Raw genomic sequence first — 72,089 nt, 5'->3', positions numbered from 1 at the left:
GACCTAGTGCATATTCGGAATCCATAGTGACCATTCCAAGTTAGGACAGGTTGCTTACCCGATCTTAGGTTGTTTGAAACCGCTGCGTGCATAGTGAAACCCTAGCTCCTTACAAAATAGGACAGGGAAACCCTACCCCAATATAGGGGTGTTTTGGCTCTCTTTACTTGCTGTGTGCTTTTTAGAGTATGGTTCTACAGGAACGCGCATGTCAGGTTTGCAGGACTGAGTAGTAGGCCTGAGGATATCAGTATCAGTTTATGAATCAGTTATCTGCGGGTATCAGGTTCAGTTTTGGGAACAGAGATTTTGGGGAACAGTGATCAGTATCAAGGAACAGTGTGTTCGGCTTACCGACTATGTATTTTGAATGTCCAACTGTGTATTATATGTTTATTTTATGCCGTTGTGCTGTCCGGTTATTGGTTTATTTATTGCTTTATTTATCTTTTTGCTAGGTAGTTTAGCATCATTGCTTCCAACCCGGTAGACATTCCCCAAGAACTCTGGATCAGAGGTCGTCGGCTCCATCGATCTGAGGATCTGATAGAAGGACAACCAGTGTACCGTTCTCTACCCCCGGTTACTAAACGGAAGGCAACTAGACAGAGGGCATCGGTTCAACAGTCAGTGCAGAGGGCTTCGTCTACCCCACCTGTGTACAGTAGGGATCAGGATCCCGTTTCACCCACAGAGAGGGAACGCATACCAGTAATCCAACCAGAGCAGAACAGTATGGCTAGCTTAGAGGAGATGGTGCGCCAACTTCAGGAAAGCATGAAAATGATGCAGCAGGATGCTGTCCGACAGGCAGAATTCGCCAGGCAACAAGCCACAGTTATGAGTGAGCAAGCGGAGTTAATTGGGAGGTTGCAACAGCAAACTGGGGCGTCAGCTTCACAGCAAGTCCCTCCCCCACTAAGGGTTCCGATACCCGAAGAGACGCCAAATGTCCGGAATGTCCAAGAAGATACGAACATCCCAACGGGGCCAGCTCCACCCCCGATTCCGCCTCAACAATCCAAGGCGCCTACTCCTGTCAATCTATCGGATTCCCCCTTCGAGTCCGAGGTGGACCCCGTGACATTGAAAATGCACAAGCTTGAAAAGTTGTTCAAGAAATCTCAAGATGCGAAGTCCATTCCGGACATTGGAGACGGATACATCGACACAGCCGTGACGCTGCCAGATCGGTTTAAGATGCCATAAATTGATCGTTTTGACGGATCTGAGGATCCCATGGTACACCTGCGACTATTTTCAGACGTCCTAAGGCCAATGGGCCTCACCAGATTACAGAAGCTGTCTTTGTTTGGCCGGACCCTGTCGGGTGTAGCGACCGCATGGTATGCCATGTTAGAGGACGACGTCAAGAGAAGTTGGGACGAGATGGCTGAGGCCTTCATCCTGCAGTACTCATACAATACGCAAATCGAGATCACGACCTGGGATCTCGAGACAACGAGGCAAGAACCCAAGGAAAGCTTCTCAGAATTTGTAACTAGATGGCGGGCTAAGGCTTCAATGATGACCTTGAGACCCACAGACAAAGACCAGATTCGGATGATTGTGCGCAATCTTCAGCCGAAGCTAATGCAAAAGATGATTGTAGTCCCCTTTCCCACCTTTGCTTATCTGCATGAAATGGGGGTGCAGATCGAGGACGCCTTGAGACAAGGATGGATTGATAATGACCGGGAGCAACCCCGCAGAAATTTCAATCGTAATACTAATACAGGCCCGAGCGGCGCTACAACTACCAGGACTTCTGAAGTGAGTATGGTCACCACCAACCCTTCCCCAAGAACTACAGCAGCCACACCATTCTCCGGTGCGTCTGGAAGCAACCCTCAAACCGCCAAATACCCTCCCAGAAATACTAGAACCTTCGCTCCACTTTATATGCCCCTATCCAAAGCTTTGGGGGTTTTGATCAGAAAAGGGCATCTGAAGCCCCTAGAGCCGCGGCCTTTACCTGAAAGACTACCCGCCACCCACAATCCAGCCAAGTATTGTGCGTTCCACCAGTAGCACGGTCACGACACCGACCTGTGCTTTCGATTGCGTCATGAGATTCAAGATCTCATTGATAGTGGGGTGATCCTACCCCCTGAGAAACCCAATGTTACTACGAATCCTCTCCCCACACATAACCAAGTTCCACCACCCAAAAGAATCAATTTCATCCACACTGGGGTCGCATCCTACGATCCTAGTATCTATATCACACCCTCCTACTTGCCTAAGCCGAAAGTTTTCCTCCCTGATTACACCGATTTGTGCATGATGGACGTCTCTATAACCCAACCTAAGCCAGTGGTGGTGACCATCAAGAACAGGAAAGAGGTTGTCAAACCAGAGTCTGCAGAATCCGAGAGTGATGTTGGGAACACTTACAGTCCGAGTGACTACATTTCAACAGTGGGCCAGAATAGACCAAATGTCGAATTTCCAGTCGGGGGAGAGCTGTGTGTAATCCGAGGGAACAGTCCAAGACAGGAAACGGATGATTTGGCAGCCGTGGAAGAGGATCTTGCCAAGTTCCAATTTTGCGATAACCAAGATCTAGAATATTCAGCCATCAACTGGTACGATAATGAAGAATCAGCGGAGGCCACGGGATGGTTAGACGATCAACCAGATGTAATAGGGGAGTTCCAGTCAGAACAAGGCCCAGCAGGGGCGGGAATGTCCACAATGGCCGGGAGTGTCGAAGAACAGAATACATCGCCGGAGAGCGCCGGTGTCGAGAGTTTCGCTCGGGAATGAAGCATTTTGAGTACAGGGATCAGTGAGCAATCTACTGCATTGACACAGTCAGAACGAGAGAGATTCGAAGATTCTGAGAGGATCAGGAAAGCAAAAGGCCACATGGGGGTCGAAACCGCCACAAGTACGGAAATGGAGAATGCTGCGAGCATAGGGATAAAAGGTACTGCAAGTATCAGGACAGTTATGGCAGAGCCAGACAGATGCCTGTCAGCTGCGGATGGTATGTGGTGGGAAGACGACGACCTATGTCTTGCCCACACGGACGAGGATTGGGAAGGTAACCAACCAGATGATACCTAGTATATCGGCGAAGTCGATCACATGACTAGGAGTGGACGGTATTTCAAGCCTCCACACCTAGATCAACCAGAGGCGTCTGGGAAAGATAATGAAGCAGAGAAACAGAAGGAGAAGCAACTCGAAGACGAGGCCGTGTTGAGACAATTAAAAAATATACAAGCAGACATCTCCATCTGGGGACTGCTTATGGCTTCTCGAGTACATAGGTAGGCTGTCCTTTCAGCCATGGACAAAGCCAAGCTTTCCATAGACACCACGCCCGAGCAACTGGTGGGCTTAGTCTTTTCGGGAGGAAGTTCCCCGGCATTGAGTTTTTCTGACAAAGAACTGCCACCTGAGGGTGCGAACCATAATAAGCCACTCTACATCTCTGTGGAGTGCAGAGATAAATAGATACCCGTGGTGCTTGTTGACACGGGGTCCGCCATCAACGTTTGTCCGGCAAGAACAGCCTACGCGATCGGTTTGAAAGTCGCGGATTTTGCGCCAACGGCCCAGGTGATTCGGGCGTATGACAACACAAGCCGGGAAGTAATGGGGACAGTTAAGATTCAAACAAAGGTTGGGCCGGAACAGCACGAGATAGATTTCCACGTCTTGGAGGTTCCTGCAACGTTCAACCTACTTTTGGGGCGGCCGTGGCTGCATCAGGTAAAGGCGGTCTCCTCTACCCTACATCAAGTGGTGAAATACCCCTATGGGAAGGGAGTAGCCATTGTTTTTGGAAACTCGTCAATTCATCCGCCACCGGAAGTGTCTACGCCTGTTCTAGAAATCGAACACGGTGTGGAGGATGTGTTCATATCGGGTTTTACCTTAGCCGAGGCTCAGGTCGTACAAAACATCATGGCAGCTAATGAAGGGGTATATGTCAGTGCCCAAGCAGTCTATCTCATGAACAAACTCCATCACATCCCCGGGATGGGATTAGGCAAGAGCGGCAGGAAAGGCGCCGCAACATCGGCCGAAGTGCCACATAACCCCCATACCTTTGGTTTGGGCTACCTACCCACCAAAGAGGATTGGATAAGGAAAGGAAAGGAAATGGCCGGAAGGACCAGGGCGAAACAGATAGGGAAGCCCTTTGACTTAATGCACCAACCCATTCGGGGGACCCTAAACGGACGCTTCGTCCGGGAGGGGGAGGACTTTCCGTTCTATGGCTTCCCAGAGCCGTGGCTCAACGTGGAAAAGAAGCGCGTGCCGGGGTTCGAGATCTTCTTTGATTTACAGTTACCTGAGGATGACATCGCCGAAGGGCAGACAGATCTATCGGCTGAGGCTGAGCAAAGTAAGGAAGTGCAGTCTGAGGACGCTGAAAATGAAATAGGGGCAGCACTGGCGTGTCTGCTTTCAGATCCTCCGATCGAACAGAAGTGCTTGGGGGATAGTTCCTCGGTATGTGTGATTGGGAATGAAGCGGCTACGGGCCTACCATCAGCTATTTTGGATGCGTCCATCGCACCTTCTCTTATCTGGCAATATGAAGAAGGCTTTTTATCTAGCAGCACCGGGTCAGGTAGTGAGCCGGAATCTGATTCCGCCGATTCTTGCGCGTCAGAATCAGATTCCAGCTCGACTGAGTCTGAGTCCGGTATTCCCGGGGGTGATAACCCGGATGCCACAGTCCTGTCTAGGTCGTCTTTTTCATTTTCTTTTGAGTCTGTTGTAACAGAGGAATCCGACGGCTCGGAAGTATTTAATGAGAACGACGTGGATGTGGTTTCGGAGTATTTTTCTGTGCCTTTGATTTATTGCTTAAATCAGGATTTTCAAAATTTTGATGAAAACGACGAGGAAGAAATTCCTCCGGTTTTGCAACGGTTAATTGATCAAGAGCAGGAAAGATTTGTTAAACCTTTAATGGATGAAATCACTACTGTGAATGTTGGTACTGAGAAGGACCCGCGGTTGGTCCAGATCGGGTCCACGTTGTCTTCTGAGGAACGCGAGCGCTTAGTCGCTTTGTTAAAAGATTTCAAAGATGTTTTCGCGTGGTCCTACGAAGACATGCCTGGAATCGATCCTGAGATTGTACAGCACCGGATCCCTCTTGATCCCGAGGCCCGACCTGTCAAACAGAAGCTCAGAAGGATCCGCCCTGATTGGGCCCTTAAGATCAAGGAAGAGGTCACCAAGCAAATTGATGCAGGCTTCCTGCTGGTGTCCGAGTACCCGACTTGGTTGGCCAACATTGTTCCGGTGCCGAAGAAGGACGGCAGAATTCGGGTCTGTGTAGACTTCAGAGATTTGAACAGGGCCAGTCCGAAGGACGACTTTCCCTTGCCGCACATTGATGAATTGGTAGATTTCACGGCAGGACACACCTTGCTTTCGTTTATGGATGGCTTCTCAGGCTATAATCAGATAGTAATGGCACCCGAAGACCGGGAGAAGACTGCATTCACTACCCCGTGGGGTACATATTGTTATAGAGTGATGCCATTTGGGCTGAAAAACGTTGGAGCTACCTATCAACGGGCAGCAACTACAATATTGCATGATATGATCCATAAAGAGGTCGAGGTGTATGTGGACGACATGATTGTCAAGTCCAAAGAAAGAGAAGGCCACTACACCGCCTTACAAAAATTCTTCCAAAGGATCAGAGAGTTTCGGCTGCGGTTGAATCCCCAGAAGTGTACTTTTGGTGTTATAGCAGGGAAGATGCTAGGGTTTCTGATTACACAAAGGGGCATCGAGGTCGACCCTTCCAAAATCAAGGCCATCTTAGAAATGCCACCACCGAGGACTGAAAAGGAGGTGCGAGGCTCTCTGGGTAAAGTGCAATTCATAAGACGGTTTATCTCCAAATTAACCTTGACTTGTAACCACTTTTTGGTCTCCTGAAGAAAGGAAAGAAATTCCAATGGGACGGCCAATGTCAAGCAGCTTTTGAACAGATCAAAGAGTATCTACAGAACCCGCCCATGTTGTCACCGCCAGAACCGGGGAGACCGTTGATATTGTATCTTTCGGTAACTGAGACCACCATGGGCTGCATGCTCGCGCAAGAGTCAGAGGACAGAGTGGAAAGGGCCATCTACTATCTGAGCAAGAAGATGCTGGATTACGAGACCCGCTATACACCACTGGAGAAGGCTTGTTTGGCCTTGGTATGGGCTACCAGGAAGCTGCGGCACTACCTGTTAGCTCACTCTGTAATGTTGGTTTCACGTTTGGATCCCATCAAATATCTCTTCGAGAAACCAGCACTTACGGGTAGGCTAGCTCGTTGGCTGCTATTGCTTTCTGAATTTGACTTGAAGTATGCAACACGCAAGTCAGTGAAGGGAAGAGCAGCAGCAGAGTTCCTTGCCGACCACCCGGTTGAGGGGGATGAAGCGGTTGAGTACCTATTCCCAGATGAAGCCATTCTGCACATCGAAGATGAAACTTGGACGATGTACTTTGACGGAGCGTCAAACCAGTATGGGTATGGGATAGGGGTGTTGCTGATAGCGCCTGATGATTCCCGTATCCCTTTAGCATTCAAGCTCTAGTTCAAGGTCTCGAACAACGAAGCAGAGTATGAGGCATGTATTGCTGGTCTGGAAGCAGCCCTAGAACTAGGGGCAAGACGGTTGGACGTCATTGGGGACTCGAACCTTGTTGTGTCTCAAGCAAAAGGAGACTGGAAAGTCAAGGAGGAAAGGATGATAATCTACCACCAAACCTTGGATTTGTTCATTCCTCGGTTTGAGAAGCTAAATTTCACCCACCTCGTAAGAGAGAACAACAGGTTCGCAGATTCACTAGCAACTCTATCTTCCATGATAGACATCCCGTCCGGAGTCCGGATGCGTCCAGTCATCATTGATCAGAAGTTTGCACCGGCATACGAGTCGATTTTCGCCATAGATAAGGCTCAAGACGACAACCCCTGGTATTACGATATTTGGAACTTCTTAGAAAAGGAGACGTATCCACCAGGGGCAAGCGCCAAGGATAAAAGGGCCATTAGAAGAATGGCTATTCAGTTCATCATCTGCGGGGGTAAGCTGTACAAAAGGGGTCATCTGGGAATGCATAAGCTCTGTGTAGAAGCTGAAGAGTCGAAGCGCCTAATGGAGGCCATCCATGGAGAGGAGTGCGGTGCACACATGAATGGAGTAATGCTGGCCAGAAAGATCCTCAGACAGGGCTACTACTGGTCAACCATGGAGGAGGATTGTATCGGCTTTGTTCGGCGATGCCACAAATGCCAGATCCATGCAAACCGTATGAACATCCCACCATCCAAGTTGTACAACATGACTTCCCCGTGGCCATTTTCCGTGTGAGGGATTGATGTGATCGGAGCTGTTACCCCGAAGGGGTCGAACGGACATGAGTATATCCTCGTAGCGATAGATTATTTCACAAAGTGGGTCGAGGCCCAATCATACGCGGTGTTGAAGGCGTCGCACGTCGCCAAGTTCATCAGAAACAACATCATTTGTCGCTACGGGGTGCCAAATGAGATCATCTCGGATAATGGATCCCACTTTAAGAAAGAAGTGGCCGACTTGTTGGAAAAGTATAACGTGGCTTTTCATAAGTCATCTACGTACCGGCCGCAAACCAACGGAGCAGTTGAGGCCGCCAACAAGAACATCAAGCATATACTGCGGAAAATGGTGGAGACCTACCGAGATTGGCCAGATAAGTTGCCGTTTGCTCTGTGGGGCTACAGGACTTCAATTAGAACTTCCACCGGAGCAACTCCGTATTCGTTAGTTTATGGAATGGAGGCTGTTCTACCAATTGAAATTGAAGTTCCGTCTTTACGGGTATTGGCTGAGTGTCAGATAGCTGAGGCAGATTGGCAGCAGAGCAGGTTCGAGGAACTTATGCTCTTTGACGAAAGAAGGCTGAAAGCACTGTACCACGTTCAAAGTTATCAATGCAGAATTGCGCTGGCTTTTAACAAGAAGGTTGAGTCCAGAAATCTAAAGGAAGGGGATTTGGTGCTCAAGGATAACCGAGCTCCCATCCACGACCCAAGGGGCAAGTTCAGACCCAATTGGACTGGTCCCTACATCATCAAAGCTATTTGGTCAGGCGGAGCTGTGGTTTTGATGGACTTAGATGGCTTAGAATTCTCTCAATCGATCAACATGGACAAGTTGAAGAAATACTACCCTTGAGAGGCTCGCTAGGCCGAAAACCCGAAAGGGCGACCTAGGCAAAAGTCAGAGCACAAAAAATTAGAAAATATAAAGACTGAGCTCGCAAGGCTGAAAACTCGCAAAGGGCGGCCTTGGCAAAAGTTAGAGCGCAAAAGGAGAGTGAAAATACTCGAGTGAACCTGAGCCGGAACTACGTAAGGCTTGATTCCCATCCTTGGGATACGTAGGCAGCTTCATCCCGAAGTTCAGCCGTAACATTTCCCCGATCAACTTTGTCCATTTGATCATCTCAGTCATCTTTGTCTATCAGCATTCGTTGGAATCCCCAGTACAGTGCTCTTCAGACTAGGGGCAACTTTCTGTTGCTGTGCAGTGCTGCGGCGCTCTTCAGACTAGGGGCAACTTTCCAGTTGCAGGAATCTGGGGTTGTGCATCTCAGTGACAGATCCCAGGCGTGTCCAGTTCTGATCCACATCAAAAATGTCTTTGAGGAGTTTTAATAAAAGCTGACTTTGTTCAAATAATCTTTTTACAACTTTGACCATTTTTGGACCGAGGTGGAAAATTTTCAGTGCCACAACTTTCAATTTCTTTGATTTCAAAACAGAGTTCTCCTGCTCTTACATACAATTGAAATTACTTTTTATTACATTCATAAGAGAAAACTTGAAAGTACTAATAAAGCAATAAATCTAGGGCATAGTCAAGTCAGGTGCTCCTGCGCCCCCTCCCAGAGCTAGTCGAAGCCTCTGATGCCAAGCTGGGCCCAATCTGTGCTTCTTCATTGAGCCAATCCATGCACTCATCAGACAAAGTGCAACTGAAAGTAGGAGCGGGGGCCAAGAGTTCTCTCATCCTCCAGGCGGTGGCCTGCCAAGCAAGCTGTGCGCCTTGGGCTGGGAATGCAGCAGGATACTCTACCCCCTCTGGCGGGCAGGTCTGATCATGGCCAAATTGGCGTCGAATCCGAAATGGGAAATAGAATACACAGTGAGTGAGACCAACCAGTTGAATCCCAGTCTGCCGAGGCATGTTATAACTCATCGCTGGAAGGTTCAGCCAAGGGCACCGCCAAGCAATGCGGTCTGCGGACAAGTGGCACATCCAAGCGAACTACCATTCCTCATCCAAGGCATTGACTAGACGATGCCGGAAGAAGTAGCCGCGAGCTGAATGTGCTGGGCAGGAGTCCACAACTTGTAGCTTATCCATCAGCCATACCTGGGGAGGGATTGAAAAATGAGAGAGTAAAGAATAGAGAGATGTACGATGAGAGAAAAGTAAGGATGGGGTTTTTGTGAAAAAAGACCGAGCTTGAGGGCCTAGTGATGTGAGCAATACATGAATGCGAGATTGGGTGGGAAACATTACCTGTAGTAGTAGTGGACTTCCTGCTAATCTGGTCGTCTCATGGCGATAAAAGGCGTCTAAGCCCATTAGCGTCTCGGCCAGAGTCATGACAATATAGCTCTTACCCTCCCTCAAGCCTTGGGCAACCTCAATCAACCGGAAGCTAGCCCCTCCGGAGCTTGAGACGAATAGAAAATGGGACAGCATGCACAAGCAGAAGGCATGTCGCCGGAAGCCTTGCCAGTGATGGTTGTTGCGATCACCAGCATCAGAAAATCGATTGGCCAAACTCGGAATGTCCAACATCCCGTTACAAATCAGAGACCGAGCATCGCGCATGCTGAGTCCACACATGCGCCCTAAGGATTGTGCATGACCAAAATTAAGTTGGGGTAGAAGCTCCTCGTCACGCTCGGACTCCATTAAAGCTCGAAAGTCTTCAAAGGTAGGACATATCTCTTGCCCGGCGAAGCTAAAGACATGTGTCACCGGATTCCAGAACCTTGCCGCGGCATGAAGAAATGGGAGGTGCAATGAGGTGCGACCCAGAGTGAATAGTGCATTTATGCCGAAACCCCAGAAATTCACTCTTTCTGAGCCATCCAAGCTAGTAATCCAAGCTGTGAGATTTTGAGCAAGAAACTCCTCCATTGGAGCAAATCAGTGTGAAAATGAGAAAAACTACGAAGTTGGGATCTTTTGTAGGAGATAAGGTTGAGTGGGGGACAGGTGTCGACATTCTGCTGATCCCCTCATTTAGTGCCGGCCGGCCAAACTGTTTGCCGACCGGCCATAATAGTTTGCCGACAAGGCAATTTTATGGCCGGTAGCCATTCTTTGTAGCCGATGGTCTCTCCCCCAAGCCGATGGGCTTCCTTCTGGTTTCCTAAGCTGTTTATGCTAGGCATCGGGGAATTTCACCACCTCCAACCCCTCCTCGGCGGTCGATTCTTGCGGCGCCACGCCTGTCTGCTTGTCGAGTTTTTGAACATTTGCTTATTGAGTTGTATTTCGCTCTCTTTGAGCTCTTGATTTGTTTATCGAGTTGTACTCACACTTGTTTGGTTGCATCGTGTCTTTGTTTTGCTTATCGAGTTGTAAGTCGGTTCACTACCTGATTATTACGATTGCACATTTCCAAAATGAGTTCAATTTCGTTCACATTGTGGTGTGATACCTTGTGATGCGATGCATAAGAAGTTTACAAATGCAACATCTTTTGAACAAAATGAATTGTTTCATTCCCATCACGTGTTTTGCAAAATGCGTAACTTTGAAAAAGAATAAAACCTGCCCGAGGCAGTGCAATGTGCTTAAATTACTAGTAAAAAAGGAAAGTAAAGCGCAGAGTGACAAGGTAACAAAGTATCAGAATTGATACCAGTGAAACTCCCCTTCGCGGTTAACGCACCTTCCGCATCTTTGTTCGGGTCAACCACGTCGTTGGACGCCTTCACAATACGGGAAAGCACACCTTTGAAAAGTGAACCTTCGAGTTGACCTCAGGCCACAATTTCTGCGAGCAACGCTCGATGCGTGCGAAGAATGTCCCGCCCCATATCCTTTTCATGCTTTGTGAATCCCACAAATTGTTTCAATTATGCTATGTAATGGTACATCCTTTCTTTACCTGCGTAGACCGCATGTTTTGATTGCGTAGACCGCATGTTTAATTTCATTACCTGCGTAGACCGCATGTTTTGATTGCGTAGACCGCATGTTTAATTTCAATACCTGCGTAGACCACATGTTTTGATTACGTAGACCGCATGTTTAATTTCATTACCTGTGTAGACCGCATGTTTTGATTGCGTAGACCGCATGTTTAATTTCATTACCTGCGTAGACCGCATGTTTTGATTGCGTAGACCGCATGTTTAATTTCATTACCTGCGTAGACCGCATGTTTTGATTGCGTAGACTGCATGTTTAATTTCAATACCAGCGTAGACCGCATGTTTTGATTGCGTAGACCGCATGTTTAATTTCATTACCTGCGTAGACCGCATGTTTTGATTGCGTAGACCGCATGTTTAATTTCATTACCTGCGTAGACCGCATGTTTTTATTGCGTAGACCGCATGTTTAATTTCAATACCTGCGTAGACCGCATGTTTTGATTGCGTAGACCGCATGTTTAATTTCATTACCTGCGTAGACCGCATGTTTAATTTCAATACCTGCGTAGACCGCATGTTTTGATTGCGTAGACCGCATGATTTATCAATTTCATTACCTGCGTAGACCGCATGTCTTGATTGCGTAGACCGCATGTTTAATTTCATTACCTGCGTAGACCGCATGTTTAATTTCATTACCTGCGTAGACCGCATGTTTAATTTCATTACCTGCGTAGACCGCATGTTTTGATTGCGTAGACCGCATGTTTAATTTCAATACCTGCGTAGACCGCATGTTTTGCTTGCGTAGACCGCATGATTTATCAATTTCATTACCCGCGTAGACCGCATGTTTCGATTGCGTGGACCGCATATTTAATTTCATTACCTACGTAGACCGCATGTTTTGATTGCGTAGACCGCATGTTTAATTTCAATACCTGCGTAGACCGCATGTTTTGCTTGCGTAGACCGCATACTTGTCAATTTCGTTACCTACGTAGGCCGCGTGCTTATGATCAATTTCGTCGCCTGCGTAGACCGCTTGCTCCACTTACCTAGTTGTATTTCCATATGCATTGTCATGCTCGCCACTTGCTTTGCGCTGTCACGCATTTCGAGTACACTACTTTGCATGTTGCTAACAATATTGTACCTGTTAAGTTAGTTTTCTTTTCAGGCACGATATTGTATGTACGGTTCATTTGAGGTTGGTACAACCAGACGAGCCGCACAGGTATTGTACCCTCCGAGTGAGATGCATTGAGAATTGCATAATTCTCTTACATCCTTTCTGCATTGTAGTGCAGCTCGGTGTGTGTTAGCTTAAAACCGTCGCATGTTTGCTTCGTTATAGCTTTCTTTGCATGATCATAAGTTATGCTCGGCTCTGTGCATTGTCTTGCATTTCGCCCCCGCCTTCGGGCGCGTATCTTGTTTGTCTTGCATGTTTGTCTGAGTCTTCGGCCTTGTCAAAAATGGGTCGTCTCTAGGCTTTGACATTCACTCCCGTCATTGTTATGACTTTCGAGTTTTGTCAAAGAGGGGCAACTGTAGACACCCCATTTTTGACCGTCCTCAAGACTTGGACGTCACCGTTTGAACACTCGGTGATCATCCATGATCGTGTTCGTTTGGAGTTCCCGGAGGTCTCGGCTCGCGCGCCCTGCCTCAGGATCTCCGAACTTGACCGTTTAGTGTCTGGTTTTGCACCGAACACTCTTGTTTTGCCTTGGAAGGGTAGGGAATGCCTTATGAGGCATCCCCACACCCCACCGACAGTGGCTAGAGGCCACCGGTTGGTCTTTTGCTTCCATCGGCACATTTTATTGCCGGTCGACATAGTTTGTTGCCGGTCGGCACTGTTTTTTGTCGAAGTGACATTTTTGGGCAGCCGACCACTGTTCATCCACTTTATGGAGATATTTTGTGCCAGCTGTGATAGCTGGCACCAACTCTTCCCCCCTCCATACACGTGTATGGAGGGATCTCCCTCTAGCCAAGCTTGTTGTATAAGCTTTGCAAGAGGGAGTCCTATAAGAGGGGGGCTTTCCTCTTGGATCTAGGTTAGACTTTTGCAACCAAAAACCAGAGCTTAGAGATATAGATACATATTATCTCTATATCTCCCTCTCTTCCCTCCTTTATGTGTGTTTCCTTGGCCTAAAGGTGGTTTTTATCTTACTTTTGCACCATTACACACACTATTACACCTTATTCCGAGATTGAGGAACTTGGGGGGTTGTTTCTTGAATTTTTGGACTGGTTTTGAGCAAAAGAAGAGGGCGAGACCATTTGTTCTTCAAGGGTTCTTCAAGGGTGAGCATCTTGCTTTTTATTCCCCAAACTTGCAATAGTTTTCTACCTATCTTGCTTGCTGTTTTAGCTCTTGTGTATAACATGAAAAAGGCTTACATTTTCATGCTTTAAAACTTTCATTAAGGTCATTTTGTGGTTTGAGTGCAAACTCACTCTATTAGGCCTTGTTTGCTCACTTTTGTTGCCTCTTTGGTTAAGCTTTGGTCATCTTTGTATTTTGATCTCTTCACCACTGAAAATCAGTGTATTTTTAGTGTTAAAAAAGTCGGTTTAAAGTCTTGCATAGGGGAGGGACACCCCTCTCCCTTTATGGTCTTGTTTCCTTGAGTTGTGGCCCAAAAGGGTGACATGCATGCTTGATTGGTTTTTGCTTCATTTCAGAACTTTTTGAGTGTTTTTAGGTCATGTGGGATCTCTGTTTTTGGCCGGATTTGTGCCTCATTGTATGCTTGTAATACTTGCTTTGTATTGCTCCATTTTGCTTAGAAGTGTATCTCATGATTAGGCCATGATTCTTGTGTGTTGGCTTAGTTCCATGAAGCTTTTAGTATTTTTTTTCCATGCTTAAAATCTGTTGGTTATCCATTTGGTCATGCTTGGCATGTTTGTCATAGGTGTTATGTATTTCGGCTTGAAAGCTTTGAGCATTTTGACCTCTAACGTGCATGGTTGTGATTACCCTCATGATTTAACATCATCTAGGACCACATTTTAATCCAAGAATCATGTTTGTATGTGTGCATGCATGACCTCTTTTATGCCTTGAGGGTGTACCCTTTTATGCCTAGGAATGAGCCTTAGTGCATATGCCTCTTGGGAGTCACCTTAGCTGCCATTTTAGGAGGGTTTGGAGTCCTATCTTGGTCTGCAAAATTCTGTTTTTACTTGTTTTAATCATGCCATGAGAGGTCATGTTGGTGGGGGTAAGTTGTCTCCTTTTTGTGCCTTAATCTTGGGACCATAACTTTGCTTGTTAACATGAGATGTTGCCCATCTTTTTGAGCATTTTTTGGTGCTGTTTTGGGGTGGACTAAGGTCTGTCCCTTTATGGTTCAAGGTCCCCATTGCATGCTTGCTTCATGTTTGTTGTATGGTTGTTCCATTAAGCCTCGTAGCATGCTAATCCCATTCCCAAATTGGTCCATGTTTGCATCACACTTGCATCTTGCATGCTAGCATTGCATACTTGTCATATTTGTTGCATAACATTTGGCATGTCTTGCATATTTAGCATCATGTTGCATCTTGAGTCTTGTGAGCATAACATGCATTGCATCATTTGGCTTGGGGTGTCAAGCCAAATATGAGGGTCAAGGGACATTCATACTTCGAGTAATGTAATGTACCTTGATTCTCGGTCACCGGGGCCTTTGACTTCAACTTGATAAGGCTCCGGATCCCATTTTGTTTGTTGCATGCATCCTTACATCAAATGGCAAATTTGACTCTTTGAGCCACCATGCACTATTGATGGCCCAAGGATCGAAGGTCATGCTTCTTTGAGTTCAAAACATGATAGGAAGTATGGCCATGCTTACATATGCCTGAAAACTCCATGCCATGCACTGTCTATTCTCTGTTTGCTATCAAACTGTCTTCTGCAGGAAGTTTCTGCCGACCGGCAGAATTTAGTGCTGACCGGCAATCTTTGAAGTGCCGATGAATCCAAGAACAGCCGATGAAAATTGTAGAGTGCCGGTGGAAATTCTGTCTGGCCGGTGGTGCTCTGCAGTGTGTAAGGAACCTGCTCCAGGACTTGGGCAATTTTCAGAGAGACAAGGCAGTACAAACAGAGGTGGCAGGGGTACGGTACGGGTTCTTCGGGCGAGTCAAGTTCCGAGCATGCATCATCTGCGCATCCCGAGGTAGAGGCTGCGGCCACCATCTTCTTTCTTTTGCATCTTTTCTTTTAATTAATTAGAATTTTTGTAATAATTCTGTTTGTTTATTATTTGGGACTGTAATATTTTATTTGTTTATTATTTTGGGACTGTAATATTCATTTGGACCCTCTGAGTGAGGGTAAATATGTAATAAGTATGGGTGAGTGTGTGTATGTCTTCCAATCCCCATTTCTTTCTTCCCTTTTATTTACTTGCTTATGATGGTAGATTAGGGCATTTTTTGAAATTAGCATACCTTATGCTATGCATGCATGCATCCATGCATTTGTATTGCATACATTAGGTTCGGTACCTCACGCTAACTGCATTTGTGTTTCAAAATTCTAAGCCGAATATGTGATAATTGTGCATTTTCACATGCCATGTTTAGGGCTAGCCGAGCCTGCCTAGATTGCATTTTGCATGTGATGCATTAGCCATTTTTAACATGAACTAGGACATGCATGTTTGCTAACTAGTTTACTGTTTTGGCACGGAGTACGATGTAAGTATTTATGCTTTAGCATCCCGCATGCGTGTGAGTGTTACCATGACAGCATGCCTGCCATGCGGCTAACTGCTTATGTGTTAAACTGCTTGAATGCCTGTGGATGGAGGTTGAATTACCTAAATTGGAATAATACATTAAAACTGTGAGTTTTAAGCCCATTAGATAGTGGCAAAATCATCTTTTTTAAAAAAAAAAAAAAAAGCCCACGTGAGGGTGGCAAAATTCGCATTTTAGCCTACTTGCGAGTAGCAAACCAATTTCGAAACAAACATAAAAATGTTTTATTTCAATTTGGGCGATTTGGTCTATACTTGTTTGTTGCGCGCATAACATAGTAATTCTAGGCTAACAATTGGTTTAACACATAAAGTTGTCAAAACTGGATATCACGGTTAGTAGAGGCCGGTCTTCGGACCGGGCGGAAGGGGGTGCTCATAGCTGACCTTCCCCGATCGTACCCAAGCTCCCGAGCCGAGACAACTCCGGTGATGACGGACATATGGCCTTCAGCACCGAGTCAGGGTTTCCTAAATTCTCCCATAAAAAATATTTAGGTGGCGACTCTGTATCTGGCAAAGCAGTCCATGTTTGGCACTACTCTTTCAAAAATCTGTTTCTCAAAACGATTTGCCAGATTTGGACTCTTTGGTTCAGATTAAGAACCGTGACACAAATCGAGTCCGAACTGTAGCGAGGGTCCCACGCGGGCGCTGTTACACCATCAAACGAGAGTTTTTGCCAAACCAACACGGCCGTGCTAAAAACAACCGGCTATGTATGGGGCACTTCCGCTTCCTAGTAGATACGCCGGTCGCATTGGCCGCGTTTCGGGAAGAATATGGCGTTCCCGTTGACGTACACCTCGAGCTCAGCGAGGAGGACACAACCCCTTGGGGCAGACTAGACCAGTGCCCTTTCACCGTTCTTTCTATTATTGAAGGCGGCCTTCACTTCCCGGTCAATCCCCTCATGTGCGAGTTCTTGAGGCGCACCGGGCTAGCACCAACGCAAGTCTCCACCAACACTTATAGGATAATTAATGGGATAGCCGAGCTGAACAATCGGCTAGGAACCAGCCTAGGACTAGCCGAGATACTTCGCCAGTATACCCTCGGGCATACAGGCGACGGCCTTGCCTATTATTTAAAGATCAGACTGGGCAAGAAGAAGATAGTGACCAGTACCTCGGACAAAGACATGCACGACGACGATTTTTTCTGGGTGTCTGGAAACTATGAAATAGCTGACGTGCCCGGCTGGTACTTCAGCAAGAACTTCAGTTCAACATGTAAGCCGTTCTAACTGCTCGGTCAAATTATTTTCTTTCACTATTCTGTACTAATGCTCTCTTCTTCTTTTCCTCTTTGCAGCCATCGAAGCTTTGCAGGCCAACTACTATAACCCCAACGAAGCAGCCATCAGAACTGTGCTCCGGTACCGCGACCGGGATTGTCACGAACTTCTTGGCTACGTACCGACCTACAGATACTCCGCTTCCTGCAGAAGTAGAGTAACTGACTTTCTTCGAGCGCCGTCTCTACCGCCCGATCTAACACTACCGGACGTGCCCCTTATCCGGCTAACCGAAGGAGAAGAAATGGCCAAACGGAGTCGCATCAAAAACCTCATCACCGCTACATCCACCGAGTTGCCGAGCATCCCTACCCGCGCAGTTGCTGCCGGTCAAACAAGTGGGGTCGTGGTTGCGTTGGTGTCAACTGCTGCGGCGCAGACTAGTAAGGACACCCGTCGAGCTGGAAAAAGGCCTCGAACTGCCGATCCCACAACCGAGCTTGTTACGGAGCTGAACACCGTGCAACCTGCGGTCGCCTCTACGCCAACTCCGCCTTGGACGCTCCAGTTGAAGCATTGGGTTAAGGAAATCCCGCCAATTGCTTGGGTCAAAAGCGACAAGGAACACCTCCTAGCCTTTGACCTGACAAAAGCCCTCTTACTGCCGAGCGACGTGGTCGGCAACGACCACGTGCCCAACACCCGGCTGGTGAAGTCCTCGATCAAGTCTATGACCCGGGTAAGAATTTTGCATGCTTTATTCAAATTTTTTCAAGTGTTTGCTCGGTTCCCTTTTTTTAATCAAACTCTATTCTTGCAGGCCATCCAGAAACAACACCTGGTTATGGAGCGGATTCATAGACTCTGGCAGAAGGCAACCAACGTTGCTAGTCAGGTTGAGCACCTTCAGACTGAGTTGGGGCGGTCGAAGCCCTCCTTAGAGATAGAAAATACCGACAACTCCAAACTGCTCGGCCAACTTGGAGCCGCCGAGAAAGAAAGGGACGCTCTCCGTGCCAAGCTGGAAGTGTTGAAACAAACGAGGAAGGATAAACTAGATGATGCAAACAATGAAGGTTTCAAGGAGGCCGAGGAAAACTACACCAAGCAAGTTCATGCCACCCAGGACATTTTCTTCAAGGCCGGCAGGAAGGCTGCTTACAAACAACTCGGCCAAGGATCTGGAACCAACATGTTTGTCTCTCCCCCTGCTGCCTTCCTGCCGACGTATATGGTGTCATACGCCAACGATGTCTTCAGCGCATTGTAGGCTGAGGCCGAGAAAGAAAGCGTGGAGGAAGCCGAGGAAAATGCCGAGGGAGATAACCGCCCAAAGCAGGCCGGCCAAGTTGAGACCGGCGTCCAAGAAACCACAACCACGGTCGACCTGAAGGCAACTGCAATCGGGGATGACTTCGCCGACCTATCTCCCTTAGTTTAGTTTTCTTTTTTACTTTTAAGAATGTAACCGGGCTGCCTGCCCTGCCTTATGTAATTCGGTTTTACATCAATGAAAAGTTTTGATTTCTTCAACTGTTACATTGCTTGTTGGACTGTGTTTTGTCATCTTGGCAGGAACCTTTAAACCAAACGTTAACAACTTTAGTCGGGGCAAAGCACCTCGGCTAAATCTTTTGAGTGGGACAAATCACCAACCCCTTTAGCCAGGACAAAGCATCTCGGCTAAAGCTTTAAGTAAATCAACTCATTTAACCAGAGTAAAGCCTCTCGGTTGAAATCATAGAGTTGAGTAAATCTTCAACTCATTCAACCGGAATAAAACATCTCAGTTTAAGCTAAGTAAATTATTAACTCATTCAACCGGAGTAAAACACCTTGAAATCACAGAGTTGAGTAAATCATCAACTCATTCAACCAGACTAAAACATCTCGGTTGAGATCACAGAGTTGAGCAAATCATCAACTCATTCAACCGGACTAAAACATTTTGGTTGAGACCATAGAGTTGAGCAAATCATCAACTCATTTAACCGGAGTAAAACATCTCAGTTTAAACTGAGTAAATCATCAACTCATTCAACCGGAATAAAACATCTCGGTTGAAATCACAGAGTTGAGTAAATCATCAACTTATTCAACCAGACTAAAACATCTCGGTTGAGACCATAGAGTTGAGCAAATCATCAACTCATTTAACCGGACTAAAACATCTCGGTTGAGACCATAGAGTTGAGCAAATCATCAACTCATTTAGCTGGAGTAAACATCTCGGTTTAAGCTGAGTAAATCATTAACTCATTCAACCAGACTAAAACATCTCGGTTGAGACCATAGAGTTGAGCAAATCATCATTTAACCGGAGTAGAACATCTCGGTTAAAATCACAGAGTTGAGCAAATCATTAACTCATTTGACGGGAATAAAACATCTCGGTTTAAATCTCAAAGTAAGCATTGAAAACAACAAAATGCTTCAGCAAAGATAAGTCACTTCTATTATATTTGACAAAAAGCATGTTACATTCAGAAGTATAGCGTGTTACATTCACAAAAAATTACATAAGAACGTAAAATGCGAAAAATAGTACAGTTTGAGGTTGACCGCATTCCATGGCCGGGGTATGCTTTTTCCTTCCAAATCTTCCAAATGGTATGCCCCCTTGCCCGCCAGACCGGTTATCTTGTAAAGCCTTTCCCAGTTTGCCCCTAGCTTGCCTTTCCCCGACACCAGTGTGTTGCCCATCACCTTTCTTAAAACCCAATCCCCAACTTTGAACGGTTTGGGGTGCACCATTTTGTTGTATTTTCTGGAAAGCTCTTGTTGGTATGCGGCCACATGGATTAGAGCCTTGTCTCGGCATTCTTCCACTAGGTCTAATTCCAAGGCGATGGCTTCAGAGTTCAGCTCGTACTCAAAACTTTCACTGCAGAGGGTGGGCATGCTAACTTCCAATGGGATGACCGCCTCTATGCCATATGCCAAGGCAAAAGAAGTTTCCCCGGTAGATCGCCTCGGGGTCGTCCGGTATGCCCAAAGGACACTTGGGAGTTCCTCGGCCCATTTTCGTTTGGCTTTCTTAAGTTTTTTCTTCAATCCATCAAGAATGGTCTTGTTTGATGCTTCAGCTTGGCCGTTGGACTGCGGGTATGCCGGGGTAGAGTTGTAGAATTTGATCTTCAATTCTTCACAAAATCCTCTGAATAAGTGCTCGGCAAATTGGGTGCCATTGTCAGAAATTAGAATCTTAGGGACGCCAAACCGCGTTACCATATTCTGCCAGACAAACCGTTTGACGTCTTTCTCTTTGATGGTTGCTAAGGGCTTAGCTTCAACCCATTTGGTGAAGTAGTCCGTAGCCGCGATGAAGAACTTTCGATTTCCTGGTGCCATTAGGAGTGGTCGCACTATGTCCAGCCCCCACATCGCGAAAGGCCAAGGGCTTATGAGGAGAAGAAGTTCTCTGGCCGGCTGGTAAATGTGGTGGGTGAACTTCTGGTACTTCTCACATTTGCGAACATATTTCTGAGCGTCCGCTTGCATACACGGCCACCAATACCCTTGCGAGATAGCTCGATAGGCCAAAGATCTGCCCTCGATGTGACTGCCGCATATGCCTTCGTGAATTTCGTATAGGAAAGCTTCCATGCTGTTTGGGTGTACACACTTGAGATAAGGACCGGTGAAAGACTTCTTGTATAAAGCGCCAGATGGAAAGAGCCAAAACCGCTCTGACTTCACCCAGACTTTATGTGCTTCCTTTTTATCGACCGGAAGGGTCCGCTCTTTTAGAAAGAGGATAATAGGGTCCATCCAAGAAGGGCCAAGCTTGGTGCAGAGTACTTCTGTCTGCTCGGGTTCCTCTATACTAGGCCTTGGAAGGAACTCAATCAGGAGAGGACTAGGAGATGTTCGGTCGACCATGGAAGCCAGACCGGCTAACTCATCCGCGTGGTCATTTTCTTCCCGTCCAATTTGTTGGATCCTTATCGCCTGGAATTGCTTGATGTGGTCTCTTACCAGAGCTTGGTACTTTGCCATTCTGTCATCTTTAGCTTCGTAAACCCCAAACACTTGGTTGACAACAAGTTGGAAATTGCTGTAAACCATCAGCTCGGATGCGCGCACCTGGAGCGCGTTCTTAAGTCTGGCCAACAGCGCCTCGTATTCAGCCTCATTGTTTGATGCGGGGAATCCGAGGGTGATAGGGTGTTCGATGGTTAGACCATCTGGTGAGATCAAAACTATGCCTAGCCCGACAACGTAACGGTTTGAGGCTCCATCTACAAAAAGTTTCCACATTTCGCTGACGAAGGGTTTCCAACACTCTGAGGGATCTTGGGAGGCTTGAAAGTTACTGGGATCATGGTTGCTTGGCCGTTCAGTTTCAGGTTCAATGTTGATCGGTTCCACTTCCTCCCCCCTCGGTGACGCAGTACCGGACCCAACAGGTTGGTCTGTCATGCCTAAGTCCATTGTCGCACTGCCGAGCTGATATATCATGCCAGATGGAGGTTCTATGGCAGGGCGCGCAAGTTTTGCATCGCCAACATCGCCCTGCTGTGCAATTTCAGTTGAATCTTCATTTGCTTCCTCGGCTATCGTGCTGAGATCCACCGGACATACTTGGTGAATCCCAGGCGAGAACTCAGCAACAAAATCTGCCAATGCTTGAGCTTTTATGGCTGTTCGGGGTTGAAACTTAACGTCGAATTGTCCCAACTCGACTGCCCACTTTAAAATTCGACTAGAGAAATCCGCCCGCTTGAACAAGGCTTTTAGGGGAAATTCGGTCAACACAATAATTGTGTGAGCATGAAAGTAGTGCGCCAATTTCCTGGAGGCCATCATCAACGCCAAAGTGAGTTTTTCCAGTGGCAAGTACCTCGACTCTGCTGGTAGCAAGGTTTTGCTCACATAAAAGATAGGGAAATGCTTTATACCTTCTAACCGGACAAGTACCGCGCTAACGGCGTGCTGAGAAATTGCCAGATAAAGGTAGAGTTCTTCGCCGGGCTTGGGTGTCACCAACAAAGGAGCAGAAGACAAATACGCCTTGAGCTCAGCCAAAGCCCTGTCGCATTCCTCGTCCCATGAAAACTTGGATTTCAAGGCTTGAAAGAAAGGGCGGCAGCGATCTGATGACCGACTTATGAATCTGTTAAGCACAGCTGCCATACCGACAAGATGCTGTACGTCCTTTGCCAAGTTGGGCTGCTTCAATTCTTGTACGGCTCTGATTTGTGTGGGGTCTGCCTCGATGCCTCGGTTTATGACTAGGAAGCCCAGGAATTTCCCGAATCTCACGCCGAAGGCACACTTTGGCGCATTCAGGCGTCGCTTATGCTGTTTAAGAATAGCGAACATCTTGGCTAGGTCGGATAAGTGGTCAGCCTGTTGCTTGCTTTTGACCACCATGTCATCGATGTAGGCCTCCATCGTCCGACCAAGCAGAGGAGCAAACATCTTGGTCACCATCCTTTGGAAAGTCACCCCAGCGTTTTTCAAACCAAAAGGCATGACTCGATAGCAGAATAGTCCCCTTGGGGTAGTGAAAGAGGTTATCTCACGGTCGGGGCCATGCATGGAAATCTGATGATAACCGTAGTAGGCATCCAAGAAACTGAGCCTGTTATGTCCGGCCGTTAGATCCACTAGCTGGTCTATTCTGGGCAGAGGAAAGCTGTCTTTAGGGCAAGCTCAGTTGACTGTCTTGTAGTCAACACAAACCCGCCACTTCCCATTCTTCTTGGGTACTACGATCGTGTTTAAAATCCACCGAGGGTAGTGCACTTCCTGAATAGCCCGTGCTTCAAGCAAGTTCCTTACCTCCTCCGCGACTACCTCGGTGTGATGAAGAGCTAATCTCCTTGTTCTCTGAATGACTGGCCGTGCATCAGGGAAAACATTGAGTTGGTGGCAAATAAAACTTGGATTGATGCCAGGCATGTCGTAGGGCAACCATGCAAAGACTTCGATATTTGCCATCAAGAACTCTATCATCTAGGTCCTTTCTTGAGCGGTCAGGCTTGATCCGAGCAAAAAGAACTTGTTTGGACTTTCCATGTCGATCCGTACTTCTATCAATTCTTCAACAGCTTTGTCCTCGGCCCTGGTGCCCATGTCATCAAGGACACTCTGGTCTTCTGGGCCTTCAATCATTTGCACGAAGCCTTTGGCAGCTCGGCTCCTGTTCACTGCCACGAAGCATTGCTTCGACATGACTTGATCGCCCCAAATTTCCTCAATTTCCCCCATAGCCAAGGGAAATCTCATAACCTGGTGATAGGTCGACGCTACAGCCTACATAGCATGAAGCCAGCCCCTACCGAGGATCAGATTGTATGTAGACGGCACCTGCAATACCCAGAACTCCACCTGCTTGACCACGGATCCGATTTTGACCGGTAAAATTATTTTTCCCAAAGGCCACTCCGGTTACGAGTTGAAACCTACTAGTGGTGAAGTTGTCGAAGCCATGTCTGTATCTCGGAGTTTGAGTTGTTTGAACACGTCCTAGTACATAATTTCAATCGAGCTTCCCTAGTCAATCAAGATGCGTTTGACATCGAAGTCTATGACGCGGAGGGTGACCACTAGGGCGTCATTGTGTGGCGTTTGAATGTGATCTAGGTCTCGTATGGAGAAACTAATCACGTCTTTTTCCTCGGTCTTCCCCCTTTTGATCGCGGGCTGGACTGACAAAACTTCCCTCATGTGTTTCGCCTTTTTGATCATTCCTCGGAGCTTGCATACACACGCCGGCTCCACTATGCCATGAATCATATTAACCACTCCTTGAGGGGACGCCTCCAAGTCATCCGATCCATGCGGATCAACCGGGGCGAGATGCGCGGCCTTAACACCCCCATCAATGTAAAGATCTAAGTGTCCGGCTGCGACTAACTCCTCCAAGTGTTGCTTCAAAAGCAAACAATCCTCTATCCGGTGTCCTCGCTCCCGGTGATATATGTAGCGGTACCGCGGATTAAAGCTTTTTTGCGCGTCGCCTAACTTAGCAGGAAACTGGACATAATCCTCGTCATGGATTTCACTAAGTATGCAATAGATTGGAATCTTAAAGACCATGATGATGCCCGTCCGAGCTTTCAACCTTCTGTTAGCATCAGCTACGTCATCGCGGGGATATTCAGCTCGGTCATTTCGACGACCCCTTCCTCAGTTTCGATGATTTGACCCACGGTCAGATTCCGCGACACGATCATTTGGACGGTTAGTCTCCTGTCTGAGTGCGTGTACCTTGCTAGCCGACCTCTTGTCTGTTACCATCAGAGTTGTCTTCGCGGTGGACGCCGCCACATCATCCTCTACTCGGATGTGCTCATTAATGGGCTGCATTAGTTGGCCTATGGATGTCGGCTGGTTCATGGTAAGCGAGTCTCGCAACCAATGTCTGACCGAGAGACCGCGCTTATATTGGGTGATTGCCAGGTTGAGCAGGCAATCTAAAATCTCATTGAAGGTTCCCAGTATCTGGAGTTGTATGCCTTGAGTGTATCGCTCGACTCCATTTTGACACTGAGAAGGTGGTCCACCTCCTTTGGCGTTTTAGTGTTGGTCTTGAAACGAGTCACAAAAGCTTCCACCAACTGCGGCCACCTTTCGATGCTTCCCTTCGGCAGCCTCTCAAACCATTTCAAGCCCAGCCCGCCCAAACTCGACGGGAAGATAAGGCACATAAGAGCGTCATTGCGCCTATGTCCGGCCATGACCTGCCGGAAATGGCTTACATGCATGTATGGATCGGTCTTTCCGTCGTAGAGCGTAAACTTGGACTGGTGAAAGCCCGCAGGGAGCGGTGTGGTTTCTATCTCAAGGGAGAAGGGGGTGGCATTCAGCCTCTCCAAATCTGTGTCTAGAAGGAGAGGCGCTGCTGGGCGGGGTGGTGGCATTATGACCTCTTCGCTGGCGTGACCCCCGTAAGATAGCCGCTGGAGGGCCGGCACCCTTTGAGTCTCTCGTCGGCGAGCCAGCTCCTTCAAAACTACCCGCAAATCCTCCGAGCAAGCGGAGTAGGAATGTCTTGACGTCGTCACTGGACGTGAGGGTTGATAGGTACTATCTTGCTCGCTAGATTTCTCTACAGGTGCGTCGGAATCTCCAACCCTGTAACTTCTGGTGATAGAAAGGGAGGGAGTGTGCCGCTGGCTCTGAATGCCTGAACGGCATGGTTGGGTGTGCTCACTGTGGTCTCCCGCTCCAGCAACACCCTTCTCTTTAACATGTCGTTTGAGAGCTTCCATCTCCGCCGCCATTCTCCAGATGACGGCGTCTTGGTCCCTTTACTTGTGCTCCAGACGTCTAGCGGGCGATTCTCTTTGCCGCCGGTGTCCGTCTGGGCTCCGTGAGTGACCAAAACTTCTAGCGCACTTATCACACGCGTCTCTGGAATGTCCACCTAGGGAAGTCTCCAGGTCCGCCATGTTTGGAACGGCGGGGAGTTCGTCTATCCGTCTGGTTGACTCCGGGGTAACACCGTTGATGGCGGACAATGGTATTTTGTCGTTGTTCGCCATGGAAGGCGATCAGATGAGCGTGGAAGATAAGGTTTTGTCTATAAAGTGTTCCCATAGACGGCGCCAATTGTACGGGGAGCAAATATTTCGCGGAGCCCGTACTCCTTTCGTCCAAGCTCCTTGTCTATCCGATCGACCTGCGAACACAACAGCGGTGAGCTACTTTGCGGTGTTTGGCCAGAAAACCCCTCCGACGGTCAAGTTAGCACACATCCTGGAAGAGAGAGAGGAAGAGAGATATATCACAATGAGTGTTTCTCACCAAATGATGTTCCATCCCCAGCATGGGGGACGCAGTCATGCTTATATACTTTCTGCGTTCAATTCTGCTTCCATTAGTCTGTTGACACATGGAGCTGCTCTCCCATCTGTCAGCACAAATCCAGCTAACACCACTTAACCAAACCGCCAGACAACATTAGCGGGAACTCGGCAGCCCGGCGGCATCACCTGGGCCTCACACGACCGGGCTGCGTGACAAGTCCGGGTAATCCGCTCGCCGAGCTCCATAGCAATCGAGCTCAGTAGTATTCCAGTAGAGCCGAGGTCAAGACAGGTCGAGCAGGTGAACAGAAGGCCTTCCCGCCGAGCTAAACGTGCGACCCATGAAACCCGGGTTGGCAGGAGACCATCTCGGCCAAGTGAGCTCGGCCCAAACACGGAGCTTGAACCTCGGCCGAGCAAGACCGACTCTGGGCATAGACAAGCCCAAGTAGCTCGGCCCCAACATGGTCTTGGGCCTCGACAGAGCAAGACCGCCTCTGAACAAGCCAGGTTAGTTTGGCCCAAAACATACTCGGCCCCCTTCTGTCCGGACTCTATCACAGCCCAAAGCCAGATTTATAAATTTGCCTCTCAATTTCAGCAACAAAATTTCAACACACACTAAATTTCAGCAACAAGCCATTTACATTAACAATTTCAGCAACTTTTTCAGGAACATGAACAACAACCTTTGGCACAACAACAGTTAACAAAATGTGGAACATTTCCACTGTAAATACAAGCCATAACACACACATTTCAGCCCAATTTCAACACATTCTATGACAGTGTTTGATTTGGAATGAACGCAACTGATGCAGTGCTTAACATGAACCTAAACAGCATATCTATCTCAAGATATGCATTTGCATATCTATCTCAGATCTTATTTCTTGAAAGGAAGGGTGCATCAAAAGTCACAAAGTGCACCAAAATCTAATATTTTTTTTAATGAACCTAACTATATATTATTTTTTATAGTAGTAGACTTTTATGGACAATGTATATTGTGGATTGACAGTGTGCACCAAAATCTTATAAGTGAAATGTGCCAAATTCACAGGGATGGTTTCACACCAACATTAATATATTTACACCAAATTTCAATTTCAACCTCCATCATAATCTATTCAATTTCACAGCAAGTTTCAACCTCCAACATTAATCTATTCACACCAAATTCAACCTCATACATGTTCACACACAAAACAAGAACAAAATTAACTTCATACATGTTTACAACAATTTCAGCAACATAAAAAAAAAACAACATTTCAGCAACAAAGGGACAACAGTTTGAGCAACATTTCAGCAACAAAGGGACAGCACTTTGAGCAACATTTCAGCAACAGAGGGACAACACTTTTAGCAACAGAGGGACAACACTTTCAGCAACATTTCAGCAACATGGATAAATTAAAAAAAAAAAGGATTGTCTTTACGAAGCTTCAAGAAAAAAAAATGTAGAGACAAATTTCAATTTCAAAAATAAAAGACTAATCTGTGGAAATATCTGTAAATTTTTTTTTTTTTTTTTTTATAGTAGTTTTCAACAGAGGAAGCCTCAATGAATTAAATCTTAAACACACACACCAGTAGCAGATTTGCAAAATCTAACAAAAAAGAAAGTCTTTACATGGATAAATAAATAAAAAAAGGAATGTCTTTAAAAAGCTTCAAGACAAAAAATAAAAAATAAAATTGTAGAGACAAATTTTAGTTTCAAAAATGAAGACTAACCTGTGGATGATTGACGTTAGACTGGTTTGCTCACAACAGAGCAATGGGTTCGCGACGTAAGGGCAGAGAGAATGAGGGTTCGGTCAGGTGGAGGAGAAGAGCGTGATGGCTCTAGTTGGCGAAGTAGACATCTCGATCGGTCGTTGTCGGGAGTGGGTAACCGTCGACAGTAGGTCGCTGCTGGGATTGGGTCACCGGTGAGGGTGGGTTCGGTAGAGGAGAAGGGGGTGAGTGTGAGGCTGAGAGAGAGTGTATAGTTACTGTATAGCCTGTATAAGCTGTATAGCTTTTGGTCGGGAAATTGGCTAATTTCAATTTCAATTTTTTTTTTAATAGCTGTTGGATATGCAACGGCTAATCTCAGCTGTTGTATGGAGGAAATGAAGGAGAAAAGCTAAGGAGGGGATCCAGACTCGTAGCGATGAGGGGTTAGCATGTGGCCCTACAACAATTCCAAAACTTTCTTTGGGAAATAAGGTGGAAGATAATTATGAGATGACTCATTTACAAGTGAGTGGGCCTAACCCTGGTCTAAATGTGAATTCTTTGAAACATTTTGGACCTATTCAAATTTGTGAAATAGTGGGGGAGCAATCTGAGCCAATATCTAAACCTATCAATAACGTGTTCGGCTCAAGTCCTAGTTACTTTGTTACGGAACTTGTTGACAACCCACTCCTTTCTTCGGGGTCTCTAAACAAGGTAGCCCACAAGTTTAATTAGGACTTAGTTAGACTGGATGGGGTTTGCCAGTTAGGTAGTCCTCTCATTATTAGCCCACAATCTGGTATCTTTGATGCTTGTATCTCGAATGTTTTTCAAGGCTTAACTCTGAAACGAAAATTATCTGAGGAATTTTTTGAGGGTCATCAGACTAAACTCCTTAAAAGGGGCTGAAGAAGAACCTGATCCTGGGGTACTTGGCCTCCAGTTCACTATGGGTGTAAATGAGTCGAAGAGAAGTTTAAAGGCGGTTGAAGCAAGGGTACAGGTGTGTGGAACGACTAAGGAAGGAAAGTCTGTTTGATGTGGCTATCCAAACTTCAACTATGGAAGAAGGAGGCTCACCAAATGGCTCAATTCCAATGGGGTTTGTTTCTATTGATGCAGAAGATTGCTATTCTTAGGTCTTAAGTACCTTTCCATTTAGTGATGGGGTGAATTCAGACAAACGGGTGGTAATGGCTGACCCAAAGTAGCCACAAGAGTTATGTTGATTGTTAGTTGGAACTGTCAGGGGTTGGGATGACCTCTCGCAGTCCAGATCTTACGAGGATTGTAAACAAACCATCGTCCCGTGATCATGTTTTTGATGGAAACCAATAATAAGTAGGCAAAATTAGAGAAGCTTAGACAAAGTGTCTATTTTCCTAATAAGTGGTATGACGAGCCGTATGGGCTTTCAGGAGGTATAGTTCTGTGGTGGATGGATGCAATTCAGTTAGATGTCCATTTCAAATTCAAGAATATCAAGTCTGTGATTTCTTGCCATGAAGGGATGGATTGGGTTGCTTATTTTATTTATGGTTTGCCAATTAGAAAGTGTACGAGCAAGAAATAAACCTTCTCGTATAATCCTGTTGATCAAGTCTACGCTTCTCCGTACGACGTCGCTTTGCTCCCTAAAAATACAAACGTGAGCTAGCCGGCGGGTGTGTGCCGGATACCTCTCCGATGCCTAAGTCAGCAGAATAGACAAATAGACAAAAAGCTCTATATATTCGGGAATCAGAGTTGTGTTACCTCTCTATAGGTGATGTTGTGAGCTTTTACAGGTTCCGTGTGGCACAATCCTAGTAGGACTCTTTCTCCTCCCTGTAGAATCCCCCTAGGAATCATATTCCTGAAAGATAATGTTTATCCTTCAACACCCCCCTCACTACTTAAACCAAGTGAGATGGTTTTACCATGGTCGGATCCTAATATAACCGAGGTAAGCATGGCTATGCTAAGCCACAGAGTAGACCGAACTAAAGCCAGTTCAGCTTATTTCATTCACTGCTCTTACCTCGACTTCTCCTTTACAAACCATGGTGTGTTTAGACCGAGTTAAGAAATAGCAAGGTCTTGACCGAGCTAACCGCAACATGCCACGACCGGGCTAACTTTGAGTGTGGTGACTGGGCTGCCTGTAACACTCTCTTGGACCGGGATAACAACAAGGCCTTTTGGGGACCAGGCTAACACCAAGGCCCTTTTTACTCCGCCCTTCTTACTGTGGCTCACAACGGCCCATTACCCAGCTCGGCCCAATTTTTATATATAAATTACCCTCTCAATTGCCCCTTAATTCCATCTGCACAATATGATAGGGATTACCCGTTACCCGCCGAGCTAAAAAGTTTTAGCCTCCCAACCGAGCTAAAAAACTTTAGTTTTTCAACTGAGCTACAACACTGTCCGGCTAAAAGCGTCTCTTCAATCGCAACAACTAAATCGCTTCTCATTCCAAGGACATGTGGCACACTCTAATTGGCCCAATGCAGCTGTCACGCCTCCTTCGTACTCCGTGTTTTTTGAACAGTCCCGCCCAAAGCTTGGGCCTTTCACTAAAACAAACCCTAAGGTTTTGAATCCACCACTTTACTATTCACACTCTTCTCCCTCTTTCTCATGAGCTATCATCGTTTTTCGACCTACAACTGAAAAAAGCTTTGTGTTCTTGCTTCTGGTGCCATTTCCATTTTCCAGTTCCTTCCTCTTCGACATAGTAAGCTACATCTGTTCTCTTTTTGTTATTTTCACACTTGTTTTTATAATCCACAACATATTGTTTGTGTGTTTTTACAAAACACATTTTCTCCATTTTTTGCTTTGCCTTGCGTTTTCTGAGAAAAACCTTGTAAGAACCACTAGTATTCATGAAACAATCTGTAAAACACTGTATCTGATCCAAAATCACAATGTAACCGAACTAGGAAGTTGTTTGTAGCTGATGTCAGTCTAGCCAGACTAACCAACTGAACTAACACTTCATGCCATTCCAGTAGTTTTAACAAGTCGAACCACTTTTTGATTCAATTAGCCGAGCTATCGAACCGTACTAGGTCTGCGTAATAGCGCGCTTCAAAGCCTCAACCACGATCGAGCTACAGCTTGGGACTAAAACCAGCCTCTTAGTCCTGACCGAACTAAGAACGCTGCCCCTAGAGGCTCAGCCGGGCTAACAAACACCTTGCTCAAAACCGAGCTAGGACTCAATTTATCTTGCTTTTATTTCTTTTAGCACGGTCCAACGATCTGTGCTTAACACCTTTGTTTTTCGCGTTGCAGACTTAGGTTGCCCAGGCACTGCTTTGAGCGCTCAACCGAGCTACTCAGCATCATTCTTCGACCGAGCTAACACTCCAGTTTAATTTATTCATAACTTAAACCACAAATGGAAAAGTATAGGTTTTTAGTTAACTCACCAGGTGCCATGGCCGAATTCCGAAAGGATTATAACATCCCTGATGATGTCCATCTCATCTTAGCTGACCTGGACATCATACCATGGGGAAAACACGGCTTCGTTCCCTTTACCCTTCAGTTCATAGTAGAAACCGGACTAAGATTCCCTGTACAGCCTCTTCTTTGTGAATTCCTTAGGCAGACCAACCTTTGCCCAACCCAACTTTCCACCAATTCTTACCGTATAATAAATGGTATTGCCGAGCTAAACCGCCGGGCTGGCCTTAATCTCGGTTTAGCCAAGCTCTTCCATCAACATTCTATAGGCTCCGCCGAAGATGGATGGGTCTATTATTTAAGAATAAGACACCGGCGTGAAAAGATAATAAAGAATACCCTGGATAAAGACGTAAACGATGATGACTTCCTCTGGATATCTGGAAATTTTGAGGACCAACAGGCCCAGATCCCTGGTGACAGAATAAATTGGAATAAGGATATAGCCGGTAGAGTCACCTCGGCTTCATACTATGCCTTTGTTTACTTTGATTTTCTCATCTTAAACTGCACTAACTGTTGCCTTCTTTTATGCAGATTTGAACTTCCTCAAGTCCTAATACAGCTACCCCAACTTGAATATACTTCGCGCCACCCTGTGATATCTAAACCGTAGTTGGACCGAGCTATTGGACTTTCACCTGACCTACCGATATAGTGGCAAATGGAAGACCAAGGTAACTGACTTCTTATTGGAAGCCTCGCCCGAACCAGACCCAAACTTGCCCCAAATTAGATTGATCCCTCTAACCGCGGAGCAAGAGATGGCCAAGAAATGAGCTGTGAGGGCCCTTCTGACCGAAACAAACCAAGCCGAGGTACCACCAGCAAGCCAACCACAAGAGACCGTGGTGGCCTTACCGACCCATCAACCCTCTTCATCTCATCCAAACAAGCGTACTCGGGCTTCCATAACCGAGCCACGCCTTGTTGATGAAGAGGATACCATTCCTCCACCAAGCCCTCCACCAAGCCCACAACCGGAGCGCTCTAACTGGGCTAGTTCTTCCAAGTGGGCTCCAAAGATCACTTGTCAGAACCGTGCTATACGGGATACTGATTCAGTGGTCTCTGAAAAAGATCACCTAATGGTCTTCAATCTGGCCAAAAGTGTTTGCCTTCCACCTGACATGGAGCACCACGACCACCTAACCGAGCTAAAAGCACTTCGCTCATCCACAAAATCCATGGTGCTGGTAAGTAGCTCTCTTACTTATCTTTCAAATTCTTACAACTTTTCGCTCTGTCGTACTTAAAAAGTTTCTTTCCATCCTTTTGTAGGCCATACAGAAGAACCATATTGCTCACAAGCGAGTGTTGGAACTTCGAAAAACCACCAGGCAGGCCATGGCCGAGGCTAATGAAAGAACGACCGAACTAGAAGTGGCCAGGAAATAAATAGCTAAGCTGAAAACTAAGAATGGTCGTCTGACCGGTCTTGTTAGGTCGGCTAAAGCAGACAAGCAAAAGGCAGTGGCCGTGGTAAAAGACAAGTATCTGCGCGAGCTTGCCAAGCTCGAGGGAAAAAAGAACGCCGAGATAACCAAGCTTGAGAAGAAGTTAGAAGATGCAGAGGACCGTGGTTTCAAGGAAGGGGAGGCTCTTTACATTAAGCAATGCAAGGCGGCCAAAGAGTTATTCTTTAAATGCGGATGGAGGGCGGCCGTAGCACAGCTCGGTCATGGGCTAGAGACCGAGGTCTTCAACCCTCCTCCGTATTTTATCCCGGGTTCGATGACGAAGTATGCTGCTGCCATTCAGCAACAATTTCTTTAGGTTGAGGATAACGAAGAAGAGACCGAGCCAAACAATACCCCCGATGTTAATGAACCTGTTGTTCAATCAGCTTAGTTGGAGCCAGTGGTTGAAGATCTGACGACTGAACTATCAGATGAGACCAGGCTACCAGATGAGACCGGCCTCCGAGTTGATCTTGATGCGGAAATAGATGACCTTTTTGCTTAATCTCTGTATTTTCGTCTTTTTGCTTTTGGGCAAGAAGTTGTAATCGGGCTGAGGCCCCTCCTTTTGTACTCAATTTGCACTTAATGAAATCCTCTTTTGTTCCAACTGTTATCTTGGTTTATTTCCATGCTGGTACTTTCTTTTTAACTGTAATCTGAATGAAGTATAACCTTCTCTTACCGAGATACTTTATCCCGGTCTTCAGCTTTCCAATCTATCAAGCCATAGTTGCCAACCTCTTCAACCTAGATTATTATCTCGACTGAAGAACAATAAGTGTTGGTTTTTCCAGCCAACCAGTCTTCAACCTGGATTACTATCTTGGCTGAAGAACAATAAGTGTTGGTTTTTCCAGCCAACCACTCTTCAGCCTAGATCATTATCTGGGTTGAAGAGTACAAAGTGTTGGTTTTTTCAGCCAACCTTCCTGCAGCCTGGATCCTTATCTTGGGCTTAGGAGGGGTGTTGGTTATTCCAGCCAACCTCTAAGTTGGTTTTTCCAGCCAACCTAGAGTAAAGTGTTTGGTTTTTCTAGCCAAACGTCCTGCAGCCTGGATCCTTATCCTGGGCTTAGGAGGGGTGTTGGTTATTCTAGCCAACCTCTAAGTTGGTTTTTCCAGCCAACCTAGAGTAAAGTGTTTGGTTTTTTCAGCCAAACGTCCTGCAGCCTGGATCCTTATCCTGGGCTTAGGAGGGGTGTTGGTTATTCTAGCCAACCTCTAAGTTGGTTTTTCCAGCCAACCTAGAGTAAAGTGTTTGGTTTTTTCAGCCAAACGTCCTGCAGCCTGGATCCTTATCCTGGGCTTAGGAGGGGTGCACAGTTGGTTATTTCGGCCAATTATGCTTTCAATTTTCCTAACGCACTAAAATAAACTTTTACAGAGGAAACAACTATACTAAAAAGAAACTGCTTGTTTTATTGAGAAAGGAAAAAACTACAAATACTTGGAAGAAAAGCTAAAAATAAAATAACTTGAGATTGACAGTGTTCCACGGCCTTAGAATGGCTTTGCTATCTTCATCTTCCAAGTGGTATGCCTCTTTTCCTGCTAATCCAACCACTTTGTATGGTCCTTCCCAATTGGGCCCTAACTTGCAATCTTCGGGTACCAAAGTGTTTCCCATTACTTTGTGAAGTACCCAATCTCCAATTTTGAACTGTCTTGGATGCACTGTCTTGTTGTATTTCCTTGATAACTCTTGCTGGTATGAGGCGATGTGAACCAGTGCTCTTCTCTTCTTTCTTTCACAAGGTCAAGCTCCAAGGTGATGGCTTCTCCATTTGGGTCTGGATCAAAATTTTCACTTCTGATTATAAGGAGGCCGACTTCCAATGGGATTACTGCTTCCATTCCATAGGCCAAGGGAAAAGGTGTTTCCCCAGTAGATCGACGAGGTGTGGTACGGTAAGCCCATAAAACATGATGGAGCTCTTCAGCCCATTTGCCCTTTGCTTTTTCTAGCCTTTTCTTCAATCCATCCAAGACAATTTTGTTTGATGCTTTTGCTTGGCCGTTTGCTTGGGGGTAAGCCGGTGTAGAATTGTAGAACTCTATCTTGTACTCTTCACAAAAGCCTCTAAAAATTTTGCTGTCGAACTGGGTGCCATTGTCTGATATTAGAGCTTTTGGTATGCTGAACCGAGTAATGATATTCTGCCAGACGAACTTCTTCACATCTTTCTCCTTTATTGATGCTAGTGCTTCTGCCTCCACCCACTTTGTGAAGTAGTCTGTTGCTGCTAAAAAGAACTTCCTATTGCCGGGTGCTGTTGGGAGTGGCCTTACTATGTCCAAGCCCCACATTGCGAAGGGCCATGAGCTAGTTAATGGTAAAAGTTCTCTGGCTGGCTAATGTATTTGGTGTGCGAACTTCTGACATTTCTCGCACCTCTTTACATAATTCTCTGAATCAGCTTGCATGTATGGCCACCAATATCCTTGCGAAATGGCTCTGTAAGCTAATGATCTTCCTCCTTGGTGGCTTCCGCATACGCCTTCGTGTATCTCGAACAAGAACGCTTCAACTTTGCTGGGATGGACACACTTTAGATAAGGTCCTGTGAAGGATTTCTTGTACAAAGCCATTGATGGGGAGAGCCAAAATCGCTGTAACTTTGCTCTTATTTTGTTGGCCTCTTTCTTCTCTTCTGGTAGGACGTCGTCTTTTAAGAATGCTATGATGGGATCCATCCATGAAGGGCCTAGTTCGGTGCAACATACTTCTTCTACTTCCGATTCTTCATTGCTTGGTCTTGGTAAGTAGTCAATCAGTAACGGATGTGGAATGGATGTATCTGCCATTGAAGCAAAGCCTGCTAGTTCATCCGCTCTACTGTTCTCTTCCCTACCAATCTGTTCTATCCGCACTACTTCAAATTTCTTGATCTCTTTTCTGACTAATTCTTAGTACTTAGCCATCTTGTCGTCTTTTGCCTCGTAGTCACCTGAAATTTGGTTTACCACCAGCTGTGAGTCACTGTAAACCATTAGCTCGGTGGCCTTCATGTAGGATGCTGATTTCAGTCCTGTTAAAAGTGCTTCATATTCCGCCTCGTTGTTTGATGCTGGGAAGCTAAGGTTGACTGCTTGTTCCACTATTAGGCCATCTGGTGAGATGAGGACTATGCCGAGTCCTGCTCCGTGCCTGTTGGATGCTCCATCTACAAAGAGCTTCCACATCTCTCCTGCGAATAACTTCCAGTAGGTAGAGGGATCGGATGATGCCTTGGGGTCTTGAGTGTTGCTGGTGTTTTCTTCCACGTCCATGCTTGCTATTTGCCCCTTATTATCTGATTGTACCAGGTCTTTATTTGCTGGTGAATCTTTGCCTGGTGTAGCATGGTTTGCTTCTTTTTCCCTTACTTTACTCTGGTCTACCTTAGGGTCTAACTATGTATCCTGCACTAGGGGTTGCGCTATTCCGGCGTTGACTTCTAACCCTAGTTCGGGTGTATCCGTCAGGTCGACTGGGCAGATATGATGACTTTCTGGGGTGAATTCTGCGACAAAGTCTGCCAAGGCTTGGGCTTTTATGGCGGTTCTGGGTTGGAACTTGATGTCGAACTGTCCCAACTCGACTGTCCACTTCAAGAATCGTCCAGAAAAGTTCACCCTCTCAAACAGAGCTTTTAATAGAAAAGCTGTGAGGGCGATTATTGTGTGGGCGTGGAAGTAATGTGACAATTTCCTTGACGCCATTATCAAGGCTAAGGCCAATTTTTCCAATGGTAAGTACCTGGTTGCCGCGTCCAGCAATGTCTTGCTGACATAGAAGATAGACAGATGCTGGATTCCTTCCACTCGGACAAACACTGCGTTGATTGCGTGCTGTGAAACTGCCAGGTACAAAAATAGTTCTTCTCCAGGTATTGGGGTCACTAGTAGTGGTGGAGAAGACATGTCTTCTTTCAAACTTTCAAGGGCGCGGTCGCATTCTTCATCCCACTCAAACTTGGCCTTTAATGCTTGAAAAAATGGTTGACATCTGTCTGAAGACCGACTTATGAACCGGTTTAGTGCGGCTGCCATTCCGGTGAGATGCTGTACTTATTTTACAGAGTTGGGTCTCTCTAATTCCTGAATTGCTTTGATTTGAGAGGGGTCTGCTTCTATACCTCGGTTGGTCACCAGGACGCCTAGGAACTTGCCAGATCTTACGCCGAACGCACACTTAGATGCATTAAGGCGTAGTTTGTGCTTCTTCAGGATCTGAAACATCTCACCTAGGTCTCTGAGATGGTCATTCTTATTCTTGCTCTTGACCACCATGTCGTCGATGTAGGCCTCCATTGTTCTGCCTAACAATGGTTTGAACATCTTGGTGACCATCCGTTGGAATGTTTCCCTTGCGTTCTTAAGGCCAAAGGGCATGACCTTGTAACAATATAGTCCTCTTAGCGTCGTAAAAGATGTAACCTCCTGGTCTGGCTCATACATGGCGATCTGATGGTACCCTCTGTATGCATCAAGAAAGCCAAGACGGTTGTGTCCTGCCGTCAGATCTACCAGTTGGTCTACTCGTGGTAGAGGAAAACTGCCCTTTGGACATGTCTTGTTGACTGTTTTGTAGTCCACACAGACATGCCATTTTCCATTCTTTTTAGGTATCACTACTGTATCGGAGATCCATCTAGGGTAGTGCACCTCTCTGATAGCTTCTGCTTCTAGCAGGTTTTCTACTTCTTCTGCCACTATCTCGGCATGGTGGAGTGCCGATCTGTGAGGGCGCTGTATAATTGGTCTGGCAGTTTGGTAGACATTCAATTGGTGACAGATGAAGCTTGGGTCAATGCTAGGCATGTCATACGGCGTCCAAGCAAACACTTTGATGTTAGAGGTCAAGAATTCCATGGCCTTTATTCTCTCAGTGCTGGACATAGATGAGCCAAGCAAAAAGAACTTATCTGGGTTCTCTTCGTCTATTCTTACCTGTACCAAATCTTTCACTGCTTTCTGTTCAGCGGTTTTGCCAACATCCGCAAACAATTCATTGCTCTCAAGTTCTTCCACCATCTGAAAAAATCCTTTGGCAGCTCGGCTGCCATTTACTGTGACGACGCATTGCTTGGACATAATTTGGTCTCCATAGACCTCTTCAATTACTCCGGCTTCGTTGGGGAACCGCATTACTTGATGGTAGGTTGACACTACCGATCGCATGGCGTGCAACCATGTCCTTCCCAAGATTATGTTGTAAGTGAAAGAGACTTTCAATACCCAGAATTTCACTTATTTTGTCATGCTTCCTGCTCTGACCGGAAGGCTAATCTTGCCAACTGGCCATTCTGACATTGAGTTGAACCCAATCAGGGGTGATACGGCGGATGCCAAGTCTTTGTCCTTCAATTTCAACTGTTTGAAAGTTTCGTAGTACATTATCTCACATAAGCTTCCTTGGTCAATCAAATTTCGCTTAACGTCGTAATCCTTGATGCGGAGAGTGACGACCAGCGCATCGTTGTGAGGGCAATATATCCTTTCCAAGTCCTTGTCTAAAAAAAACATGACGTTCGTGGCCTTTGTTTTTCCTTTTTTAATGGTGGGCTGTGCACTTAATACCTCCCTTAAGTGTTCAGCCTTCTTTATCATGCCCCTGAGCTCACATACTCGCTCAGGCTCGAATAACCCATGTATTACGTTTATCACGCCTTGAGGGGGGCCGTCAATCAGTGTTCTGTCTAGATGTTCGTGGTTTTAGGGGGCTGGCTGCGTCCCTCCTTCTATGAACCGGTCCAGGTGACCAGCTGCCACTAACTCCTCCAGATGCTGTCTCAACGGCGTGCAATTTTCAGTGCGGTGCCTCTTTTCCTTATGGAAGGTGCACCGAAATCTTTCGTCGTAGTATTTCTATGCCTCTCCAAATTTAGGTGGCCATTTAATGAAAGGTTCATTGCATATCTCACTGAGAATTTGATAGATTGGTTTCTTGAATACCGTGGTAATGGCAGTACGGACTCTCAACCATCTTTTATCTCGGTCCTCTTCATTATCTCATCTGCCTCGTCCATTCTTGCTTGGACGTTCTACCGTGTTGATTTTTGCCGTAGTCTTCTTATCTGGTGTTGCTGTTACACCAGATTTTGCCTTAGCACGGGCGCCATCCTTCTCCACCTGAATATGTTGGTGCACTCTCTCCATCAAGGCTTCCATCGTGAGAGGTGGAGTCATAGTAATTGAATCCCTCAATCTATTTCCGACTGGAAGTCCTCTTTTGTATTGTGCGATGGCGAGATTGGTGGGGCAGTCCCCTATCTGGTTGAATGTCTCCTAGTAACGACTGTTGTAGGATCTCAATGTTTCCTTGTCGCCTATGTCAATGAAGAGTAGTTGATCGATCTCCACTGGCGTCTTGGTGTTCGTTTTGAACCTTGTTACGAATGCCTCCGCTAATTGCGCCCATGAGGCTATGTTTCCTTTTGGTAGCCTTTCGAACCAAGTTAAACCTAGGTCGCTAAGGCTGGATGGGAATAGGATGCACATCAAAGCTTCGTTTCGTCGGTAAACTGCCATGACCTGGCGAAAGTGGCTCAGGTGCATGTAAGGGTATGTCTTCCCTTCGTACGTGGTAAATTTAGGCTGGATGAAGCCTGAGGGTAATGGTGCGTTCTCAATCGTCGGAACGAACGGCGAGCTATGTAGTCTTGCCAATGCTTTATCTGCTAGTTCGTAGGCAAGGTGCGGTATTGGCATTCCAACCTTGACGCTTCCGTGCATTCGAGGAGCCAACCGCTGAAGGGCTAAAATTCTGTGTGGGTCGCGTGCCCTGGCATCCTCCTTTCGTTGTGTCCTTTCATCAAGCATAGTCCGTAAGTCGGACGATCTAGGCAACTCCATTTGCCTGGATGATATCTGGTGCGTATGTGAGGGCTGATAGGTACTTTTCTCAGTGTAAGACCTCAATGATCTCGTTCTCTCAATCCTGGAGTAACGAGTTCTGGAAGTTCTTGATTGAGTGTCGCCTGTCCTGAGGCTTTTACTCTCCGCATGCGATGGCGTGGTATGCCTACCACGATCTTCAGAGTGGCGAGGAGGCGTATTGTTTTTGCGTCCCTCTCCTGTCGCCATCCTTTTCCTTTTTATCTGGCTCTTCATCAATTCCATGTCTGCTGCTATCTTCCTGATTAACTCGTCCTGTTCCTTTACCCGATCCTCCAAAACTTGAGGGACGACCCTCCGCCTCTGCCTATCAGGACTTGATGAGCGACGGGGGCTGTTACCCCGCCTTCCCCTTGTATCCCTCTAGGGATTTTGTCGCTGGGGCTCTAAGTCTGCCATGGGGGGGATAGAAGGCAAACCTCGCGCCTTCCACTTCCTTCTGGCATTTGTTCGTCAATGGCGGACTGTGGCAAATCTTCATTGTGTGCCATTGCGTCTAATCTAGCGAGGAAAACTTTGATCAAGAGGTTTTGTTCTTTCTGTGATTCCCACAGACGGCGCCAATTGTACGAGCAAGAAATAAACCTTCTCGTATAATCCTGTTGATCAAGACTACGCTTCTCCATATGACATCGCTTTACTCCTTGAAAATACAAACGTGAGCTAGCCGGCGGGTGTGTGCCGGATACCTCTCCGATTCCTAAGTCAGTAGAATAGACAAATAGACAAAAAGCTCTGTATATTCAGGAATCAGAGTTGTGTTACCTCTCCATAGGTGATGTTGTGAGCTTTTACAGGTTCCGTGTGGCACAATCCTAGTAGGACTCTTTCTCCTCCCTGTAGAATCTCCCTAGGAATCATATTCCTGAAAGATAATGTTTATCCTTCAATACCCCCCTCACTGCTTAAACCAAGTGAGATAGTTTTACCATGGTCGGATCCTAATATAACCGAGGTAAGTATGGCTATGCTAAGCCGCAGAATAGACCGAACTAAAGCCAGTTCAACTTATTCCATTCACTGCTTTTACCTCGGCTTCTCCTCTACAAACCATGGTGTGTTTAGACCGAGCTAACCGCAACATGCCACGACCAGGCTAACTCTGAGTGTGGTGACCGGGCTGCCTGTAACACTCTTGGACCGGGATAACAACAAGGCCTTTTGGGGACTGGGCTAACGCCAAGGCCCTTTTTACTCCGCCCTTCTTACTGTGGCTCACAACGGCCCATTACCCAGCTCGGCCCAATTTTTATATATAAATTACCCTCTCATAAAGGAAATGAAGACTTTATGGAGTTATTTGGTCCAAATGGCGAAGGAAATCTAGTACTCATGGCTTTGAGTGGGGGATTAATCAAGTGGCATCAATATGGGAAAAACAAGGGGGTTTGGTTTTTAGTAGATCCCAAATTTGAGATTTTCAGGAGATGATTTCAAAATATGCTTTGATAGACCTCGAGTTTAAAGGAAACTTGTATACGTGGTCCAATAATCAAGTCGGTATGGAGAGTTTTATGGAAAGACTTCATAGAGCCTGGGCAACTGTGGATTGGAGAATTCTTTTCCTTCAAGCTGAAGTGTTCCATGAGGTGTGTCTTGGTTCTAATGATGGCCCTTTAGTAACTAACTGTTGTTTGCCTCCTAAAAAGGTTTCTAGTGTGGGCGCCATGCCTTTTTCAAGTCTAAGACCCGTTTTCCACACAAATGTTGTGCAAACTTGTTGTAAAGAACAAAGAGTCGCCACTTAATTTTTAAAGCAAATTAATAAATTTTTATCAACGAAAACTAAGTTAAGGAACAATCCGTCATAACCAGAAAATGTCTAAGTTTGGGGAGCTTAAGCACAAAAGGAGAAGGTCATTGAATGATAGCACTTTCTTTTGTCTAATTCGAAGATTGGCCTCTACTTACTTTCTCTTTTATGATTTTAGTGGATAATTATTCACAAATATTCATTTTAAGCCTAAAATCTCTTGACTAACCTAGAACTATGTGATTTGAAGAAAAATGAATATCATTTATCTTAATTTAAAATAATAAAGCCACATATTTTATTCAAACATTGATTTTTGAATAAAAATGTGGATTTAGCAATCCGTGGCTATATTCCTAAACTAAAACACAAAATATTCCTAGAAAATCATTCAAAATATACAGGTTTGCACATAAAGAGCATATAGACTTTGATTATTTAAAAAGACAGTGTAAAAAGCACACACATGCCGAGAGGATGAAGAAAACTTACTCGGATACCCACTTTTCAGTGTCTTTCATGCAAAGACATAAATAAATATGGTCCTAGCATACCAATAATGCATACAAAAAATGATCCTAAACCTGGTTTGAAACTATAAAATGATGAACATGCATAGAAAGCAACTAACAAATAAAAAGAGAAAATATAAACTAACTATATGATGATTCAAACTGGGCCATACATGCTTATTATATGATCAAAATAAACCTAAAACATGATGTTCTAATGAAATAGATGAAACATGCTAGAAAAAGTGAAAAACTTAACAAAGATGATGATCTACATGATGATATGCTATTCTAACACTCCCACGTGATTAAAGGAAAGAACAAATCGTATCCACTGGTTTCAATGAACTGAAAAGCATTCAAGAAAAAAGCAAGAAAACTCAAGTTTTCTTGCTTGCAAGCATCCCTCAAGTAAAGGTTTTGTGTTAGTTCAAATTCTTTAGCCTTGGGAAGATTTTTAGAAGTCTAGAGTTGTTGTGGGTAGGATATTTTCAGAGCTAAGACAAGGGAAAGAGAAGAGGTGTGGTGTTTGGCTTTCAAAATTTTACTAAAAGTTCTCAAGTTGTTAACCCATTTAAAGGGAAGGGAAGATGTCTCTTTCATAGGCAAAGGGAAAGGTTCTGGAACCCTTCTAAGGTTTTAGCGCTTCTTTCTTGTTGCCTCCCTTTAGAAATGCACCAAGATTGAGTTTCCAAAACTAGCCCTACCACCTATGGATATGTTCATGCACAACTCATGTGCGTATACACGACTTGCCTTGGTATACGCACCATCTATGCATACACAAGTATAGAGTCCCATGCTCTTAGCTTGGTTGTGGTCCAAATAAGCCCGAATTGCTCTCCGATAAAATGTTTTTAATAAATCCAACCACTAATTTTGGAAAATGTCTTTGATCATAGCATAATCAAGCTTTCCTCTCTTTCTCAAGGTTAAAAAGTTGATTTTTGGCTAAAAACAAGTCTAGGGTAAAATGGTAAAATGCCAATTTTTGGCTAAAATAGATTTATATAGCAACTCTAAATAACTTCAAACATTCCAATGATAAAATAATTACCGTTTCATTATCAGTATTTTTTTTTCTTTTGTACTTTATTTTTTTTCCACATAAACCAAACAAAAAAATAATATTTACTATTATGTTATTACTTGACTTTCGTTTTACACTTATTAAGGTCTCATTTGGGAATAAGTTTTTTTAGTAATTTTTTAGCTTTTTGACTAAAATATGATGTAAAAAAAATCAATAAGTTTGGGATGACTTTTTGATTTTTTTATGAAAGATGTGTAAAAAGTAGAGATAAAAGGAAAATTTTGACTTTTTGTTATAGTTTGTTGACTTTTTGATTTTTTTTAGTGATTTTTTGGCTAAAATCACCACTTGCCAAATGAGGCTTAAGTTTTACTTTGGGCTTTCAGGTTATAAATCTATTTTTGAATATTTTGGATCACTAGGCCCAAGTTTAATTTTTTTGGGCCAAAATAACACAATTTGTGCTAAAGAATAACTATCTGTTGAAATTGAAATCAACCTATCTGTTGAAATCAACTTATTTTCGCCAAACTAACTATCTATTGGAATTTGACACATATCATTCATTCGACACCCTATTTGTTGAATATCACATATTTCTCTATCTCACCACCATCACTTGTCGCCGTTGGCTGCTGCTGACAATGACTTTTCCGGCCAATTTTTCGACGTGTCCTTATCATCAAATAAGATTTTATCTTGAATTTAATACCATACACCCCTTTGGGATGGACTTTTTACTAATTTTCTCTTTTTCTTTTCTAAAGTGTTAACTTATAAATGTAATATTCTAGTATGTGTTTACGCTAGCGAATGCAGTCTTTTTCCATTTCTAATATAGGACATAATATCTAGGTTGAATTGTTAGCATGAGGGGTGTGCACAGTGTGATTCAAGCGGTTTGAGAGTAAAATTATAAATTAAATGACAAATTGACAAATCGCGATTTGGATGGTTTGGGGCAGATTGAAAAATATTCTCAATCAAATATCAAGTATTTAATATATAATACTAATTTAAATAATATTTTTTTATGTAGATAACACTAATTTTATATATTTTTCATATATAACTATTAATTTATAATAAGTTTTACATCTTCAATCTCTTTCACACTCATTTTATTTTGATATTTCATTAGAGGTTACAAAATATATATGTATAAACTATAACAAAGCAGAGCAGCTTAGAAAGCGAATTATAAATTTTAAAATTTAATCCATAATTAACAGATAGAATGATGTGAATTAATAAAAATCGATATAATTTTAACAAATTAAGTAATATTTTACGTAATCCTAGTGCCACAATAATCTTTTCTCTTATTTTCATCATCTCATTCATTAAGGGTCTGTTTGGTAACGTTTACGTTTTTAGTTTATATTTACAAAATTTTTATAAATTGATTTTTGTTTATTTTTTGTTTATTTTTAAAAAAACATAAACTACTAACGTTTTTGGTAATTGACAAAATGTTTTAAAAAATTTAAAAATATAAAAAAAAGTGAGAAATGGCAAGTGGCGGTGGAAGATGGTGGTGGAAAGTGGTGACGGCGGGTGGTGGGTAGCGGGTGGTGGTGGGTGGGTGGGTGGTGGTGGCGGATGGCGGATGGTCGCGAGTGGGTGGTGGTGGCGGGTGGTGGGTGGTGGTGGCAAGTGGGTGGCGGATAGCGGATGGTGGTGGGTGGTAGCGAATGGTGATGGTGGGTGGGTGGGTGACTGTGGCGGGTAGTAGTGAGTGGGTGGTGGTGGTGGTGGTGGCGGGTGGCGTGTGGTGGTGGGTGGGTGGGTGGGTGACGGTGGCGGGTGGTGGGTGGTGGCAGGTGGGTGGCGGGTGAGTGGTGGGTGGTGGTGGCAAGTGGGTGGCAGGTGGCTGGTGGTGATGGGTGGTGGCAGGTAGGTGGTGAGTGGTGGTGGCGGGTGGATGACAGGTGGGTGGTGGGTGGTGGTAGTGGTGGTGGTGGTGAGGGGTGGGTGGTGGTAGGGGGTGGTGGAAGATGGGTGGTGAATGGTGGTGGCAGGTGGTGGTGGGGGTGGTGATGGCAGGTAAGTGGTAGTGGCAGGTGGTGGTGAGTGGTGGTGGCGGAAGACGGTGGTGGAAAATTGTGACGAGTGGTGGCTAGTGTTGGGTGGTAAAAAAAAAAAATACTCAAAACTCAAAATGAAAACACATTTTTTGAGTTTACATTTTTTGGCCAAATTTATAAACTGAGATCACTGATTTATAAATCAAAAATTTACCAAATAAGTTTATTTTTGAGTTTTTAAAATTTTTATAAATATAAACAGAAAATTAAAAACGAGTGTTACCAAACGACACCTAAAAAAATAAAAAATAAAATAAAAATTATATTAAAAAAAGCAATAATAATTCATCCTACTACTAATTTGGGAGATCACTAATGAGATGTAAATTCAAAAAAAAAAAAAAAAAACATCCCATCATGTAGCACCGGCCGCTCATCTTTTTAGTGGTATGACTTCTTCTTCTTTTTTTTTTTAAAAAAAAAGAGCTATACAATTGGGGTGTTTGTTTCAGCTTTTCAGAGTCAACTTATGGCTTTTAGCTTTGAAAAAGTTATTTTAGACTGTTTGGTTAAATTTATTTCAAACAGCTTCAGATTCTAACAGCTTATTTTAACTCAAAAAAGTTGATTCTGATAAGTTGCTCACCCCTTACTTCTGATTATCAGCTTCTGCTGTGAACATGTTAATTTATGGTTATACTCTTAAATTTTTTTATTTTTTATTTTTTTAAAAATAGAAAAAGACTCAAATAGATTATAGATTATTATTATTATTTTTTTATGAGAAATGTAGACAAACAAAAAATAAAAATTAATTAAAAAAGCTATTTCACAGCTTATTTAACAAATACTATTCAGCAACTTAAATTTATAATCTAACAATTATATCAAATAGATTAACAACTTCTAATTAAAGTCATAATTTATAATCTATTAAGTTATAATGTATAAACTATTTTAACAGGTAGAGCAAACAGGCCCAATATGAGAGAGGGAGAGAGAGAAAGAACAGTGGATGCATTCTGCAACTTCTTTGCACACACCACTTGCCAATTTGCTTCCTACATTCTCAGATTCCTCACTCTTTTTATGCTTTTGACTCATTGGTTTCTTTTCTCTACTCTACTCTGCTCTTCACATCCCCCTCTCAAATCTCTGCTTCTCAAGACCCACCTTCAACAATGAAACCAAGACCATCTCTGCAAAATGAAATTTCTCAACAGGTATTTCTTCCTTCTCATCTCTCTCTCTCTCTCTCTCTCTCAATGTGTTTTAATTTTTCTTTGTCCTTCTTTCAGTATATTACATTTGCACTCATTAATTTGTTTTGATTTCTGGGGTCGTGTCGAGTGGTAATCATTTCCTTTATAATCCCAATTTTTTCTTATATGGGTTTTCTAGAAGTTCAATTCTTTGAAAGGGTTTTGCATTTTATGCTCTAGAAACTCAAATAATAAGGACTAATTATAGCTGGGGATCCCAAATTTTCATATTATCTGATTTTTGTTGGTTTATTTTGAAGGCTTTGAATGGAAATAAGTTCTGTTAGTTTAAATGGAGTATTGATTATGTGTTTCCAATGGAAAAGGATATAATATTGGTAGATAATGAGTTAATGTCACAGTTGGGGTTTTAAGCATTTAGCGTCCCATTGAAATATCAGTAATTATTTGGGGTTTCTAGTAGTTGAGATGTGAATATAGTAAAAACCAACTGGGTTTGAGTTAGGAGTTTGAATATAAGGAATTTGTACAAAACATGAGATAAATGACTCCATGGAAGAACAAAACATAATGGGCATATACTAAAATTAAATCAGAAAAAACAACAAATGCTTCTTCCCTTGCTTGCCACAGAGATGTTTAGAGTGTTTAATCACGATCGAAAGCAATGCATTTTCTTTCTACATTCTTTTCTGTTCGTTTTTGAATGTTGATATATTTGTTTCCTTAATCAGAATTTGAAGAAGTTATCGTGTTCAGCCATGCTTACTTTAGCTTATCAGAGTCTTGGATTGGTTTACGGTGATCTCAGTACCTCCCCTCTTTATGTTCACAAAACAACCTTCTCTGGGAGCTGAGCCTCCACGAGGATGATGAGGAAATTTATGGTGTGTTTTCCTTTATTTTCTGGACATTTACTGTCATTGCTCTCTTCAAATACATCTACATCTATCAGCCAATGATAATGGTGAAGGTACAATTCCACCTTGCATGGCTTTATTTATCAGTTATTGGAAGATAAGCGAGCTTGTGGCTTAAAAGTTTGCACCTTTTGCTGCAACCTTTCCGTTGTTGTCTTCTATTTGCTTTTTATGTGTACAGAGTAACATATTTATTATCTTGTACGAGACTCAATCTTGTTCCCAATCACTATTAAACTATGCTGGGCAGATTTGGAGCTTAACTGAAGATACAAAGAATGTGGGTTTGTTTGGCGGTGTTTTCTGTTTCACATTTCAAGAGCTTACCATACAAACAGAAAAGTTTTACACACTTACATATAATGACATGGTTTATTTGGGTCCTATTAGTTCAAAATTATGAACCATCATGATGCATTGTACTTTCATAAATGCTTCTTTGACTTCGTTTTGAGTGGAGGTATTACATAAAAATTCTCTTGTTAACATTTTCCTTTGAGATCACTTTCATTTCATTTTAGAAAATCCGCACAAAAATGCACGCACTTCTCCAGTTTTTATTTTTTCTTTCATCTTTCCTATTTTTGCTTGTACTTACAAATTTAAAAGATTCTCTGGTAATGCATCTATACAAGCCCTTTTATATCTTTAAGCTCTCTCTCTCTCTCTCCTTCCTTTGAATGCTGCCACAATCGGTCAGTTTTTTAAGTGAAGAAAAGAATTGGCATGCTTCTTACAATATGCATCTGTAATCTCCTTGTAAATTGGCCACTTCCATCAATGAACAAAACTCTAAGGTGTGTCACGAGCTCAATAATTCGAAGCATAAATGCTTCAATTTAAAGAAAGCAAAAAGAAACTTTATATCTACATCAATTTTGCTTTGATAGTGCAGGTGGTACCTTTGCATTGTTCTCCCTACATGCAAGACTTAGCATTCTGCCCAATCAACTAGACACAGATGAGACGCTGTCTTCATATGCTGTGGAAGGATCAGCAGAAACATAGCAGAGTTCTATTATGAAGTCATTCTTTAAGAAGCATCCAAATTTTTTCAAAGGTCTATTGATTTTTGTTTTGCTCGGAACGTGTATGGCAATTGGTGATGGTATACTCACTCCTGCTATATCAGGTAGCTGATATTGATATTGCAGTGCTTTCTTTTTTCTCGTTTTAAACCTTGATATCAGTAATGGATATAAAATTCTTAATGCAATCATTCAATTCAGTCAATCACCAAAAAATATAAATAAATAAATCTCCAGCCTAGTGGTTTGCTGGATTTTAACAATGGATTTCAATTTGAGTTATATAATTATTTATTTGCTAACATAAAAATCATGTGATTGTTTAGCAAATGACATGTCCAAACCTGTAATTGGATGAACCCTGCTCCTTAACACATACCTTCAGCAGAGCTCTATTTTGTATAGCTATATGTAATTCATGTATTTCAAATCTAATTCTATCATTCTTTTACATTTAACACTCATGGAAAGGAGAAAATGTGGTTTTTCTTTTCTTTTCTTATTTTTCCCTCATCAATGACATGGAAAAGTTATGGTTGGCCATTGTTCAATCTGAGCTGGCTTCAGATTCAATAGGATAAGTTCTCAATTTGGACTTGTGAAGTTGAAGATCTCTCAATATTCTCTTAAAGTAGGTTGTCTGCATATGTTCTTGTTGATGATTTTGCTCATAGAGATATGACCCAATTTAATTTAAATTTACTCTTTGACATGGACCAACTGAATTTGTGGCAATGGTAAGCACATTCATGACGTAACAAAAATTATGGGGATAGAGCAAAGAATCTTAACCAAAGATTGTTTACTAGAATTATTTTTTAGTGTGCAAGAGTGTAAATGACAGTTCTTCTGTTTGTTTACATGCCTAAAAGTTGTGTTTTATATGAGTTTTGTAAGAAATAATGTATAGAGAAAGAGAGAGAGAATAAATTGTATGTATTATTGATTGATATTTAGATATGTTACAATGATTCCTATATATAGAAGAGTAGGTGGTAGTAGGTGGTAGGTGGAGTAGGTGAAGTGGAGGTGGTAGTGGTATAGTGGGTTAGGTTTAGTGGAGTAGGTGAAGTGGAGGTGATAGTGGTGTAGTGGGTTAGGTTTAGTGGAGTAGGTGAGGTGGTAGTGGTGTAGTGGGTGGATTTTAACAGCCCCCCGCAAACTCAAGGGGGATAGGAACTAACCAACTTGAGTTTGGAGAGAGTAACAAAACAAGAAAATACATAAAAATAAAAGAGGATAAGAGACACTGTATGGTCGTGTCAGACCATTGGTGAAGACACTGGATGGTGGTGTCATAACGTTGTAGAGGACACTGTATGGGGGTGTCATAACCATGTAGAGGACACTGTATGGTGGTGTCATAACGGTGTAGAGGACACTGGATGGCGGTGTCAGACCGATGTAGAAGACAGTTTATGGGGTCATGTCGGACCGTTGTAGCAGACAATGTTGTGACAGTTGTGGTGACAGTTTACGGAGTCTTGCTGGACCCTTGTAGAAACTAACCGGAATCAATGTCGGGACAGTTTACAGAGTCTTGTCGGACCCTTGTAGAAATTAACCGGAAACAATGTCGGGACAGTTTACAGAGTCTTGTCGGACCCTTGTAGAAACTAACCGGAATCTATGTCGGGACAGTTTACAGAGTCTTGTCGGACCCTTGTAGAAACTAACCGGAATCTATGTCGGGACAGTTTACAGAGTCTTGTCGGACCCTTAAAGGAGCTAACCGGAATCAATGTCGGGACAGTTTACAGAGTCTTGTCGGACCCTTAAAAAGTCGCACCCTCAAAAGGTGTGCCCAATCTTTCAAAAGGCGTGCCATCAAAAGGCGTGCCCAATCCATAAAAAGGCGTGCCATCAAAAGGCGTGCCCAATCCATAAAAAGACGTGCCATCAAAAGGCGCGCCAGACACGCGGCGATGCACGTGATCGACAGTGCGCGTGTCGGCCTCTTCGTCATGTGCTATATAAATGAAGGCGGAGGCTGAGAGAACATGTGGAAATCAAACCAGTCTGAAACCTCTGAAAAACTCTTCGTGGGCTGAGAGAGATACACTGGTAACACTCTGTAAACACTCTGTAACCAACCCATCTCTGAAACACTCAGCAACCATAACATGGCCTCTTCTTCCCGTCCAGCTACCCAGAACATGGCCTCCTCTTCCCGTGGTCTGCTTACGCTCTTTCCAGAACTGAACGAGTCCACAAGAGAAATAACTGGTGCGGTGGCCAGTGAACCCCAACCAAACACTTCTGGGTTTGCTCCTTTGAACTTTCCGATGCGGTCGGTGGAGCAAAAAATGGCGGTGCAAACTGATATTGAGGCCAATCAGTATACTCTGAAGTCATGTGTGGAAACCATGACGGCGGTCACAAACTTGTCGCACCGGCTGCAGAGCAGGACAAATGAAGTGCAACAGTTAAACTCCCAGCTGGCTCTGCTCCAACGCATGTATAAAGATGCGCGAGCAGAGATAAGCGTGCTAAAGACGGAAAACAAGGAGCTGAAGCGGAAGGCCACCGTGATGTTCCGTTTTGGAGGTCCACCATATGCTGCAGTGGAGGAGTATGGGGGAGTGAACGTGCTCGGTGGACAAGGAAACACGGAGGCAACACCGGCAAGGGCCGTCCAAGACGGAGGCAAGAAGAAGAGACCGGTGGAATAGGCGAGAAGAAAAATCTCACTGTTCCGATTTGTGTTGGTTGTGTTTTGTTTTGTTTTGTGTTTTTTTATTTTTATTTTATTTTTATTTTATTTTATTTTTTATGGTGTAAAATGCTGATCGGGGTTGATCCCCGGCATGAAGAAATGACAAGTTTGTAAAATGTTGTTTTTTTTTTTTTTTTTTTTTTTGTTTTGGGAGTGTTTTGTTGAAAAAATAAAAATAAAATGAAAGAAAACAAGGGAGAAAGAAAATAGATAAAAAATATTTATAGATGGATTATATGAAAAACATCAGTGCGATTGTTTCAAAATAAAGTGGGGTATTTAAAAAAGAGGAAAAGTGATTTGGAAAAAAATAAATAAAAATAAGTGATTTTTGAAATCAAATGGAGGAGAGAGAGGGACAAACCCATGTGATAAAGTGGAGAGAGAGTCGGTGAGTGGGGTGCAAAAGGTGAAGGAGAAATGATGGATTGAAAATGGTTTAGGTCAAAAGTGGACACTGTTAGTGGGGAACATGAGTGCATTGATTATTTGATATAATAATAATAATAATAAAAATAAAAAGTTAGAACAGTTGGAGAGAATGAGTGGAGTATGGTAAGGGTTTCATCCAAAGCCAAAATTCCTGCAGCGAATCACTTCGCAAATCCTAGCATGAGCTTTTTCTCTTTCCAGGCTTATTCATGAATTTCCTGGTGATTTCAAGAGCCTCTGGTGGCATTGTGGCAGAGAACACCCCAACCTGGATTTTGGGTGGCAGCAACTGGAAAATATCATAGATCTGATTTTTAAAAACCTCGTGACAGCATTTCATCAGCTTCATCCAAGACAAACATTTTGATGCAAACAGGGCGAAGTGATTGTCTCCGCAACATGTCAAACACACGACCAGGAGTACCAACAACAACATGAACCCCACTGGAGAGAATGCGCTGATCTTCGCGCACACTAGTCCCTCCAACACAAGCATGAACCTTCACACTTTGCTGGGCAAGTTCAAGAGTAGGTGGAAGAACCAAAGCTTGGCACTCAACCAAGCTATAATCTAGCTGCTGCAGAATTCCAGAGCAGAATGTTGCAGTGTTTCCAGTTCCAGACTGTCTCGTCATATGAGGTGAAGAATTCTTCTCCATCAGCCTCACACATGACTACAGTTGCACAAATCTTTGTTGATTTTATTAGCGGAATAGGTTGAGGTCCGGCGGGCGGCTGAGGTGAGGTTGCCGCCCGCCGGGGAAGCGAAAATACTAGGTTTTAAACCAGCTCTGATACCATGTAAGAAATAATGTATAGAGAAAGAGAGAGAGAATAAATTGTATGTATTATTGATTGATATTTAGATATGTTACAATGATTCCTATATATAGAAGAGTAGGTGGTAGTAGGTGGTAGGTGGAGTAGGTGAAGTGGAGGTGGTAGTGGTATAGTGGGTTAGGTTTAGTGGAGTAGGTGAAGTGGAGGTGATAGTGGTGTAGTGGGTTAGGTTTAGTGGAGTAGGTGAGGTGGTAGTGGTGTAGTGGGTGGATTTTAACAAGTTTTATGATGGATATTTTTCTCCCCTTTTTCCCCTGAATTCTAAATGATGAAACACAAATGCCAAGTCAAAATGGATATGTGAAGGCTTTTTCAATTCCATTTACAGGGACGACTTCTCTATCTGTTCTATTTTTAGAAAGTTCTATTTTCAGGATTACAGTTCCATTATTTTAAGAGATTTGCGTGTTTCTTTTTTTAGGTTCTTTCAGCAGTTTTAGGTGTTAAACTTAAATTCACTGGACTTCACGAGAGTATGTTTAGTTTCCTTTGTTACCTTTATGCCATGTTTGGATCTTAGATTTGCACAGGCAAAGGAGAAAGAGAAAAAAAAAAAAACCTCTACTTCATTTAATTTTCCCTTCCCTTTTCTTTTTTGTCCGCAAATCTAAGATCCAAACACAACCTTAAATACTTTAACAACTGACTGCTGTCAATATCTGATAAACTTTTTACTTTATTTATTTCTTTTCTTTTTCTTCCAGACTATGTTATTATAATCTCATGTGTCATTTTGGTGGGGCTTTTCTCTCTTCAGCATCATGGAACACACACAGTTGCTTTCATGTTTGCTCCAATTGTCACTGCATGGCTTTTGTGTATTGGCGGCATTGGGACATATAACATTATCAAGTGGAATCTGCATATATTTCATGCACTTTCTCCAGTTTACATGTTGAAGTTCCTCAGAAGCACCGGCATTGAAGGCTGGGTGTACCTAGGGGGCGTGGTTCTCTTAATCACAGGTACCGTTTTTAGTGCTTCTGATACAATTTAGTTGTATACTTGCTAATGAATAAAGCTACAGGAAACTTGTTTTCTTCATATTATTTTCTCAGGTGTGGAGGCTATGTTTGCTGATTTGGGCCACTTTTTCACATTGTCAATGATGGTAATTTTTACTATAAATATCTGACGTTAAAGCCATAAAAGCTACAAAGTATAAAATAGAAGCTTTGTCGTTTATGGGGAAACTACAAAAAAAAAAAAAAAAACACCCAAGGTTTGATCATTGTAACAAATTAAGCCCTGATTTTTTAATTTTTTTTATATATTAAACCCTAAATAAATTAATAAAGAGATTCTATTCCTAAACATCCGTCCATCTCCGTTTAGAATGACTAACAGATGAGGCTAATTTTGTATATTCACACCGTCTTTTTCTATCTCATCTTCATTAACAGAACATACACATATGCATTATATATATTGGACTCTTTCACCATCACCACCACCTCCTCCACCACCCCATCTCCTACCATGGTCCACCCACCTCCACCTCCTTGTTCAACCACTACACCCCATCCCCATACCCACCACTGCAAATACATATAAGTTGAAAGTGCCCAAGCGATAGTGCCGCATTGGATAACACAGATATTCGGATGGTTAAGATTGTACCCAATAAAAATGCTGAGTTTAATATGAAAATATTAGAAGTTCAGGTTTAAATTTGTTACGACGATGGTCAAACCTTGGTCCTTGCATATAATGCAGAGTTTATTTTACATATAATCTTGATTGTAATCCTTTGTATTCATATTCCAGATAGCCTTCACATTTCTTGTATATTCCTGTTTGGTCCTTGCATATTTGGGTGAGGCTGCATTCCTCTCTAGACACCACGAAGATATCCAGAGAAGTTTTTATAAAGCCATACCAGGCAAGAGTTTATTGAAATACCCCCACAACCACATCTTATCCTTATTTTGTTAATTTTATTAATTACAAAATCTCTCATTTGCAGAACCAATATCCTGGCCAGTGTTCATAGTAGCCACATTCGCAGCCATGATAGGAAGTCGGGCTGTAATATCAGCTACCTTCTCCATCAAAAGCCAGTGTTGTGCATTGAATTGCTTTCCCCTTGTGAAAATTGTTCATACTTCCAAGTAAAATATATGGGCAGATATACATTCCGGAGGTAAATTGGATGCTAATGTGCCTCTGTTTAGCTGTGACAATCGGATTAAGGGACTCAAACATGATTGGTCATGCTTATGGTATCAATCTATGCATTTTAATTAAAATGCAAAATTGCTTACTTTACCTTTAGGTCCTTCTTGTGTCCTAATTAGAGGATTGTTTTCCGGAGTTCGTAGGGTTGGCAGTTACTTCCGTTATGTTTGTGACAACTTGCTTAATGGCAATGGTGATGTTAATCGTGTGCAAGCAAAATATAGTCACAACCTTTGCATTTCTAGCGTTTTTTGGATCGGTGGAACTTCTTTACCTCTCAGCTGCATTATATGAAGTCCCAGAAGGTGGGTGGATCCCACTTGTACTCTCTTCTATCTTTATGGCTGTAATGTTTTTATGGAACTATGGAACGTTGAAGAAACACCAATTCGACATGGAGAACAAGGTTTCAATGAATAGGATACTTGTAGGCTATCAACCCATTACAAGCACCAACCCACCTTGAAGGTGGTTCTCCCACTCCACGTACCCCACTAGCTAGTGGATGGAGCTAGTGGAAGGGGTAGGTGGTGGCCAACCAAAGCTCCTCTAGTTTGTGTATAAATAGAGGAAGAGAGTGTGGAGCTTAATGGAGCAAACCGAGCAAACCAAAGAGAGTGAGAGATGTGAGGCGGAGAGACCGTCTCTCTCGGTGTGAGCGAAGGAGACGGGAGAGTGGGCGAGGGAGACGGGAGAGTGTGAGCTCATCCTCTATTGTAATCTTTCTGTAATCTCTCAATTGTTATAGTAATAACCGGTTACTCTCTCGTGGACGTAGGCATTGAGGCCAAACCACATTAAATATGGTGTCTCCTTGAGTGTGGGTGTGTTTTTCTGCTTGATATAATTTTTGGAAGGTCTTGGACTGGATCCCCGATTCCCAACAAGTGGTATCAAAGCGAGGTGGTGAAAAACAGTGTGTTTTTCGAAATGGCCCAGAAATCAAGTTGCTCAAAATTGAGTTTTGAGCATACCAAGAGGAAGGTCTCTACGTGAGGAATCTAGACCCAGAAAAGCGAGCCCAAAAGAAGGACTCATGCGCTTCCATGCGCGGCCTGAAGTTTCGTCGGAATATGCCGGAAAGTCACCAGGAAGTTCAGTCCGGTTGATGGAGGAGTGGTGAAGAAAAAGAAGTTAAAATAGTTCAAAAATAATATGTTTGGAATTATTTAACACAAGGGCTCTTCTGGTGTAGTGGTTAAGGATTAGGCACCCATTGATCTTGACTCAGGAAACGAAATGGAATTTATTTATTTTTTCATTGGAGGTGCTGACACAGCGCTAATGCAAGTGTGACATCAGCAGGCGGATGGGTCGCCCAAATCCGATCCGATCCAGGAAAATCCGACCCAAATGACATTAGTGACACATGGCAGAGACGTCAGTGGAGTTGGACAGAATACTCCTTTTGGTTAACAGAATATTCCTTGGAGTTTCTGGAAATTACAAAATGGCCCAGAATGTTCGAGAAATTACATATTGGCCCCTGTAGTTTGTGAAATTATAGTTTGGCCCCTGTTGTTTGGGAAATTTGCAATTTTGCCCCAGGTTTCGGGGATGTTTTTCAGTGAGGTTCCCGGAAGTACATCGAAGGTTAGTCCTAGCTAAACAGACTGTTCCGGACGCAACCGCGAGGTCAAAATAGTGAAATTCTAAACTGTTTTTTAAAGATTGTCAAAACATGGGAATTTGTCATCTTCAATAATCGAAGGAAGGTTGTCGAATATTGTGGAACGCTGCGGATTCACTGAAGAGGTTAGAATGGGCAGATTCTGACCAGATTGGACAACCAGATACAGATCGAGATAGATCATTGAAGACCAAAAGAGATCAGGCTTGATCAAATGGCAAATTGAGGGAGATCAGGATTGGTCAAGGGGCGATCAGAAGATCGCAGAAATGATTATCTCCGAAGTTCATTGGAAGATCTAGTTTAATTAGAAGAGAAGACCATTTATCGACGGATAGATGATTTGGCAACAAGTACAGGGTCAGGGAAATGCTGTGGCTGTTGGAGCTACTGTATACGAGTAGGTATTGGTGGTATGTGGATGTGTAAAACAATAGTTGTAGAGGAGCATACTGAGCACAAGCATAGAGGTACAAAAGCACAAGTGGGTACGCAAGAGTGTTATACAAGGTGCAGATGTACAGTGCAGAGAAGACGAGGGTAGAGTGTGCAGCAGCGGGTTGTTGAAAGTTCACAAGAACTTCCAGGCAGAGAAATTAAGATGAATAAAACGCAAGAGTGCGTGCCAAGGAGTGGCAAGTCTTTTTCTCTATGGTGGTTTCTTTATTTCCATGGCAGCGGAGGATAGAGTTGATGCGGATCTCTCAGGCGAGCTCAACGCAGGGAGACCAGAAGCCATAGGTGCGAGTACTATGCAATAAATTGCATAGCTGACGATGCTTTGACAGATGGAGCTACTGTCAACCATTAATCTATTGAACAACATATCAGGAATTGCAAAGGCACAGACAACGAGCGTATGTGGAAACGGTAGGAGGTTATTCAGAAGTGCAAAAGGCATAGGCTGATAGTTCAGAGAAAAGCTCTGAGCAAAGAAAACCGAGACCGTTGATGGAACAAACGATGAGTTTTTCTATTGCTTCAATGATTGGTCGTGCGAGGTGATGCATGACAATCAAGGGCATCTCAGACAGGGGGTGCAAGGCATCCAATCAGGAGGTGTAGGGCATCCAATCAGGGGGTGCAGGATATCTTGGTTACACAAGTTCAAGCATAGCAAATAAAGACTTCCGAGACAAAAAAAGTGGAAGAGATTTGTGGGAGATAAGAGCAGAGGCTCTCTCCAAATCAGAGAGTGGTGTGAGTTGAGTTGAGGATGTAGGATTCCCTCCTCCTGTTGTATCTCTGGTGTGTTATCTCTAGCTTCAAGGGATGCAAACGTCTCAGTGAGGAGATGCAGACTATGTTGAAATTTGGGCGTGACAAGATTAGCAACAGTGTGTGCAGCGAATCACCTCACATGGGTTGAGGGGGTGATTTGTAGGATATCAACCCATTACAAGCACCAACCGACCTTGAAGGTGGTTTTCCCACTTCACCTACCCCACTAGCTAGGGGAAGGAGCTAGTGGAAGGGGTAGGTAGTGGCCAATCAAAGCTCCTCTAGTTTGTGTATAAATAGAGGAAGAGAGTGTGGAGCTTAATGGAGCAAACTGAGCAAACCAAAGAGAGTGAGAGATGTGAGGCGGAGAGACCGTCTCTCTCGGTGTGAGCGAGGGAGACGGGAGAGTGGCAGAGTGAGGATAGTGTGAGCTCCTCCTCTATTGTAATCTTTCTGTAATCTCTCCATTGTTATAGTGATAACCGGTTATTCTCCCGTGGACGTAGACATTGAGGCCGAACCACATTAAATATGGTGTCTCCTTGAGTGTGGGTGTGTTTTTTTGCTTGGTATAATTTCTGGAAGGTCTTGGGCGGGATTCCCGATTCCCGACAATACTATCTCTAGGGCCTAGCCTTGGCATGGTTCGCGTCCCTGGAATAGGACTTGTTTACACTAATCTCATGACAGGTGTCCCAACTATTTTCGGACACTTTGTGACAAACTTACCGGCATTCCATCAGGTGGCGGTATTTATCTGCATCAAATCTGTTCAAGTTCCATATGTTAATGAGAAGGAACGGTTTCTGATAAGTAAGGTGGGGCCCAAAGAATACGGCATGTTCAGGTGTGTTGTCAAATATGGTTACAAGGATCTGCCACAAGAGAACTACGATTTTGAAAATAGACTGGTTTGCATGATCATAAAATTTGTAGAAAAAGAAGGACAAGATGAGCTGTAGCATACGATAACAGAATCATCTAGAGTGTTTGGAAACTTAGAAACCGAAACCCATGATTCTCCTGACCTCACATTAACACATTTGAGTCATGAAGAAAAAATAGTTCACTCTTTACAAGATTTTCATGTGATGGGATCTATGAATGGGCGTTTGGAAGGTTCTTCACTTAAAGATGTGTCTTTGCAGATATTGATGGCTAGGGAGTCTGGCGTTGCGTATATCCTTGGGCATTCTTATGCACAGGCAAAGAAATCATCGTCGATTTTCAAGAAACTTGCTATTGGAGTTGTCTATGCTTTTTTAAGCAAAAACTGTAGAGGTCCTGATGTTGCTCCGAGTGTACCTCACACTTCTTTGCTCGAAGTGGGTATGATCTACTATGTCTAACTAACCTCTACAGAAATGTGCCTTGAACAATTGAAATGACAACTAATTAGGATCATGGTGGTGTCACGAGCATGTGGCGCTGCCCTACAAGATCGTCAATGCTAATGGTTTTTCTTCTTAGGTGAGCTTCAGGTTTGCATGCTCTATACGCACACTTGTACTGCAAGATGTAAAAGACCGAGCAAAGAAAGAAAGAAAAAATTACTCTGTTTATATGGTTCGATTTATACAAAACTGCTAATCATCTTGTCGAAGTGTATCTGTTTTTCTGAAAGATAAAAGTTGCGGTTACTACTTTGTTAACTATTTGCAAATAGTGTTTGTGTTGATAGTTACATCCCCATTCCTTCATTTGTTAATGCCAATAATATGATAGAGGTAAAAATTCAAAAATGGGACCATGGTCTTAGCTTACGATATCTGATGAGGATAAATATACTCATGTTCCCATTGAATTTGTTTGAACTTCATGCCTTTGTTCATACTAGTCATGGTTATTTCTGTTAAGCTCAAATCATTTAAGATGAGTGATGGGAAACAGAAAGGAATTGATTGAAGAAATATGGTTAAATAATTAATTTAGATAATATTTTATATTTTGGGATTTATTTTATTCTTGGTAACTTTTAGTTAGGGTTTTCTTTTTTCAATTTTTTTTTTCTTCTTTTTGAGAACATTAGTTAGGGTTTCTTGAATGCGTGTAATATGTTTATTTTAACTTTGGATTGGTATATTGTGTTTAAGGTTGTCTTGTATTAGGGTTGTGACCCTCTTCTTCTCTTACTCTCTTCTTCTGCATCAATAAATGGATTGACCACCTCCAACTTTTGTAATATTCATGCCTATATGCACGAAATGGGAAAAGAAAAGGGAATGTTTCGGTTCTGCATGACCTTTCATGTGATAATTTTTCCATTCTTCTAATCTACTCTATTCTGCCGACATCTGTACTTGTCATTCGTTGGTAAGTAATTTTGTTGGTGTATCAACTAGGCCAGCTGGAGAAAGAAAGATAGAAAGAAAGAAAGGAAAATATAATATATATATATATATATAATATTAAAGTCAAATTATTTATTATATTTTTTTTCTCCCCCATCCAATTATCTTTTCTTCTATATCATCTGGAAATAACCTGCTTGAATTCTTGACTGAATTTTAATCATGCTCACAACTGCTCCATAAAAAGTAGCTCATTTGAACATAGTAGTGAGTTAGTTTTGCTTGGCCAACTAGGACTACAAGGCCAGTAGTAGAAAGGATCTAAGCTCATCAGTGGTAGCAGATCAGTCTATATGCTATTAGTCTTTTCTGGATTCCGTCTCTTGCATTAGGCTCTGTTTGGACTTCAATTTTATTGAGGTAAAATAAAATATATAAAAAAAAAGAAGAGTAAATTATACTTACCTCCCTTGAGATTTGAGAAAAATACGGTTAGCTCCAGGAATTTGGCATAATTACATTAACTTCCATTTTAGTAAAATTAAAATGGTCAAAACTAATGCAGATGGTAGGTAGACACAGAAATAACAAAATTAAAGTCATCGTCTCTTCATTCATACGACTCATGAGTTACTGATGAAAAATAATTTAAATGTTATGCGAATTAAAATCTCGAGGGAGCTTGGTGTAATTAAGGCTATTGTATTTTTTCCAAATCTTAAAGGGGGTAAGTGTAATTTACCCAATAAAAAGAAAGTGAAAAGTGAAAAATAAAAACTTATACTTCATTTTATGTTTTTTTTTTTCTTCACAAACTTAAGATTTAAAAACTAGGGGTGCAAATTGCGCAAGCTCAACCCAAGTAACCTTAGTTCATTTTGAATTTTTTTAGGATTTAGGTAAGATATTTTTTAATTCAATACAAATTTAGGCAAAAATTCAGAAATCTGAATTAAATTTGGACGGACTTGTGTAAAGAAGTCAAATAATCTGAACAACTCGAAACCTGAATTATATATATATACACATATATAAATATATAAAAAATGTTTAGGCCTTGTTTGAAAACAGACTATTTTAGTAACTTTTTGACTTTTTGGCTAAAATATGAGGTAAAAAAAATTAGTATATTTGTGGTGATTTTTTGACTTTTTAAGAAAAAATGTGCAAAAAGTAGTGAGAAAAGAGAATCTTTGACTTTTTGGTATAGATTATAGGTTTTTTGATTTTTTTAGTAACTTTTTGGCTTTTAGGCTAAAACATCTACTTGCCAAATGAGGCCTTAATATACATATAAATTATTAGCTATTATATAATATTAAAGTAATTTAGATCATTAAATTATATTGAATATATATTATATACATAATTAACATAATAGAAAATCTTACATTTTTTATTCTTACTCATAAATTGTAAAGACTACTATAGTCGTATCTCTCTTACATTATATAAATTATTTATTTTTATGTTATTAATGATTTTCTAAAAAAATTGTAAATAGAACCAAATTTTAACAAACTAATGATTTAGTTGGGAAAAAAAAAATTTGAAATTTATGTGCAATTCAAAGTTTAACTTAAGTTGGGTTTGGTAGACAATCTCAAGTTACAATTCAAGTTTAAACTGATATCAACACAATTTGAATTGAGCTTAGATAATCTCTCAATTCATCCAAATCCGTTCGAATTGCACCCTCATAAAAAACGCAATAAACTCAAACAATTCTGTAGGCAAAAGTGAGACAATCTCAAGTCTACAAATGCAGAACTCAATCATAAAACTATACATGAATAGACATGATTATACGGGATTGGTGTTCACTTTTGATTTGCCAAAGGAGTTCACTTTTTTTATTTTTTTATTTTTATATGTAATATATGAATTTATTGGGTGGACTTGGGATCGTAATGTGACTTTAAGGCCGAATTTGAGCTTGAACTTTTAGCCCTGATGTTACATTAGGTTGACACGGGCTTGGATACAATTTTTTGTATTTTTCTAACCTATGCCCGGTCCAACCCAACCCAACCCAACCTGGTTGTTCACGCAAGGAATAACAATAATACATCTTCAATTTGTACTCCTAAAAGAAAATAGTATTTTTCATAGGTTTGTCTTCAATTCTAATCAGAGTAGAGTGTCTGTGGGTTCACTACAGAGCCTAAATTGATGATTCAAACTATTAAATGTGTAAAATTTGTTGAGTATTTCATCCTTGTAAAAAATTACGTTTATCAAATATCAATAGTCACTTGATAGGTTCACATTTCTGTCAACAGTAAATATGATTTAAAAAAAATATTGACAGAAATGTGAACTGATCAAATGATTATTGATATCCAATTAATGTGATCTTTTACAAAAATGAAGTATTCGACGATTTCTACACATTGTACAGTTTAAATTATCAAGACAAATCCAAAATGAATCCTAAATAAGCCGGACGGAACGATCTAATTGAACTACCCAACTAGAGACAATCCATCTTGTTTTTTTTCCCTACCACAAATGGGTATGACAACACATCTTCAATGCAAGGTAGCCTCTTTCTTTTACAACGCAAATGGTATAACAACACAACTTCAATTCAAAGTATTATTTATTCTTTCTGCCACAAGTAGGTGAACACATCTTCAATGTAAGGTAGTGTTTTTTCCCCCTCCCACAAAGACGTATAACAACACATCTTCAATTCGAGCATTTTTGTTAATTTTATTTTTCTGCCACAAGTGGGTAAAACAACACCATCTCTAATTGAAGGTATCTTTTTTTTTTTCCCCCTTAGATATATAGGGTAAATTACAAATATATATTTTTTAATTTATAAAAATATAAATTCTTCTCTCACGTTTTAAAAATTATTTAAATACTTTCTGATAAGAATTTTTCCTACAACTTAATAGAAAAGAAAATTATCCAATTACCCTTTAATATCTAATTGAAATTATCGTACTATTTTTATTTTCATCCATCCACTACCAAATCTCTCTCTACACCATCATAATATTCTTTAATCCAGTGACACTAAATGCTTGTATATAATATGTAGGGAGGTTCGAGGTTAGAAAGATGATCAGTGAAACAAAACTATGTTAATGGTCTAAGAATGGTGGAATGACTGGAGAATGAGCAGCAACAACTGTCCTGGAGGTTGGAGAGTGAGCAGCTGGATGAGGGTGAAGCAAATAGCTCAAGAAGAAAATAATAGTAGTGCACAAATGGGTAGTATCTCCCCCAAAATCCCAAAATTCCTCTTTTTGGACCTTGGGAATGGGTCCTATTTATAGGTTTTTCCTTAGTACCAAGAGGACACCAAGTGGCCAAATAGAGATAAGACAGGTGTCCATAGGATCACATAGAATATTCTACCTTGAGCCACCAGGCATGCATGTACTGTGTACTATCTGTTTGCCTTCGCAACTACTTTTTTTGAGCCTCAACAAGTGTAGTTGCGAAGGAAGTGTTTGGCGTTACAACTCCCTTAGTGTTCGCCGTTGCACTCGCCTTCTTAGCCCGAACCTCAGCAAGTGCACTTGTAACGGTAAACCTTACTGCTGCACTTGCCTTCTCAGTTCGAAGCTCAGCAAGTGCTCTTGCAGCGGTAAACCTTGCTGCTGCACTTGCCTTTTCAGTTCTATTTAGTTAGTACATGCATTCTCAGGACTCCATTAGCCTGCTATTGGCTATGTTTGTATTCGCCTCAGCGAAGCCTCCGCCCTTAACCACCTAACCACAAACTCCCCAGCTTTCCAAGGCGAAGGCCACAGCCAAGCCTGCTGTAGACACCCCATTTTTGACCGACCTTAAGACTCAGACGTCACCGATTGAGCGCTTGGTGATGTTGCATAATGTGCTTGTTCAGAAGCTTCAGAGTTGCGGCCGTGAGCCCTGCCTCCGGACTTCCGAACCCTCTTCTGTGCCTTGTCTCGGTTTGCGAACCAGACTCGGTTTTCTCTGTTTCTTTTCCTGAGGGGAGGGAGAGGTCCTGTAGACCATCTCTCAATGTCCGTAGGCTACATTTGGTGGCCGTAGGCCATTTTGCCCATTTCGGAGTCCGGTTCCCGGTTTTCGGAGCTGTCAGGCTGTGTGCCTCGGTTCGGGACCGCCTAACCATCTCCGTTTGCTCTGATTTTTGGCATACATCTTATTTTCTCCCTTTTGAGGGACACTGGGGTCTGAGAAACCCACTTCGTGGCCGAACGCCACTTTCGGTGTTTAACGGGCAGTTTCTGGGGCCTCGAACTGCGTGTTTTGGCCCCCGAACATTCGTTTTGCATCGGTTTTCGTTTATTTTTGGCAGGTACCTCTGTTTTATCACCAGGAAGGTCACTGGAGGGTGGGAGGCTAGTAATTGTTGCAGCAACCAGTTATCTCTCCTCCGGAGCCTCCCGGCGCCCGTTTTTCCAACTTCCGGGCTAATGTTGAACACCCTAGGGGTAGTGTTGCCAACTTTCAACCACATAACTGTGATCTACACACCTTGGAGGACCCAAAAAAGTCATGGCCGGCCATTAATTGTTATTTCCATTTTTGCCCCTCCTCTTCCGGGCCAATGTTGAACACCTTGGGCCCACTTTCTTGAACTTTGAACCACATATCTGTGATGTACACACTTGGGAGGACCCTAAAAGTTTATGGCCGACCATTAATTTTTCTTTCCATTTTTGCCCCTCCTCTTCAAATGCAATGTTGAACACCCTGGAGTCACTGTTGCCAACCCCAAACCACATATATGTGATCTACACACATGAGAGGACACCAAAAGTTGGTGGGAGACTAGTAATTTTGCCAAAAAGCCAACTTCTTTTTGGTCAAAAGTGTTTCAGCATGAATCCGGGAAGGAGAAAAAGCTGCGCGGCTTCACCGAAACGAGCGTAACTCTTTGCACAAGAGGAATTAAGATATGAGGCCACCACCATTGGAAAGCTTACTTCCGGGGCTTCATTTTGCACTCAAGAATCTCCCAAGTCCAAGTCCGGGGGGTTGAGATGTGGTTGGTTGAAGTCCGCTTGGACTGAATTTGCGCGGCTTCACGGAAAAGGGCATAACTTTTTCTACAGGAGGAATTTTAATGCAAGGTTTGCGCCATTGGAAAGCTAACTTCTGGGGCTTCATCCTAGGGGCTGACCGGTCATTTTTTCTGGCCGGACGGCCGTTTTTTTCTTTGACCTAGCCGGCCGGCTATGTTAAGTGGCTGGCCGGCCATCTGCAGAAAAAGTAACTGGCCGGCCTGCTTCTTCAGGTTGAGTGCATTCCAGCTATGCCTTGGTTTTCCCCCAAAGAATATCTACATCCGGGGCCCCTTTTGAAAGAAGAAAGAGGCTCATTTTTCACTAGACTTTTGAAGAGGCTCTTCTCTCTCTCTCTTAAGTTTTGTTGACCTCCCAACTCAAGAAAGGGGTTACAAGGCTTTCTTGGAGGAGATACATACATAGCACCCCATTTCCTTCAAGTTTTGGGTTCCATTTCTTCATCATCTTCAAGCTCTACCACCACCCTTCCATTCCAGCAGCAAGGGGAAGAATTCCAGCAGCTTAGAGTCACCAAATCTGGTCCAAGAAGCAACAAAAGTGTTGGTCTTCAAAGGTAAGTCCAATTTCCCTCTTTTCTAGCTCATTCTTGCACCATCTCTAAGCCATCCATGCTTTTTGTTTCAAGCTCCGGCCCTAACTGAAAAGGGCCCTCTTTTGAGCTCATTGTCACTTTTCATTAAGGGCTCAACCCTGTTTGAGCCCTCCATATGCTACTTGCTTCAATACCCTTTGTAAATACCGTTTTCTTGCATGTTTAGTTAGCCTACCATGCTTTTATTTTCGGCCATTTTACAGGCCTAGAGATAGTCTTATTTTGACCTATACTTCATGTTTTATTAAGGGTCTTTGGCTATTTGGTGATTATTTTGCATACCTCATGTTATAGCCACTTTTGAGCCTAATTTTGCATTGCATTTCTAGCATGTTTGTATTCTGTTTTGGCTGTTTTACAGTTCTGTAAATATGCATATTTTTTGTCCCTCTTCAAAGTTGTAGAAGGGAATTTTTCAGTTTGAGCATTGCATATACCACTTGCCTCTTTGGCTACCTTTTGGTTCGTTTTCTTGCATGTTTAGTTAGCCTACCATGCTTTTGTTTTCGGCCATTTTACAGGCCTAGAGATAGTCTTATTTTGATCTATAATTCATGTTTCATTAACACTTTTTTTCTGTTTGGTGATTATTTTGTATACTTCATGTTATAGCACCTTTTGAGCTTTGTTTTGCATCACATTTTTAGCATATTTGTATACTGATTTTGAGGCTGCCATATACTGTAAATGTTCATATTTTTGGTCCATCTTCAGTGTTGTAGAAGGAAATTTTTCAGTTTGGGTTTTTTTTATATCACTTGCTTCATTACCCCTTGAAAATACCGTATTCTTGCATACCATTTTTGCCATATCTATACTTACTGTTTGGCCATGCTATAAACTCGAAAAGTGTTTATTTTGGGACTGTCTAGCTTCTGTCTTTGCATTGCATGTCCATATTGTGCATGTTTGGCCTAGCTATAGGCCATTTCGGGTGCCTAAATTCATATTTCGGGACAATTTCATGCATTTGGTGTCATTTCGCTTCATTTCGGGACTGTTTTCCCCCATATTTTGTTGCTGAAATTCTGTTAGAATGATTGCCATCCATTTCATGTCATTACATCGCATTCTGCCATCGCCTCGGTTTTCGTGCCCGTGTGCACGCATTTCGAGGCACCTCATTTTTATCCGTCGGCATCCGATGTGAGTGTGGCTGAGGCTCACTCGTGTTGGTATAAGCCCATTTGTCATTTTCCATGTCATTTGCATTGCGTATGCATTGCCTCGGTTTGCGTGCCCGTGTGCACGCATTTCGAGGCACCTCATTTTTATCCGTCGGCATCCGATGTGAGTGTGGCTGAGGCTCACTCGTGTTGGTATAAGCCCATTTGTCATTTTCCATGTCATTTGCATTGCGTATGCATTGCCTCGGTTTTCGTGCCCGTGTGCACGCATTTCGAGGCACTTCATTTTCTGCCATTGGCATCCGATGTGAGTGTGGTTGAGGCTCACTCGTGTTGGTATAAGCCCATTTGTCATTTTCCATGTCATTTGCATTGCGTATGCATTGCCTCGGTTTGCGTGCCCGTGTGCACGCATTTCGAGGCACTTCATTTTCTGCCATCGGCATCTTATGTGAGTGCGGCTGAGGCTCTCTCATGTTAGTATAAGTCCATACTTCATTTTCCATGTCATTTGCATTGCGTATGCATTGCCTCGGTTTGCGTGCCCGTGTGCACGCATTTCGAGGCACTTCATTTTCTGCCATCGGCATCTTATGTGAGTGTGGCTGAGGCTCTCTCATGTTAGTATAAGTCCATGTTGCATTTTTCATGAAATTTGCATCGCTTTCGCATCGCCTCGGTTTGCGTGCCAGTGTGCACGCATTTCGAGGCACTTCATTTTTATCCGACGGCATCCCATGTGAGTGTGGCTGAAGCTCACTCATGTTGGTATAAGCCCATTTGTCATTCCCATATCATCGCCTCGGTTTGCGTGTCCGCGTGCACGTACTTCGAGACACATATCATCGCCTCGGTTTGCGTGTCCGCGTGTACGTACTTCGAGACACATATCATTGCCTCGGTTTGCGTGCCCGCGTGCACGTACTTCGAGACACATATCATCGCCTCAGTTTGCGTGCCCGCCTGCACGTGCTTCGAGACACATATCATCGCCTCGGTTTGCGTGCCCGCGTGCACGTACTTCGAGACACATATCATCGCCTCAGTTTGCATGCCCGCGTGCACGTGCTTCGAGACACATATCATCGCCTCGGTTTGCGTGCCCGCGTGCACGTGCTTCGAGACACATATCATTGCCTCGGTTTGCGTGCCCGCGTGCACGTGCTTCGAGACACATATCATCGCCTCGGTTTGCGTGCCCGCGTGCACGTACTTCGAGACACATATCATTTTCTCAGTTTGTGTGCCCGTGTTCACGCACTTCGAGGTATTTCATTTTCATAGCATTCTGCATTTTCTCGGTTTGCGTGCCCGCGTGCACGCATTTCGAGGCATCTCATTTCATAGCATTGTGTACGTTAGGATTGTATCTTAGTTGAATTTCGTGCATATCATGCATATTGCATCGTGTCCGGAATAGGAGTTAGCTCGGGCACGGGAAACGTGGTACATTTCGTACTCCGAGTGACGGAATGTGTCTCAATTCCCCAGTCACCGACACTCCGGATTATCCATGATGGAGTTAGGTTTTAGCTGTAGTTTCATGTGCATTCATCCTATATTGAGTTGTGCATTTCGACTCCTCGACCATCATGCCTCGGTATGCGTGATTGGTGGCACGAGGATCGAGACATGCATATATTTGTGCAAATACATTGCTATGCCCCTTTCCTGCTCTCTGTTACAGCAAAACCAGGAATCAGCAACTTTCCGGGACTTGGCACGCTTTTCAAGAATAACAGGTGTAAACAGAGGCTAATTGGGGCATTCCGGTGGATTTCCGCGCAAGACAGTCCGGACATGCATCATCCACCAGAAGCAAGGCAGTCCCCGGCTTGCACGCCAGTTTATTTGCTTTCTAGTTAATTCATTAATTAATTAGAATTCTGTAATATTTTGGACTGTAATATTCTTTTATTTGGGGACTGTAATATTTGGACTGTATTATTTATTCGGACCCTCCGAGTGAGGGCACAACTGTAATAAGTGTGGGTGAGTGTGATGTATGTCTTCCAACCCCACGTCTTTCTCCCTTTTATTTATCCGCTTTTGATGGTTAGATTAAGGCATATTTCAATTAGCATACAGTATGACAGCATGTTTGCATCATTCATCTGTATTGCATGCATCGGGCTCGGCGCATCATATTAACTGCATTGTACTTTCAATTCCAAGTTGAATACATGTTAGTTGTAGCATTTCGTATGCCATCTTAGAATAGCCGAGCCTACTATAGTTGCATTTTGCATGTGTTGCATTAGGCATTTCTGTACACTTAGGATCATGCATGATTTCTAATATAGTTTCTATTTTGGCTTGGAGTACTCGGTGAGTTTTATGCTTTAGCATCCTTGCATGCGTGTGAGTGAATGCCATGATAGCATGCTTACCATGAGGCTATGTGCTTATCTGATATATCTGCCTGAATGCCTGTGGGTGAAGGTTGGGTTATCTGAATTGGAATGAATCATCAAAATGTTTCAAACCTACCTACGGGTAGCAAACCATTTTCAAAAACAAACATAAAATGTTTTGTTCCAATTCGGGCGACCCGGTCTATACTTATATGCTGTGAGCATCACATAGTAACCTAGGCTAATAACCGGAATAAGAACTCACAATGTTTTCAAAAATTGATATCATGGTTAGTAGAGGCCGGTCTATGACCGGGCGAGCGGGGGTGCTCACGAAGTGACCTTCCCCAATCGTACCCAAGTTCCCGAGCCGAGGCAACTTTGGTGATGACGGACACGTGGCCTTTTGGCACCGAGTCAGGGTTTCCTAAATTTCCCAAAATAAAATATTTAGGTGGCGACTCTGTATCTGGCAAAGCAGTCCATGTTTGGCACTTCTTTCAAAAATCTGTTTTCTCAAAACGATTTGCCGGATTTGGACTCTTTGGTTCAGACTTAGAACCGTGACTACGAAAAGTCGAGTCCGAGCTGTAGCGAGGTCCCCCCGCGGGCTTGTTACACCTGCTATTAGCCATGCTGTGCCTTAGTACCAAGCCCAAGGGGGCTTTCTTGGCCCTGCTTGTGCAACCAAGGCAGGCCCATAACCTGGGTAAATAGAAAGGGAGTCCCTTGCGCTCGAGCTCCCCTGCTCCCATTTTAGCTGGATTGCCACGATAAAGTGGTATCTCTGGGCTTGCTATTAGCTCCAACCAGTAAGTCTTGGGACTTGCCGCCAATTCCAAGTTAATGAACTTTAGGGCCTGCTATCAGCTCTAGGCTAGTAATACCTTGGAGCTTGCTATCAGCGCCAAGCATTAGCCTCTACTTTTAGAGAGGAAACTTCTTCCAAAGGTTGCTATCACCTTGGAAGGATGCTCCCTTCGCATGTCAGTTGCGGTAGCTGTAGTTGCAGAGGTAGTCATTTCCCACAACAAGTTCAAATGGCAAAACCGACAATACTAGACATGACGGGGCCGACAAAATGCCTCTACAACTTGGGCACTGCAAGTACTGCCTCCGCAACTTAGTTACTTCAGTTTTCTCATTCCCTCAGCAACTCTAGGTGATTGCGGTACCAACAATACTTGGAATGACAGCACTGAGACAAAGTGCCTCCGCAACTTAGCTGTTGCAAGTGTTGCCCTTGCAACTTAGTTGCTTCGGCTTTCTCTTTCCCTCAGCAACTTCAGATAGTGGTGGAACCGACAATACTGGGAATGGCGACGTTGAGGCAAAGTACCTCAGCAACTTGACCGCTGCAAGTGTTGCCCCTATAACTTAGTTGCTTCGGCTTTCTCTTTCTTTCAGCAACTTCAGATGGCGGCAGAATCGACAATATTGGGAATGGCGGCGCTGAGACAAAATGCGTCAGCAACTTTACCGATGCAAGTGTTACCTCTGTAACTTCACTTAGGCATTTTCCTTCATGGAGTTTGTTCGGACCCTTGGCAAGTTGGACTTGCTTCGGCCTACTATTGGCCCACTTTCCTTGGGCTTTAGTCCATGCTCTCTTAGTCATTTCTGGTCGCCTTAGGAGCGACTTCAGCACTTAGGCCTATTCTTAATTTAGAGTTTAATTTCTAACCCTTTACACAATAAATGATGGTGGTGTTGATCAAGAGTGAGAGAGGGTGGTGCGATAGTTGGACAAAGTAGTAAAACTAGTTGAGAGAAAATGGGAAAATAAGGAAGATGATATCAGAGAGAGAGAGAGAAAAAAAAGAATATAAAGTGTTTAACTTCATTAAAGTTAATATAGATATTTTTGATCGGTGAAATTTATTACTTACATCATACAATTTAACTTAATGATTGATTAACATAAGAGTGATTTGTTATGTGACTGAAAATCTTAAAAGATAAGATGTAATTTCTCAAACGTGAAAGGTAAATTTGTATTTTTAATAAATTTTAAAAAGTGCATTTATAATTTATCTTCAATTTTATATTTACAGAGGTCCAAGCAATAAAGTCACTCCTATAATGTGGCTCACAAAAACACTTAGACAAATATCATTCGCATTTGATATAACAGACTTCAATAAACATGAATTAGAGGCCATCTTAACTCTAAATTCTAGACTAATAAATATATGATTTTTTACAAAAACAAATGCAGACTTGCATAATTCAAACTCATTAATTAATAACTATCAAAACAAAAATACCATCCGTTCCATGAAATTACCGAAACATCCCTTTAACCTCTGCCACCATTGCCACGATTGTTATAGTCACTACCATCATTCCTCCATCACAACCACCACCACTACAACTATAGTTACTGTTAATACTCCATTTTACTACATCACCTCTCTACTATCATCACAATTGCTATCTCTCCATCATGATCACTACTAAGGCTGTCGCCACCTCCATTACCATTACCTCAGCAAAATTTTAAATTCTATTTTATACATATCAAATAGAACTTAAAAAACTCAGAATTCAATTCTCATATCTAACTTTTATTTTTAAATTTTATGAAACATTAATATCATGAATCCTAATTCTAATTTAAATATATGAAATATTCATAAATTATATAAAACACAAGTCTAAACCGACATACTTTTTCCATACATCTAATAACTACGTTAGATTTTGATACTGAATTTCAAATTTTGATAACTTTTTTATAAAAACAAATCCTCCAACATTTAACAAATCAATTTTCATAATACATTTAGATTTCTTTTGGCAACATCTAAAAAAGTCAACTTATTAACTTATTTCGGTTATATCACTTCTTTACTTTTTTTTGCATGTCTTTTCATAATAAGCAAAAAAAAAAAAAAAAGACCATTTATAAGTTATACCCAAAACAATCCTTAATTGAATGTTCACATTATGTGCTTTTTGTAAGAACAAAAACAACCTTGCATAATTTAAAGGAAAAATTACACGTTAGGTATCTTTCAAAAAAAGAATTCAAATAAATAGAAAACTTTATATATATTAATAATTAAATTTATTTCTACTGGGGTATAATTTCCCCTAATTTAAACTCCTTTAATAATTAAAAAAATTATTCATTCACACAATTTCTTTCCTCCAACCCCCATAACAAGTAAAATTTGAAAAATTGACTCACATTCAAATATACTAACTCTCACTTCCACCTCCCCACCTTCACCACCACCACCTAATACAACAATTAATATTAGTTTTAACATTACAACCACTCATACAAAAGCATTTTTTATGGAAAACATGTTCCATAAATTATTTATTGTATTCACTAAATATATGAAGCATTAATTTTATTTCATTCAATTTTGTAAAAAAAATTAATCTTACTGTTGGTTTTTTGGCTTTCGAAGGTGATTATTGTAATTATGAGCGTGCCAGCAAGGATCAATAAGTCATTACAGAAAATTAATTACCAACTAATTATCAAACGATTGTGTTTTAGTTCTTTCAGCCTCAATGAAGAGGACTTTTACTGGTGGTTTGATTTAGGAGAATTAAGCAAATGACAATCAAATGAAGAGCAATTGAAGCATTTCATTAAAATAAAAACTTACAATGATCCAATTCAGCCTCGTAGAGGTTTACAGCAACAATCTACTTGAAACTACTCCTATGAACGAAGTGCAGTGCAAGAATTAAAGTACAGAAATGTAAAGAA

At 43.0% G+C, this 72,089-nt stretch overlaps 1 pseudogene across 1 annotated transcript; it reads left to right on the top strand.

Moving 5' to 3' along the window:
- Positions 1 to 25,558: 25,558 nt before the first annotated feature.
- LOC114263215 (potassium transporter 1-like) lies at positions 25,559 to 58,448 on the top strand (annotated as a pseudogene). The gene is made up of 11 exons (XR_014363350.1): positions 25,559 to 25,684; positions 45,845 to 45,994; positions 46,729 to 46,967; positions 47,810 to 48,044; positions 52,351 to 52,403; positions 52,635 to 52,895; positions 52,989 to 53,041; positions 53,698 to 53,812; positions 53,897 to 54,152; positions 54,252 to 54,528; positions 57,573 to 58,448. The product of XR_014363350.1 is annotated as a potassium transporter 1-like (transcript).
- The last annotated feature ends 13,641 nt before the right edge of the window (positions 58,449 to 72,089 follow it).

This window comes from Camellia sinensis, chromosome 3 (assembly GCF_055761805.1).
Source record: "Camellia sinensis isolate YWXY chromosome 3, ASM5576180v1, whole genome shotgun sequence".
Taxonomy (NCBI): Eukaryota; Viridiplantae; Streptophyta; class Magnoliopsida; order Ericales; family Theaceae; genus Camellia; species Camellia sinensis.
This window is presented reverse-complemented; position numbering and strand designations above follow the sequence as displayed.